We start from the raw sequence: 72,089 nt of genomic DNA on the forward strand, positions 1-72,089 counted from the left end.
AAAATAGAACCAGTTACCAAGAGTCTTTCAGGAAACACCAAAATGTTACTGTTAGATGCCAGAAACTGCCAGAGTCAGATGTGAAGAAATAAATTGAACTCCATGTGGATATTTCCATGTGGGCATTTCCAAACAGAGGCAATATAAAAAGATCTTGAATCTTACACAAAAAGGCTTTTTACTCCCATCCATACCTCATCCCAGGAGTCCCTTCCCCTCACAGGGATGAAGAAATGAAAGAAAAGATTGCAGCTTTTGAACTTTTGTTTGATGGCAGGATTGTGCTAACTCAATTTAGTCATGTCTGACTCTGTGATCCCCTGGACTGTAGCCCACCAGGCTCCTCTGTCCATGGGGGTTCTCCAGGCAAGAATGCTAGAGTGGGTTGCCATTCCCCTCTCCAGGAGATTTTCCCGACTCAGGGATCAAACCCACATTTCTTATGTCTCACTGCATTGGCAGGCAGGTTCTTTACCCCTAGCACCACAGGGTTGAAGTTCTCATAAAATTAAAACATTAAAGGAGAGGGCATTTGTGCTACCAATAGAGTTGGAGAAAACACACTCACTCTACAATGCCCTGAAATGAAACCAGGAGTCTGACACCAGTTTGTAATGTATTTGCTTTAAGGGGCAAGGGGCAATCACACTGAACAATCCCTGTCCAAAATGAGCTGGGTAGTGTAGTGAAGGTCACTAAACCAGAAGCAATATCTGGGAGCCATGTGGTTTGCTGGATTCCAGGATCATCTCTGCCTGCTGTGGCAGAAACTCAGTCTCATCCAGATATCCATGCATCATTCAGAGAGAAACAGAAATAAACAACTGCCATTGCTGACAGACAAAGAGAACTGGTCTACCACATGTGGCTTCTTGGCCTTCATGTTTAGCAATGCAAACACGAATGAGCTTTTTCTTTCCCACGAAGTAACTAATTAGTAGGTAAGTTATTTCAAGTCCTTGTATTACTACAAAGAAAAATAAATTCCTTTCTGGCACCACCTTAAAAGAAAAATTTCAATGGGATTACATTCCTTTAATCTATATGAACATAATAATACCTTCTCTTTTAAACCATTCCTCAGTCAAATCCCTATCACATGCTTTCTTCATTCCCACTTAAAAACAGCTTTTATATCTTGGATTTTATGATTTAACCTTGCCAAGACTAGGCAAAAGTACAGACTTTGGTCAATTATCTGCATTATTTGGCATAAGTTACAAATTAAAACACAATGTTTGAGTTATTCTGAAAACTGGGGAGATAAATATAAATCATATGCATGCAAAGAGAAAGAGACAGAGACAGACAGATATGAAACACACACTGTTCCATATAACTCCAGAGTACTGGGTGATCCCGCCATTGTGCAATTTTTCTGCTCAAATCAACCTGTGAACTGAATGAAGGTGAGCGTTACCTAGAACACTGTGCAAGTTTCTGCTTTTCCAAAATTTTATTTGAAAATGTTTTTAACTAAGAATTCTTTTGTATGTGTCTCCCTTCTCATAATTTCAAAAAACGTATTTTAAAATTTAACACATTAGGTGCTTATCATCACAGGCTGTAGCCACCCATGCATGTATGTATGTTCAGTTGCTTAGTTGTGTCTCTTTGTGACCCTATGGACTATAGCCAACCAGGCTCCTCTGTCCTTGGGATTTTCCAGGCAAGAATACTGGAGAGGGTTACCATTTCCTACTCCAGGGCAACTTCCCAACACAGGGACCAAACTTGCATCTCCTGCATTGGTAGGTGGTTCTTCACCACTGAGCCACCTGGGAAGCAAACATTGCTGGGTAAAGTGAAAAAGTTCCTTCAGGTCTTAGGTCTGCCTACTGGTTTGAGAAGCGAAATGTGCCTCTTTAGTCTCAGGCTCCCTTGAGCTTCTAATTTCCACATAATAGCAAATTTCAAGTTATCTTCCAAGACTGTCAATAGAGCAACATCTTTCTTAAAATAAATCATGGAACCTATCCCAGATTCACTTTATCCAGGGGGAAATGTTAATTTGCACAAAATTTTAAAGAATATATACATTTTAGTTCTTATTTCTTATTTATCTGTAAGTTTCAGTACAAAAAAATAGGAAAAAAGATCTCAATTGTTTAAAAAGTTTGTACTTTTGTAGCAGTTATTTGCTAACTATACTACATTTGAAATTTGAGAGAACATAAAAGATCTTTATTAAATCCTTTATTGCACTTTATAGTACTTCAGTGTTTATGATACTTATGATTTATTAAATAATTTTATGGAAATATTTTTAATACTTTACTTCTCATTAACCTACAAGTTCCAAGAAGGCAGGAGAGTTTGCCTGTCTTACTTGCCTCTGTGAAATGTAAGTTAATGCATACATTTATTTGAATAAATGACTGTGTCTGAACGACTGAGCCATCTCCACGATAGGGACAGTGTTCACATTTTAGCTAATCACAAACTGTCCAGGACATTTACAGGAGCTCAATCCTTAGTTCATAGATCAAAGACCTGATAATATTTAGAAAATGGTCTGAGAGTTAAATGCTCTTTTTTCACTTTGTAAAATGCTGCCAAAATAAGGAAGGAGAACAGTGAGTGAGTGAAGCTATGTCACACACACAGAGCATGGGACTCTGAGAATTTGAGGACGCAGTGAGACACGGGGCAGCTTGGGGTAGTGTCACAGTGGCCAACACACCAGGAATCCTTGTCAGAATACTGTATGACATGACGTACATGTGGAATCTAAAACGCAAAACAAACTAGCAAGTCTAACAAACAGAAGCGGACTCACAGATACAGAGAACAAACTGGTGGTTACCAGTGGTGGGAGAAGGGCAACACATGGGTAGAGGGAAGCATAAACTATTGAGTGTAAGAGAAGCTCAAGGATGTATTATACCACACAGGGAATACAGCCAACATTGTGTAATAACTGTAAATGGAAACTAAACTTTAAAGTTGTACAAAAATAAATAATTAAAAAAATTTTTTAAAGAATCCTTGTCAGAAGTTTTGTACATCAGTACATTTCTCAGAACCATTTTAAATTTAGAACTATAAAAAATAAATAAATAAATAAATAAATTTGGAACTATGTATCAAGAACTGAGACAAAGACTGAGATTTTAACTTAAATACAGATGAATTAATTTGCTTAGTTTCATGTACTTAGGCACTCAGTCGTGTCTGACTCTTTGCAACCCCATGGACTGCAGCCCACCAGGCTCCTCTGTCCATGGGGATTCTCCAGGCAAGAAAACTGGAGTGGGTTGCCATGCCCTCCTCAAGGGGATCTTCCCAACCCAGGGATTGGACCCAGGTCTCGCACATTGCAGGTGGATTTTTAACCATCTGTGCTACTGGGGAAGCCCAGTTTTATAGAGGCTGACAAAGAACACAGGACCCCTGAATCAGAGACACAGAACAGTTCGCTATACACAACAAGAGCAGTAACACTTCTATGCTAGTCACTGAACCCCAGGGCACTGGGAGGAAAACCATACTAAACCTATACAGGAAATAGTTGCACCCCAGGAGGGGAACCCCAAGCTTAGGGAACCTGAATCTTTTATGATGGGCAGGGAGCAGCGCGATGCTCTGTTTCCCAAGGCTGTCTACTGGTACACATCTTCAGAAAAACAGCCAAGAAGAAAGAACAGTCAGTATGTCCGTTGCAAGACGTGCATGTGAGACTCATGGACAATTGTCAACTAACACCGCGCCTCTGAAAGATTCCCCCCCAACTCCAGGGCCTTCAGTATATTAATAAATATGCAGGGATGGGGGCAAAGATACGCACAAAAATATCCTCCAGCACTCTATATGGCGCGCGCGCGCGCACACACACACACACACACACACACACACACACACACACACACTGCTGTCAGAAGGTGGAACAAAATGAGTGAAGGTCTACAAAACCAAATGTTCGACCAAGAAAAGAGGGCAGGGGACGAGCGCCCATTCTATCAGCTGGCTTTAGGGTATCAGATGTGAGTCACAGATTGATACAGAGAACAGAGAGGAGGAAAAACTCCAATAAGTTATTCTGCTCTCCTGCCAGAATCTATTGTCATTGGGTACAAGTTACATCACTTCTCCTTATTTTATTATTATGTACAGTTTATGAAAGCCAGACTAGCTCTTTAAAGGCTGTTTTAGCTCCACTTAACACACAGCTGCTTTGTCATCCTCAAAGGCCAGAAGAGACCCAAGGATGAGAGTTCAGATATGCCAGGAGTTGCCAGGGTGAAAGAAAAAGAAGAAAAGCCATTTGTCACCTGTCACACAAGGACCCGGCACTGCTGACATAGCAGTCCTGTGAATCTGGCCTATTCCTGCTCCTACTGGAGCATTTAGGTTAAAAACAAACAGGATTTACAAGGTTTGGAGTTGGAGGAAGCCTAGGTCGTGCAGGACAATATGTTTGTTCTGTAAAAAGAAAAAAAAAATTGCCTGCCTTTGTTCTTTAGAGAGTCCTTCAAGCCCTCAGGGCACGCAGATAGTAAGTGTAAAGGTTTTTTCAAGGATAATAAAAAGTGCTTGAGGATTTATAAACTGTTTCATCTGTCAGAAACTATTTGTGCAGAATTTGGCACATAGGGTGAATTACTCTTATTAAACAAAAATTGAGAAAATTGCTTACGTCTCACCAGAAGGTACCTGTAGTCTATCAGAAGCTAAGATACTCCATAAGCTATAAACTTAAGAGAAAAGAAATTGTGTGTCTCTGTGGATGTCTGTGGTGAGATGAATGACTCCAAAGAGAATGGATCCCAGCTTTATTCCTCAAGCTGCTTGCTGCATTGGCTGATCTGTCCATTCTCATCCCCCAGGGAGCTCAGAGAGGGAGGGTGTTTGCAAGGATCACATCCCAAGGACAGGTGCCCTTTCCATTTCTCAAGTTACCTCTCTGCCCATACACAATATGTCCACTGTCATAGAGCATGTGCAAACCTATTCAAGCATCATGACAGAGTACAAGGCCCTGGGCAGAGTGCCCTCCATGAATTATTTTATTAACTTCTAGCAACAATCCCATGAGGTCCTGTTATTAACTTCATTGTACAGATGGAGGGATGGAGGCTAGAGAAGGGGGAGGATAGAGGATTGAGGATGGAGAGATTAAAGAACTAGTCAAATCCCATAGCTGCGGTGCTAGATCTGAGATGTCACCTCAGGCAGCCTGACTCCGGGACAGACTCATCCTCTCCCTAATGCCACAGACACCTCTGCTTCCAGAAGCCACAGGATCATGGATCCATCCAGCTGGTTATTCCATTGACATACGTGGGAATCCGACTGAGCAATCATTTCTCACAGTGGCCACTCAGCCCAGACTTAGTTCTCCTCATTTACCCAATTCCAAGTTCCAGGCCTTTCCTAAAGCCTTTGTCTCTTTCACCTTTTCCCTCCTCTTTCTGACTTCAGAAGGCCTCAACAGTTCTGATTGTTCATCAGTTTGCCAAATACATTCCCATGAAGTGCTTGGCCCAGGTAGAGGCTCGAGAAATATTTGCTGAGGAAGGTTAGAAAGCAGGTAATTCCCATTCTACTGGGCTCATTAGCATCAAAACCACTCAAGGCACATGTCCTGTCTCAGGATGTCCCATCTTTGTTCTTTCATTTGAATCCATAAATCCTCACATTTTCACCTTCCAACATCTGCTCCATCCATCTGGGATGACCAGGACAGGATGCCAAACTCACTTGAGCTGATGGTCCCATTATAAAAACATTTTACAAAATTTTTTCCCCCCAAGTTCTTATTTAAATATTCCATCAACACTTCTAGAACTTCTCCAATCAAAATAACAGTTTTCCAAGACTCCGTTGATATCACGAATTAGAGCTGCACGTGGTTTCTGTGAAATGAGCATCATTCTAGTCGCGATCAGAATAGAGAAAAATGTACACAATCACTGAATGTTAAATAACTTGTGTCTGAAAACGTTACCACATCAAACAATTGACGATATTCATTTATCACTATTTTCCATAGCATTTTAAGTGGACTTAAAATGGATGTCTGCCCTGGCTTCTCTCTCTGTTCTGACAGAATACTCCTATGAGTTCTTTTTTTTCTTTCAATCCTATAGCCAGTGCTAGTGCAGAACACTAAGGTCTGAGTGGTAAGAATGAGGCAGCTAAATGAGGTCAGCTTTCTCACATAAGGATGCTTTCTACCCTTCAGTTGTTCACTCCCTCACAATCCCAATTCTATACTGAGTAAGGTTACAGTATGCTGACCCTTTCTTCAAGAAACTGAGAATTCACCTTTAACTTTGGCTCTTTCTCACACTCACTCTAGCCACATAATCCTACTTCAAGTGGAGCTAAGGAAGGAATTTCACTCCCTTTTATTCAATCTTGGAGCTCAGAGTCCTAAATGAACTTCAAAATTCTAGACAAATACCAGGGAAATATTCTGGGGTCTAGACAATGGAATTTCACTGAAAGGTTGCATAGCCTGTGGAGCAGAATCTGTCCAAGTGAATTCTGCCTTTGCAAACACAGGATCTTCTCCTCCACCAACCCTCCAGCTCGTCACCAGCCAAATCCTTTCTAGACGTTCATCCCCCTCTTCAGACGTTATTAGAGACTCTTCATCAGCTCCAAGAAGTCTAAGCTCTTCCTGGCTTGTGGGACACTCCATCCCTTTGTGCCAGCCTTATAACCTGTCCCTGAGCAGATTTTTGAGGTGGAGATCTGCAGACAGGAAGTATAGGGTCTACTTTGGTAAGTGATACCCATAGGGAAGGAGGGAATGCAGACTGGGCAGAGAGAGAGATGCCAGGCTGTGATACTGTCACAACAGAGGCGTTTGCATCCCACTGGAGGCCTGGAACCGGGACACCCTGCAGAAAACTTCCTTGCACCTAGAAGGCCCAGCCTTTGCATCTTAGCATCGGTAAATGACTGGACACGCATTGTGCTGGGAAAGAGAATGAGACCTTGTTCCTCAACTCTCCTCTGAGGGGTCTTAGCTGAGAGACATCATCCGTCAGCAGTCCCAGCAGCTAGAGGAACGAGCGCTCAAGTCCAGAGCGGGGGTCTGAGTGCCTATTATGGCATCCACCATCCACTGTTTTTCTTTCTCCTCTCCACGCCCATTTTTCTCTCAAATCAGCTGTCTCATTAATATCTGTAGTCTCCTATCCAGAACCCTGGGTTTTTCCTCCCAATAAGCCACTGACCTCTCTGTTTCACTCATCTGAGTCTCTCTCTCCTGAGACATTATCTCTTCCTCAGGCCCCCGTTGTTGGCTGCTCTTGCTGAGCACTCTGTTCTCTGAACTTCTTCCCCCTGCGGCATAAATTAGCACTTCAATAGTGTCTTCAGTGGAACATACTCAGCCATGAAAAGGAACACATTTGACTCAGTCCTAACGAGGTGGATGAACCTAGAGCCTGTTATACAGTGAAGTAAGTCAGAAAGAGAAAGACAAACGGTGTATGTTAACGCATATATATGGAATCTAGAAAGATGGTACTTTGAACCTATGTGCAGGGCAGCAATGGAGACACAGACATAGGGATTTGTGGACAGAGCAGTGGGGAGAGGGAAAGATGAGAGGGTGGGACGACCTGAGAGAGTAGTGCTGAAACATATACATTATCATCTGTAAAATGAGATAGCCAGTGGGAACTTGCTCTACGACTCAGGGAGCTCTGTGACAACCCAGAGGGGTGGGATGGGGTGGGAAGGAGGTTCAAGGAGGGGATATACGTATACCTGTGGCTGATTCACGCTGACGCATGGCAGAATCCAACACAACAGTGCAAAGCAAACATCCTCCAATTAAACATAAATTTCAAAATATATGTGTCTTTTAGGTGAAGCACCGGTGTCATTGGTTCATGTACCTGGGGGTGAGGGGGCACGAAGCAAGGGAAGAAAAGGTATATTTTCTCCTCATTTGGATGATGTACTCCTCAAGGGTAAATACCACAGTTTAACTTCTTGTGTACTATACAACATATGAAGAGTGCTGTGCATACTGAAAATTCACAGTACCTCCACAAAAAGTATATATTTAGCACCTAATTATGTGTCAAGCAAGCAGTACTCTATGCACTGGAGTTTCAACTGTAAATAAGATAAAGGTAATCTCAAGGAGATTATTTATTCTGTTTATTAAGAACTGGAGGGGCTTTCCAAGTGACTCAGTGGCAAAGAATTGGCCTGTCAATGCAGGAGACTCGGGTTTGACCCCTGGGTTGGAAAGATCTCCCGAGGAGGAAATGGCAACAACCCACTCCAGTAGCCTTGGCTGGAGAATCCCATGAACAGAGGAGCCCGGCAGGCTACAGTCCATGGAGTCACAAGGAGTCAGACACGACTGAGCATGCATGCTGACCTGACACTGATTAAGAACTGGAAGTCGGGTACTTATTTTAACATTTTATCAGTCATTATCTAGCATTAATACTTGTAAAACAACTCTAACACTCAAGTCATATGTCTTCCTTACCTAGTGAAGACATCTTGAGGCAATGAATTAACCTGGAAATGTCAGTGATGTAGCACAAGTTTGTCACCCTTACTGCACTCTGATGAGGATGGGGTGGTACCCCATCATGGGGCTCTGCCAACTTAGGCTCACGGCCTCCCAGTCCTCTTCAACAGGGGAAGAGAGCTCTCTAAGGCACTGGTTCTTAACTGCCTCATCCCTTCTGCTCTAGTTCATCAAGTATAATTAGGCACCTGGCCTTAAACTAACTGCAAGGGAGACCGAGGAGTGTAATGGCAAGAATAAATAAGCACCGAGCACTAACTGCCTCTGTCATAATAGTCAGGGTCTGTTGAGAACTTTTTTGGGACAGTACTGTTCTAAGTGCTGAAAGAGCCTTATCCAATTATTCCACTGTGGAGGAGAGTTCGCTTCAACAGTTGTTCTCAGACCCCAGCTAGGTTCTGTCCTGCAATTCAACCACATTCTGACGCTGTCTACCTGAACAAAGCAGCCGATTTCCCAGTCTAAGGACTCAGTCCTACAAGTTTGCTCCCACCCACCCCCTCAAATTCAGAGGCCAATTGCAAAGCCAGATAATCACCTGTGCTCCTGTTACAACCCCTCCCCTGGGTCAATTAATTTGCTGGAGCAGCTCAGGGAACTCAGAGAAACATTTTACTTACTAGATTACTAGGGTTTTTTTTTCACATCAGAATGTATACAAAACTCAGGAACAGCCAGATAGAAGAGATGCAGAGGGCAAGGAGGCCATGGAGCTGTTGCCTAGCTGTCCTAGGTCTCTGCTCCAATCATCCAACAACACCCACTCCACCCCTAGGCCACTTAACGGGAGTTAACAGAAACCTCTGAGTTAAAGCTGGAGAAGGAAATGGCAACCCACTCCAGTATTCTTGCCTGGAAAATCCCATGGACGGAGGAGCCTGGCGGACTACCCTTGACTGAGCAACTAACACTTTCCCTTTCCCTTTAAGTTAAATGGTCTAGAGATGAGAAAGGAAGCTACAAACAAACAAATAATAATAATAATAAAAAAAGACAGATGGATCCACTTGGGACAAAGAAGATCACAAATCTGACCTCCAACAGACCCTGAGTCTCATTATACGCTGATTTCACTATATTAGCATATTAAATGACACACCAGTAGCCACAACCAGACATTAAAGACCAAAGGGCTTCCCTTGTGTCTCATCTGGTAAAGAATCTGCCCGCAATGTTGATGAGTAGTTACTTTAAAATGAAGATATATAATGAATTTGCATTCTTTGGGCTTCCTAGTTTGACAGCTAGTGTGTGGTGACAAGCCCTGGTAGCTCAGATGGTAATGAATCTGTCTGCAATGTGGGAGACCCAGGTGCGATCCCTGGATCAGGAAGATCCCCTGGAGATGGGAATGGCAACCCACTCCAGTATTCTGGCCTGGAGAATTCCATGGACAGTATAGTCCATGGGGTCGCAAAGAGTCAGACACCACTGAGTGACTTTCACTTTCACTTTAAGGGCCAAAAGTCAATAAACAGAGGGTGGCACCCCACTCTCTGGGAAAAAGCCACTCCTTCCCTAGTTGACTAGTGCATATGCCTCCCCATCATTAGCACCCACCCCCTTTGTCTTTACTCTTCAAAATTAAATTCTTCTCACCACGTGGACAAGAAGTTGATCTAAGAACTTGGTTCCCCTCTTCCCTTCTTTGGCCACTGAGTAAAGCTTGTGCTGTGTCCAAATGAGCTTTTCCTTATTTGGGGGCTCAAACCAACTCTAACGGTGAAAGAACCCTCCCTCCACCAAGGCAGAGGCTAAAACCATCCTCCCCATTTCTTCATGCATTCACCAACCTGATAGCTCCCTGAATGCCACCTTGGGGTTTTCTGGGAGGCTCCATTACACAGACATAATTGATAAAATCATTTAAGTCTCCAAGGCCTCTCCCCGCCCCCGAGGTCAGGGGTTGGGGCTGAAAGTGTGTGCTTATTCACTCAGTGGTGTCCTACTCTTTTAACTCCATGGACTATAGCCCGCCAGGCTCCTCCGTCCATGGGATTTTTCAGGCAAGAATACTGGAGTGGGTTGCCATTTCCTTCTCTGGGGGATCAGGGATCGAACCCGGGTCTCCTGTGTCTCCTGCATTGCAGGTGGGTTCTTTACCCCCTGAGCCACTGAGGAAAGTTCCGGCCCTCTAATCACAGGTTTGGTTCTTCTGGTTACCAGTTAGCATCCTTGGACGCTTTCCAAAGATCATCTCACTAACATGACAAAAGGCTCCTTTGACCTTCCAGCTCCACCTTGTAACATCTCAGTCCTTTATAAGCAAGTGTTAGTCTGTCAGTCGTGTCCGACTCTGCAACCCTATGGACCGTAGCCCACCAGGCTCCTCTGTCCAAGGGATTCTATAGGTAAGAATACTGGAGTGGGTTGCCATTCCCTTCTCCAGGGGATCTTCTTGACCCAGGGATCAAACCCAGATCTCCTGCATTGCAGGCAGATTCTTTATTGTCTGAGCCACCAGGGAAGCCTAGTCCCCTATGTGCTGTGCTTGAAAACACTCTTTAATTTGTTGCTGTTTATAACCATCATTAGTAGTTCAACCCTTTCAATAAGCTCCCTTTGAGCTAAAAAGTCATACCAAAGTCTGTCAAGAACCTTACTACTAAGCTGAAACTATCAATGATTAGAATTTTATTGTCTGTCTCCCACCAAATCCTTACAATGGTAACAGGCTATAGAAACAGACATGTTTTATGAATAGGAGTCTTCATTGACAGAGATTCCCAGGTGGCGCTAGTGGTAAAGAACTCACCTGCCAATGCAGGAGATGTAAGAGACGCGGGTTCGATCCCTGGGTCGGGAAGATACCCTGGGGGCGGGCATGCAGCCCACTCCAGTATTCTTGCCTAGAGAATCCCTTGAACAGAGGAGCCTGGCAGGTTACAATCCATGGGTTCCCGAAGAGTCGGACATAACTGGACCAACTGGGCATGTGCTTCAAGTGACAGGAAAGCAAAGTCCTTCCCAAGGGCCCAGGTTTATATCCACGTTTTCTCGCTCCTCCTATGCCACCCTGACTCCTCCTGTTCTTGTTTGCACGAGGACAAGGAGACCATAGATAACTGAAACTAGGTCTGCCTTAATGATGGGTTAACAAGCTGAGCAGCTTGAGAGGCCCACACCAGGAGAGAGAAGAGCCTCTATCGCCACCTGCTGGGCTCCATGGTTTGTATCAGACTAGTCAGTCCCACCACCATCAGCCCCTGATAGCAAATCTCTAGCTTCCGGCTTCTTTTGCAAGCTAAATGCCCTTTGACATTTGTCAGTGTCCCTGTTTCAGTTTGGATGGAACATTGTTATGAAAAATAAATAAAAGCTTTAGCTTTTTTAGTAGTAGCATCAACTACTCTTTAAACGCATGCTAATTCATAAACAAAGGTAATAACTAACCACGTCTTCACAGCACTCAGTTGCTTCCAAGTGCTTTTCATTAAATCTAACTGAAAACACTTCCCAGGATGCAATTTAAAGGGACTGTTATTAACTACATGTCTTGATTAGCCTTGGTTGGTAGAATAAATAAATTGGCTGGATAAAAATAATTTTCTTCTTTGTGAATATCCTCATTTTACAAGGTGGGTATTGCTGAAGGTTTTGGTTTCCTGAAAATTATAGTGAGCTATTAGAGTGCTTTTCCAGTTGTATATTGATTTGTAATGATTTTTGGCATTTAATTTCATACAGCTTTGTATTTTAGCTATCTGATTATAGAGAAACTATTGATGTGGACGTCTTCAGGGCCTAAAGCTAAACTTTCTAAGTCTTTTCTGGAGCATTTAAGAGAATAAATGTTTCAATTTAATCAGATAGATTTAAGAAATGAATAAAAGTTCCCAGTATTTAGAAATTTTCTGAGTGTGATCTTTTGCTGTCCCCAAATTCTCCATTTCCTATGTATTCACAGCCATTCAGAGTTATCTGTAAACACGGGGCTGGGAAAATGAAGATGCCAAGGGGTTCACAAATTAGTAGAAAAGATGCAAAATGATTGCTACTGCTGAAACAAATTAGCAAGAGTGGGTGAATGGAATTCAGTACTGAAGATATATAATTTTTAAACACGAACTACATGGTGTTCCTGAATGGAAAGAGTCCATATTGTAAAAAGGCTAATTCTTCCTAAAAATTTTGTCAATTTGATTCAATACAGATCAATATCCTAGCAGAATTACTTATTATTTGACATGCTTGATTCTAGAATTCATCTAAAAAAATAGGTAAGAAGTCAGTTTAAAAAAAAAGACCTTTTCCATATAATATAAATATGTACTCTAAAGATGTAGCATGTAAAACATGTGGTAATGTTTCAGAGATAGGAAAACAGATCAACAGAACACTAATCTGTTTGATATGGGAAAACTTCAACGAAGAAAAAAAAAGTTAGATCCTGACTATGCACCATATGTGCATACGTGACTGGTGAAGCAAGTAAAGTTTGATGCCGTTAAAAACCACTGTTGTATAGGAACCTAGAATGTTAGGTCCATGAATCAAGCTAAATTGGAAGTGGTCATACAGGATATGGCAAGAGTGAACATCAACATTTTAGGAAACAGTGAACTAAAATGGACTGGAATGGGCGGATTTAATTCAAACTGAATTAAATTCAGTTTGAACTGATTTAATTCAGTTCAATTCAGTCGCTCAGTCATGTCCGACTCTTTGCGACCCCATGAACCACAGCACTCCAGGCATCCCTGTCCATCACAAACTCCTGGAATTTACTCAAACTCATGCCCGTCGAGTTGGTGATGCCATCCAGCCATCTCGTCCTCTGTCTTCCCCTTCTCCTCCTGCCCCCAATCCCTCCCAGTATCAGGGTCTTTTCCAATGAGTCAACTCTTCACATGAGGTGGCCAAAGTATTGGAGTTTCAGCTTCAGCATCAGACCTTCCAATGAACACCCAGGACTTATCTCCTTTAGGATGGACTGGCTGGATCTCCTTGCAGTCCAAGGGACTCTCAAGAGTCTTCTCCAACACCATAGTTCAAAAGCATCAATTTTTCAGCGCTCAGCTTTCTTCACAGTCCAACTCTCACATCCATACTGTTATATATACTAATGTAGGCAAGAATGCCTTAGAAGACATGGAGTAGCCCTCATAATCTACAAAAGAGTTCAAAATGCAGCACCTGGGTGCAATCTCAAAAATGGCAGAATGCTCTTTGTTTGTTTCTAAGGCAAACTGTTCAATATTGCAGTGATCCAAGTTTATGCCCTGACCAGTAATGCTGAAGACGCTGAAGTTGAACAGTTCTATAAAGACCTACAAAACCTTCTAGAACTAACACCAAAAAAAAAAAAAAAAAAAAATGTCCTTTTCATCATAGGGGATGGGAATGCAAAAGTAGAAAGTTAAGAGATACCTGGAGTAACAGGCAAGTTTGGCTTTGAAGTACAAAATGAAGCAGGACAAAGGCTAACAGAGTTTTGCTAAGAAAACCCACTGGTCATAGCAAACACTCTCTTCCAACAACACAAGAGACAACTCTACACATGGACATCACCAGATGGTCAATACTGAAATCAGATTGATTATATTCTTTACAGTCAAAGATGGAGAAACTCTAAGTAGTCAGCAAAAACAATACAAGGAGCTGACTATGGCTCAGATCATGAACTCTTTATTGCAAAATGCAGACTCAAATTGAAGAAAGTAGGGAAAACCACTAGATCATTTAGGTATGGCCTAAATCAAATCCCCTATGATTATACAGTGGAAGTGACAAATAGATTCAAGGGACTAGATCTGACCGACAGAGTACCTGAAGAACAATGGACGGAGGTTTGCAATATTGTACAGGAGGTGGCAATCAAAACCATCCCCAAGAAGAAGAAATGCAAAAAGGTAAAATGGAGGTCTAAGGAGGCCTTACAAGTAGCTGAGAAAGGAAGAGAAGCTAAAGGCAAAGGAGAAAAGGAAAGATATACCCATCTGAATGCAGAGTCCCAAAGAATAGCAAGGAGAGGTAAGAAAGCCTTCCTCAGTGATCAGTGCAAAGAAACAGAGGAAAACAATAAAATGGGAAAGACTAGAGATCTCTTCAAGAAAATTAGAGATATCAAGGGAACATTTCATACAAAGATGGGCACAAGAAAGGACAGAAATGGTATGGACCTAACAGAAGCAGAAGATATTATAAACAGGAGGCAAGAAAACACAAAAGAACTATACAGAAAAGATCTTAATGACCCAGATAACCACGATGGTGTGATCACTCACCTAGAGCCAGACATCTTGGAATGTGAAGTCAAGTGGGCCTTAGGAAGCATCACTACAAACAAAGCTAGTGAAGGTGATGGAATTCCAGCTGAGTTGTTTCAAATCCTAAAAGATGATGCTGTGAAAGTGCACACTCAATGTGCCAGCAAATTTGGAAAACTTAGCAGTGACCACAGGACTGGAAAACGTCAGTTTTTATTCCAATCTCCAAAAAAGGCAATGCCAAAGAATGTTCAGACTACTGCACAGTTGCACTCACCTCACATGCTAGCAAAGTAATGCTCAAAATTCTCCAAGCCAGGCTTCAACAGTACGTGAACCAAAAACTTCCAGGTGTACAAGCTGGATTTAGAAAAGGCAGAGGAACTAGAGATTAAATTGCCAACATCAACTGGATCATAGAAAAGGCAGGAGAATTCCAGAAAAACATCTACTTCTGCTTCAGTGACTATGCTAAAGCCTTTGACTGTGTGGATCACAACAAATTGTGGAAAATTCAAGAGATGTGAATACCAGACCACGTTACCTGCCTTCTGAGAGACCTGAATGCAGGTCAAGAAGCAACAGTTACAACCAGACATGCAACAATGGACTGGTTCCAAATTGGGAACCAAATTGGGTGTATATTGTCACTTTGCTAATTTAACTAATATGCAAAGTACATCATGTGAAATGCTGGACTGGATGAAGCATAAGCTAGAATCAAGATTGCAGGAATAATATCAGATATGCAGATGACACCATCCTTATGGCAGAAAGTGTGAGGAACTAAAGAGCCTTTTGATGAAAGTGAAAGAGGAGAGTGAAAAACCTGGCTTAAAACTTAGCATTCAAAAAACTAAGATCATGGCATACAGTCCCATCACTTCATGGCAAATAGATGGGGAAATAATGGAAACAGTGAGAGAGTTTATTTTCTTGGGCTCTACAATCACTGCAGATTGTTACTGCAGCCATGAAATTAAAAGTGCTTGCTCCTTGGAAGAAAAGCTATGACCAATCTAGGCAGCATGTTAAAAAGCAGAGACACTACTTTGCTGACAAAAGTCTGTCTAGTCAAAGCTATGGTTCTTTCCAGTAGTCATGTATGGATGCGAAAGTTGGAGCATAAAGAAAGCTGAGCGCCGAAGAAGTGATGCTTTTGAACTGTGGTGTTGGATAAGACTCTTGAGAGTCCCTTGGACTGTAAGGAGATCCAACCAGTCCATCCTAAAGGAGATCAGTCCTGAATATTCATTAGAACGATTGATGCTGAAGCTGAAGCTCTAATACTTTGGCCACCTGATGTGAAGAAGTGACTCATTGGAAAAGACCCTGATGCTGGGAAAGACTGAAGGCAGGAGGAGAAGGGGACGACAGAGGATGAGAAGATTGGATAGCATCAGTGACTCAATGGACATGAGTTTGAGCAAGTTCTGGGAGTTGGTGATGGACAGGTAAGCCTGGCATACTGTAGTCCACTGGGTCAGAAGGAGTTGGACACAACTGACAGACTGAATTGAACCAATGCAACATATAGCTATAAAATTTCAGAGGAATTAAAAAACTAAATATAAAAACTGGAAATTGTTAGAAGAAACGTAAGAAACCATAGAGTCTTGGCAAGGGAAAAAGCTCTTGAAATTACACGTCATACTCAGAAAATGTAAGTGAGCAGTACCCTCTGGGGTCTTCCTAGAACAAAAAGCCTCCCTACCACCTCTGTTCCATGTCCTCTGCCTGCCTTTTTTGTCTGCAGAAAAATTTTAGTCAAAGGATAAATTTAATCATAGAAGCAAGAACATGCAGAAAGAAATAACAGTCAAACAAGACCCGTAATAAAAGCTGAGCCGTTAAACAAAGTCAAGGACCTTTACTTCCTCCTCAAGATCTACAGATAATATCCTGACTCAGGTGTCCTCTGAGCTATTTTGAAGATCCTGAAACCTTCACCAAGTAGAAGAAGTTAACTTTATGCTGTCTACAAGCATATAGACCCCAGACCAGTTAGAACCAGAAGCTTGATGATGTTGACTCTCAATTGCCTCATTACCAACCAATCAAAAGAATGTCCATGAGCTGATCACATACCCCATAACACCCTCCCTCACCCTGTCTTTAAAAACCTTTCCCTGGAAGCCTTTAGTGAGTTCAGGTCTTTTAAGCACCAGTTGCCCTGGGCTCCTTGTTTGGTACCCTCCAATAAACTGCACTTTTCTTCACTCCAGTCCAGTGTCAGTAGATTGGGCTAACTGTACTTATGCAAATGGACCCAAGTTTGGTTTGGTATTTAATAACATAAGCACACAGGAAAAGTCTAACCTACTTCACCACACTCAAATGTTTAACTGACTCTCAGGTTCCTAAAAAGACTTCTTTCTTCCAGATACAGCATTGCCTACAGTGGGATTTAAGGAAGATCCACAAATCTCACTTATCCCACACCTTACGCTACAGCCTAGAAAGGAAGCAACTCTGTACCAGGTACCCCCAAACCTAAGTAAGGCCCCATGTGCTCTAAGGCAGACCCACTTTCCAGACCCACAGAACAAGAAGGGCTCCCAAAATAGTAACTTCAGACATTCCAATTTCATTAGAACTGTGACCCATCTCTCCCCAAAAGACCATTAGCACTAATTTAATTGGGAATTACACCCCTGTTTACTTTCAACACCACCAGAAATTCAAGCTTTCCAGGGCATCAGGGAAAACTCTTAGCCACAGACAGTTCTGTAAATTCCCTAGTCTTACTTAACCCAAATTTCCACATACTCCCCCGCACCTCCAGCTATACAAGTTACAGAGCCTAAAGTGAAAAGAAAATGGGGACTCCTGTTCAAAAATTAGTAAGAATTTCCTGTTGGTAACAAGGCATTAAATCAAGCCTAAGTGTTAGTCACTCAGTTGTGTTTAACTCTTTGAGACTCCATGGACTGTAGCCTGCCAAGCTCCTCTGTTCATGAAAGTCTCCAGGTGAAAATACTGGATTGGGTAGCCATTTCCTCCTCCAGAAGATCTTCTTGATCCTGGGGATCGAACCTGGGTCTCCTGCACTATAGGTGGATTCTTTAACATCTGAGCCACTAGGGAAGCATGGGGGCCTTCTAAGTGTTGGCCTCCATGTGATACACAGGTTATATAGCCCGTGTTCCTTATTCCAAACACCTTCTGTATTGCCTAATACTGTTATCAGTAATTTATCTGTATTTACCTGTAGCCCCAACTTCCTCTCTAAATATTCAAAAGGATTCTGCTTATTCTAACTAAATCTAGGCTGTCCCCCGAGGACACTATCAGGTCCTCAGGTCAAATATATCAGTGCTGGGGATGGGGCACCTGTCATCTGTACTCACTACTGCTTCTGCTTTTTAGAAGTCCCTCTTCCTTCTTCAAAAATCCAGTTTCTTTCAATCCCACATCATCCATCTATACCACCTGGGTATCTATGTAACTCCCCCTTGTCCAGACAGATGCTCAAGAAATATGTGCTGCGAAAGTTCACACATGACTTGTCTTTTATGATTTGTTATTTATTTGAAAAAAATAAACTGGGTAGAATATAAATTCAACTTGCCAGTTGCATAGGAAGAGTCTATATACCTTAAGCAAAGTGCCCCTTTGGCCCGAATCACTCACGGCATGTAGATATTTGCAATCTATATTTTAAATTTTGTCAGAAAAATGGACAAAAACATAGCCTGTTAGGTATCTATACCCTAAATGCCTATGATTATTCCTTTAAGAAGCTGGGAGGGAGAGGAGATGAAGGAGTCATGTGATAGGACTTCAGGGATAAATTCAGGTTTCTTGTCAGAGATTGCCGCTAGAAAACACAGCAAACCAGACCCTGTCTCTGGCATGTGGTACTTGGGTCTGCGCGGTGAGGGTGCTTCTGCTCATGGCTTCCCAATGCTGCCCTCTGCCGGCAGAGCGTGCTCACTGCTAGAGAGAAACGCGCCCCCTCAGGAAGAGAAAGGGAATCGGGAGCGAGAGACACTGATACTGGGAGAGAAACAAAGGCGGACATCGGTAAGGCGGGAACAAAACAGGAAAGGCAGATTTGTACCCCTCCTCCCCTTTGTGTTCACTCACCTCCTTTCTCCTCTGTACACCATCTTGTCCAGGGCCCGCCTGAACAAAATCAGACCGATGGTACATTTCTTCTGGTTTGCTTTGACAGGGAAGCCGGGCATACTGCAGTTCGCGGGGTCACAAAGAGCCAGACACAACTCGGTGACTGAACAACAACCTCAAGTTGCGGGTTTGGAAGAGTGAATCCATGACCGTCCTGCTCTCTGCTTTGTCATCGCCCCTCACCTTTCTCGCACAAAATTCCTGGACCTGCCCCTCGTCCTCACTCACCTCTTCCTCTGATTTGCTGTGCACTGTTGGTCTTCTAGAGGACCCCCGGGCACAACAGGCCTGCTCTCGAACCCACCCCACCACACCGGCCTGCCACGTTTGCCCATCTATAAGTGAGGTCTCCGTCTAACCCTCTGTTCAAATGTTTCACCACCTTCTGGATCTGGGTTCTTCATCTGTGGAAAATACCCCATTGGTGACAGAAGTTGGGCGGGAAGCATGTTAAAAAGAAAAAAGAAAGAGAAATAGCAGCTTTATCCAGAACACGTGACTCAACCATGAACTTTGATAACTTCTTTCATGATCAGTCCCACAGTCTGAAGGCTCTTGTCTTCCCCATGGTCACAATCCCTATCAACATAAAGGATATGAGGACATTGTAAATCAACTATACTCCAATAAAAAATAAAAGATAAATGTGAAAAAACATAAAAGATTTAGAACTTTCGCCATGTTTCACTTGGAAAATGCTGATATTAGTATTACGCAGAGTGTGTGTCGCTGAGGCCGCTTACACCTGGAGGTGACCACCACAGGCCCGGGTCAACAGCCAAAGGGACTCGAGCGTCGTTAGCACACCTGTGCTGTGCTCAGCGGCTCAGTTGTGTCCAGTTCTTTGTGACCGCATGGACTAAAGCCTGCCAGACTCCTCCATCCACGGGAGTCAACAGAGGGCATACTGGTGTCTGGAAAGTACAACAGATTAAGGCAAAGGAACATGCCTTACCAAGTTATCAGGCAAATCCTGTGGACACACCCCAGGCAGTGACAAAGAAAACAAACTAATTAGGGGAGAAAACAAACAAACATATCCAACTCTACCATTCTCAGAGTAGACCACAAATTGTGAGCTTCTTCCCTGGGATGGCCTTTAAGCGCCCCCAGCTGCCCCCACGTGTTCATCCTTCCAGCTCTGAATTCTCTCTGCTGTGAGGTCTTCTTGACGATGCCTGTCCTCCCATCTGCTTAGGCTGCAGGAGTCAGAGAACTGCGTACCTCCTGTCACTGTACCATGCAGTCTTTCATGTTGTTTGCTGATGCTATGCGCTGTTGCTTAATTGCTCAGTTGTGTCCAACTCTTTGTGACCCCATGGACTGTAGCCCACCAGGGTCCTCTGTCCATGGGGATTCTCCAAGCAAGAATACTGGAGTGGGTTGCCATGCCTTCCTCCAGGGGATCTTCCCAACTCAGGGATCAAACCCAGGTCTCCTGCATTGCAGGAGGATTCTTTACCGTCTCAGCCACCAGGAAAGCCCAGGAATACTGAAGTGGGTAGCCTATCCCTTCTCCAGGGGAACTTCTCGACCCAGGAATTGAACCAGGGTCTCCTGCATTGCAGGCAGATTCTTTACCAGCTAAGCTATCCAGGAAGCCCTTGCTGATGCTATATTGAAGCATATTTAACCATATACCCATGTTCCCTGGCCTTTTAGGGTTGCTTGCCCCTTTGCTACCTGAATAACCAGCTCTAAAGTCACTATTAAATGATGTCAGGCATCCTGGTCCTCTCCTCTGGTGATTTCAGGATTAAAGAAGACTACACACCTGTCTTGGCTGTTGCTCGCCATCTGTGACTCTTTACTGCTCCCTGGGTGCTCCTTGAAGCTTCACGGTTGTCCATGTGTAGACACTGGTTCCTCTTTCACTTCACAACTCTACCCAGCACCCCAGCACAGCTGAGGTGAGACAAAGTGAAGGCTTCAAGATAACATACAGAATTAGAGTGCAGGAAAGGGACATTTCAAATTCAGCAGCAGTGATCACTGCGCCTAAGTCCACTAGCCTTGTCTCCATGTAGGGTGACCCCTACCTGCTGTCTGGCGGAGGTGTTGCTATGGTTCAGAACTCCCAACAGGTGGGAGTTCCTCTCAACGTAGTTATGAGCCCAAAATTCCAATTTCTTTCTTTGTCAAGGAGAATGAAAAATCAGTGTACTCAATAATACTTCCTCAAAGTTTGAGCTCTGTCCACCATAAAAATGGCCTTTCACATTCTTTAGCAAAATTTTCTTTGCCCCAACTACCCTTATGAGACTAATCTTTTCATATCAAGAATGCCTTTTAAATTGTTTCCTCAAATATTAAAAAAAGAACAATCTTTTCTTCAAATATTAAATGATGCTGCTATTTCTGGTATGTGAAAATGGCTATAATTTTTTAAGTTTTATCTTATTTTTTTTTTGGCCTTATTTACCAACCTTGTCTGCCTTGATGGTAAGAACAGCTTCTTATCCCACAATTTCAGCCCAAATACTGTCAGTTTCCCACAGGAGGGAATGTGGTTCCCTAACAAGAAGTCAGGAAGAGATTTATGCTCGAGCTCATGACAGAAACTCCTAATTACTGCCCCCACCCGCCCCCCCATCCCTGGTCACTCTTCCTCCTGCTGTTGCAGTGAGAACACAGTGTCCAGACCTCCTTGCACTTAGATGCAGCCATGTGGCTGAGATTCAGATGATGAGGACTTCTTCCAGGCTGATTGGGTAACTTCTCGCTTTTTCTCTTCATGTGGGTGTTTGCAGGTTAAGTCGCTTCACTCATGCCAACTCTTTGCAACCCTATGGAACTGCCAGGCTCCTCGTCCCTGGAATTCTCCAGGCAAGAATAATGGAGTGGATTGCCATGCCCTCCTCTAGGGGATCTTCCCTACCCAGGGATCAAACTAGGGTCTCTTAAGTCTCCTGCGATGGTAGGCAGGTTCTGCACCACCTGGGAAGCCCCTTTCTCACCATGGCTGAGCTGAAAAGAGAGGATCTCTCACAGTAACTTGTATGTCACATGTTGCAAGTGGCAGAGATCTCATCAGCCTGGGATCCTGAATGATGTCATGAAGGAGGAACACCCCACTAAACTGCTTACTTGCCCAGGGCTCTTTTTAAAGCAAGAAATAAACTTGTCTTATTCCAGCTGTTAGAATATTTTGGTCTGTTCGTTACAGTGCTTAGCCTACCTTAATATCAGCTGTAAGCGGCAACCCACTTCAGTATTCTTGCCTGGAGAACCCCATGCACGGAGGAGCCTGGTGGGCTACAGTCCACGGGGTCGCAAAGAGTTGGACATGACTGAGCGACTTTCCTTTCACTTTCACTACTCAGGTGTGGAGTTAACAGAGGTCTGTGTGGTTGGGAAGGGTCATTATGGGTCAAGGAGTGGCCCGCCCAAGCCCCATGCCCTTTTGACTTCCATTCCAACATTTTGTCTAAAATTTCACCACATGGATTTCATTACTTTGGATAAAGACATACTTCTAGGAAATGTCTTTTAAAATAACCATGTCATCTGAAGGAGATAGCACATTAAACCATCAGCCTCCGTGAATCCCTTAGTGTGGATGACGTTCTCAAGTTTCTTTCCAGTGAAATAGCTGGTGAAACGTCGAGAAGGGATACGGGAAGAGGAATGTGGGAAGGTAGACTTGGAGAAATGGAGGGATATCTGGAGGGTGAGCACCTGGGTTTTTTTCTGTAACAGAAACAGAAGTCCCGGCAGTCATGGGTGGAAGATTAGACAGCAAGATCCAGGAGAAAACTTGAAAGGATTAGGAGGGAAGAGTTCAAGATGTTCCAAGACAGGACGTGAAGGCACTTAAGGCAAACATCTTGCTTGACAATTTGGCTGAATGCCGGTCCTCAAATCAGGTACTTTTAGCACATTTCTTTGACAGTTCAGCCTGCCCATGGCCCCTCAGAAAAGTCCTGGTAAAGATCATAAGAAAACGTTGAGATTTAAGCCATACCTGCACTTATAGCATTTGAACATTTTGACTGTTCTTAGTTAGTACCTTATTTAGAGATCCCCATAGCTATAAACTTCTATCATTTCAGATTATACATTATTTTCTTTTCATGTTCATGGAAAGGACAAGGTCATAGGGTCATTGGCATGAAAAGTCAATTGTCAAATAATTCAACTGCATTTGTCCATTTATTATTTTTTGAACAAGTGTGTACATATACCAGAGTCACTTTTATGATTTAAAATATGAACAGAACATTAAAAATTGGCATCCAGATTTCGAGCATGTTGTGAAATAGCTGTGTATTTCAGGAGTGACAAATCTTGGAACCAGTTTTCGTTGGGCTCTCTGACCCTACTGGCTTTGGTTGCAGGGCCCTCTCACTAATGCAAATAGTGGAGACGGCCAGTGTCTTGCATGAATTTAAGGACTCTACTTCTCAAGATTTGGGAGTCCTACCCTATGTCACATACAAGAACACCTTGTTTTAGTGTGCTTCGCCTATTTTACTTCTCAGATATTTCATTTTTGTTTTGTTTTACAAGTTAAGAGCTTGTGCCAACCCTGCGTCATGGAAGTATACTGTTGCCATTTTTCCAACAGTGTTTGCTCACTTCATGTCTGTGTCGAATTTTGGTAATTTTTGCAATATTTCAAACTTTTAAAAATTATCATTATACTTGTTATAGTGATCTGTGACCAATGATCTTTGATTTTTTTTTTTTGTAGTTGTTTTGGCATTTGGGTATTTAAAAAATATCAAATACATACATTGCTCTTTTAGATATACTACTGTACACTTACAGACTACAATGTAAACAAATTTTTCTATGCATGAAAAAAACCAAAAAATTTCTGTAATTTGCTTTATTGTGATAGTCACTTTATTGTGGTGGTCTGGAACCAAATGCGCAATAAATATCTCTGAGGTCTGCCTGCTGCCATAATAGATTACAAACTTAATGTATTAAGCCACACACATTTATTTTCTTACACTTTTGTAGGTCAGACGTTCAACCTTGGACTCACCAGATAAAAACACATTGTTGGTGGGACTGTGTTCCTTGTTGAAGGCTCCAGGGGAGAAACTGTCTTCTTGCTCATTCAGGTTGTTGGCAGAATCCAGTTCCTGTGGTTATAGGACAGAGGTTCCAGTTTCTTTGCTGGCTGCCTGCTGGGGCTACCCTTAACTTGGAGAGGCTTCTCTCTGGTCACTGCAATAGCTCGCCACATCTCAGAACAAGCCACAGGGTGTTGGATCCTTCTTATGCTGTCATCTCTCTTATCCTCTTTCTTTTTTATCCTACTATTAATGGCATGATAATATTGGGCCCATCCAGATAATCTGAGATACTCACCCCATGACGAGCTGCATAACCTTAACTATATCTGCAAAGGTAATATAACATGTAAGGCAATATATTCATAAGTTTGGAGGACTAAGGGCCAACATCTTTGGGGCCATTACTTTGCTGAAAACAGACTCAGTTAAGTATCACCTGAAAAGCATTGGTCTATAGGTGATGAATGTCAATCAATGATGGGACCTAGCCCTCGTGATGTCTAGGCCAGGTTTCACTTTTTCACTTGTGGTTGCTTTCTAGCCATGTGGGTTTAATCTCATATTTCCGGAAGTAGAATTAAAAGGCATTATCAGAGGCACTCCGGAATCTCGTGTTCCCAGCACCTCTCCCCACCACATATCCAAAAGAACAGTAGTTGAAACGTAGACCATTCGGATTCAATCTTAGCAGGTTTTCAACTAAGTTTACCTGGGTGTGGAGGATAGACGACTTCATTATACTTTTCCCTGCAAGTGTTATCTATTGAATATTTTCATAATAAAAATTTAAAAGAACTAAGCATAAAACTGTACCGTCCTATGCTAAATTAGCAGTGCTTTTCCTGGTGTAATTCCCTCTACCCAATTTGACCCCCACTGGAACCTCAACTGCTTCTCATGTGTGCTGTTTCTTCCAAGTGCAGGAAAACCTCATTTCCATCTCTGGCCACAGGGCTCACAGAGAGTGGGCAGGGCCAGCAGAAACAGGCACAGCCGCTCATGTGGGCCAGACAGAGAGTCAGGAGGGAAGTAATAAATGATAAAGGAGGGTGGACCATCGCCAGAGCAAGGGAAGGGGCCCCTCAGGGTTGAGGAAGGAAAGGGCTGAACTTCCTGGCCTGGCCTGGTGTGGGATTAAAGCCATATGAGTTGGTTTAGATGGGGTGTAAAGAAGAAACACTGCTAATGTCAGAAGCAGAGAAGTTCAGAGAAACCAAGGGCTGTTTTCAGGTTTTTAGGAGAAGGAAGACTTTGGATATTTGCCCTCTTTCTCTTCCCTGCTAACAAATGGGTCTGCCTGTCAGTTGCAGCTTCTTTTTCTGAGACTCAGGCCAATATTCCCCAGGCTGATGTCATCGTGTGTCATCTGGGGGCTACCTTGGAGATACTGGGATCCCACTGGGAAATACTTCCAAGTTTGCCTGAAGAGGGGGTCCCACGATAGGGCTCTAACAGATCTCCATGTTTACTCACCAGAGGAGCATCACCCCCTCCAAACCACTTACTAGGACAGACTTGTTTCATCTCCAGGGTTCCCATCTGATAATACATGCCCTGCAATATTAATGTGGGTTCAATGTACAAGTGAGCATCAAGAAATCTTGGAATTCTTCCCATAAGCTCAACTAGAGGGGAATTCAATTAGAGATTGTGCGGCACCAGTTGCCAGAGCTGAAAGGGCACTGTATTGTTATTGATGACCGGAATAACATTACATCCCAGCATCCCAGACCAATAACTTCCTGAGCCAGCATAAGAGCTCCAAGGACCTTCACCTAGTATCTGCTCTTCATCAGCAAGGGGACTGTCTATGGGAACCATTTCAAGGTTCAAATTCACAGCTCACGGATGTGCCAACCATTGTTAAAGAGATCATTTCTCTTTGAGTACAAGTATCTTCACAGCTGTGAATGAGTTGGGGGAAGGGCAGATGGCAAAGAGCAGGTGAGCTCTTTCCTGTTAATGGCGAGACTTCAGTGATGTGACTTGGTGAAAGACGGGAACCCTTGGATTGATGTCAACTTTCTCCACATTTGATACCCTGCAACATTTGCAGGCCAGCTCAGGTGGAGCAGGTGGAAGCTCCTCGGTCAGCACTTTAATGTTCTCAAGCTTTTCCTTGTGGGAGCAGTGCTTCCTATAAGAGCTCATTTCTTTCAACCACTTCAAGAACTCAGATTTAATAATTCCTACAGATGAAGTTGTTTTGTTTTTTTCATGCTTTTGGAAGCAAAGGGCCCAAGAACCTTTATGACCCCAATGGCCACTCATTTTAAAGTTGGGGCCAGAACTCTTCCTTTATTTCCCTTGCTCTCTGACTTCTGAACATTATTCGCAGAATGCAGAAGTGGCTTTTGGAATACAATGCAATTCAAACTGCACTCTGAATTCTGCAAACTATTTTCACCTCGGTTTAAGATAAACCCAGACTAGCAGCTGAACTGCAAACATCCTAATTCCCTTAGTTCCTAAACATTGTACAAAACTTTCTCCATGTGTCAGATCATTTGTGTCGGAATAGTTAATCTTATTAATGGTGGCATGTGGCACACAAATGGCAATAGATGAGATTTTGGATTTGGAAGTCCAGTAGCCTCAAGTCTGCTTCCTAACTCCAACCCTTAACTCAACTTCAGTGTGACCTTGAGTTGGCTATTTTAGTCTCAGTTTTCTCATGTGTAAAATAAGGATTATATCTACTTGAAGGGTTGATGTGAGCTTTACATAAAGTGATATACAGAAAGCACTAGATACATTGCCTGATCCACAGTACATGCTCTACACATTAGATGTTATTGTCATTTTTGTTAACAAAATAAAAGAACTAAAGCATCAACTACAAGTCATTGAAGGGTCTCTTTTACAAGATGCTAATCTTTTGGGGGATATCTAAAAGACTTAAAAAAAAAAGTTTATCTCTGGCTGCCTTCAGAACAGGCAGGAAAAACAGAATAATTAGCACAATTTTCCTAACCTCGCCTTTTACAATAGGCAGATGTATGACCAAATTATTAGGTCAAATAAATTTGCTTGTATAATTTGGAATTAACTGTGCTGTGTAAGGTCATGAATGCAAGGGTTGCAGGAACCTGGTGGATCCGGAATGGCCCTGAAATTCAGCCATTAGATGAACAAAGAAATCAAGCAAAACTGCTGGGAGTCCGAGCAGAGCTGCGCGGCCCGGGGGAGCAGAATTTCCTGGGCAGAGCCCCTCCCAGGCACTGGCCTCCTCCCAGGAGAGCCCCGCCTCTCTAAATACACATTCAAGGACTCAAATCCAGAGCAGCTGCACAAGCCACTTTCTGTGCATGGACCCTGGGTGGGGAGGCACAGACCTTGCTGGCAGGCTTTTAGACCTCAACAATAAAGCACCTATGAGCCCGAGGGCAGAGGAAAGGAACTCTCGCTGGACTTCTTCGCTAGGTGGAGGGAGCCGGTTTCCACCAGGTGATGAATCACACACAGCGATCTCCCAGCAGACGAGGCCGGTGTTGATCCTGCATCTTCCTTGTAGCATTTCTCACCGAGGGAGTAAGAGTACTGTACGGTTCTAGTGTTTTAAGCCCTTAGCTCTTTTTTTGATATATTTCTCCTGTTGGACAATTTTGTACAGAAAAGAATTATTCCACTCACTGAGTCGATTAAAAACATTTCCCTGGATCAGAAAAAGCAGGGAGGGGCACGTTATTTCAGAGAGCACAGGGATGGGAGGGAAGCCAGTTTTTCTCGGGACTGAAGAGTTGCCCGAAGTCACCCCCCTCCCCACCCCCAACTAAAATCTCTGTTCACTGAATAATAGTCCTAAGCGGTGAGGTTCAGAATCTTGTTCGGGGAAAACAGACCAGAAGAAAAAATGGCAACAGCTGGCTCGGAGATTTCCTGGAGATAAAAATGCCAGCTCTGAAGAGGCGCGGCCACGTGTCATTCTGCCCGATCCCCGTGTCTCCGGAGAGGCCCCGGCGTGTCTAGGCACACGCACGCGGCTGCTTGTTCAAAGCGGTGACACAGCGGTCACGGCAGGCCACCGGAGCTGGGCGTCCTCCGCTCCCTCCACGGCCTGTGGTCAAGTCCAGTTCTTCTTCCCCGGCTCCACCCCCACTTCTCCTCCTTCCCCCCATACCCCAACTCTTTCCCAAGGATTCAATGCCTGTAACTCTTTCGTAGGGAGAAAGGGCTTTACTTGGCGACTTTTGGTTTACAGGATCGTTGGTGAACAATCAGTCTGTCTGGCAGGAAGGTACGCCCACAAATATTACAGGGAACCAACTGGCTCTGGGCGCTTGTCCAAGCAGCTTCGTTTAAGGCATCGAGATCATAGAAACCCTTGGCTGAAAAGTTAAAGAAAAACAGAGGGAAAAAAAAGAACAAAGAAAGAAAAGAAAAAGAAAATGGGAAAATGGATCAGTTTTCATTCTGGAGAACCATACTCTACTTTTTATGGAAAGTATTTTCAGGAAATACCTGTTGACTGAGGCTTTTAAACAAATTATATTGCTTTTGCCAAAAAAAAAAAAAGAAAGTGCTGCTCAGTCTTTTAAGGGCTGAGAACCGTTAGCCCTGAACCAGAGGTTTTTCAGTCCTCGAATTTTAAAAAGGGGAAGACATTGTTTTATGTGTTGTGATATGCATTCTTCACTAATTATTAACATCTTTGTTTACACATTATTATCTTGCAAATATAACTTTTGGTTTTCTTTCAGTTGACTCTAAATATAAGCTTTCAAAAGAAAAAGAACATGTCTCTATTTTCCTCTTCTGTAATCTTTCAGAATGTTTTTAGAGGCCACAACTGACAGTTGAAAGTGAATTTAAGACAAATTATATCCTAAAAATTTATCATCTCTTTATGGCCATAAACTCAGAGATTCTTTAAGTAATTAAAGTGAAGAATGCAAACAGGATAGTTAAGCTGACAAAAAGAAGTGTCCTTAAGAAAGCAACAAAGACAGCTGAGAGATGTATAATCTTCATTGACAGAGCATAGGAAAAAGGGCATATGGCTTTATTTTAGAGAAACAGTGTGGGATTTAATAAAACTTATTTAAATAGAATGGCTTTGGTACATGAAATTGACTATGTCTTAGAATTTCCCCAAAAAAGCACCCTCCTAAATGTAGCCAGGCACTCAAAAATGTATTACATAGTTTAAAAAAATTATTTTCACGGCATATATTTTTTTCACTAAAGCTCAGGCAGTTCTCATATGATTTTTCCATCTATGGTTCATACAAACATAGCCAATGTTAGATTCTTTAACAAATCTACTAATGTTCTTTTTCTTTTTATCCTCCATGGGAAATAAAACTCTAGCACAACGGGACCATCTAGTATTTCTCCCTTGGATAAAGGAAGTGTCACTATCTATGCAGGATATGAATGTATATTTTGAGTGCCTTAAACCAGTTAAAAAAAGAATGGTACTGACTTTCTCTTTACTCATGAGTTTTAATATGGGCTCAGAAATTCCCAAGTATTCATGGAAAGTTGAAGATGAGTCATCACATTTCTAAAAGTTTTAGAGCCTTTACTTTGTAGTGGGAATTCTCTTCACCCAGAGAGGAAGGGCGCCCTCAGAAAGAACAGTAGCATGGAGCCAAGAGGAAAATTGCAGAAAGTGCAATTATAGGACCTGGCTTTTCCATCTGTAGCCAATCAAGAGATTGGTGAACCCTCCAGGGCTTTCAAACCAGTAGTTTCTCTTCTTTTCTAGAATTGTGATAACTCTGCTCAAGCAGAGAAAGTGATGAAGATCAGGAGTGAAGGAAACAGTTGAGAAATGATGGGAAGAGTCTCAAAGAGGTAAACAATCTCTTTGTGAGCAAATGTTCTAATTTCACTAGATGGATATTTTCATCTCGAGCTCTCTTCCCACCTGCATGCAGAGTTCTCCTTTTGGCTTTGAGTCGTCTGGTAGCCTAGGACTTTATCATGACAATCTAGATTCTACTCTCTGGGTTATTAGAAAACTCTCTTTGGGTCACATGTCTAACAAGAGTGTTCTGAGCTAATTGGTACTAAATGGCTTCCAAGGTACCTTCTGGATATGTAAATCTATGGTTACATAAAGAGAGTCAATTAACTGAATGATACCTCTGTTAAAACCAAGAATGGTTTTCCTTCGAGAGGAATCACGGGATCAACGGAGAAAATGACAATGGTAGACGATGACCAAGTCTGAGCTGGCATGGCAAATTCTCTGAACTACTTCATTCTCACCCTAAATGAGTAAGTATAAGGCTCTGTAATGAGGCCACACATGACAGTTTGTTAAGTTCAGGTTTCATATGGCCTCTGCAGTGCTTTACAAAGTATTCACTGCAAAATTTTTAAAATCTGGACATTTCATATAGAAGTCAAGATTTCCAATTTCTTTTGTATTATTGAAAGATACATCATAGTGAAGTTAAGTTAGTTAAGGCTAAGTTTCTTAAGGATAACACCAGCTAGAATTGGGTAGGAGCCGTCTCCTTTAGAGAGAGGCAGTGCTCACAGTTCCCCATGGTTCCCACCTTCTCTTTTTCCACACGTGGACAAATGTGCTCAATTGTGGAATCTGACCAGTGGACCTTGTAAGCATTTCACTTTGGAACCCCTGCTCTTTGAACAGTATGTTCTTTGAAAATATGTTTCTAGATGTCCCCAAAGGTTAAGCTTCACATTTGTACAGTATTGTGTTTGACGATATATGAATGTAATTTTTGGGAAATACAGCAATTTTCAGTGAGTCCCTCTCCTTGTACCGTTTTCCAGGATACAGCATCTTTGTGTCTCAGCATCTGGAAACAACCCTTTGATCAGGCATTTCGAACTGTTTTATCTGTTGGCCACTGTCTTGTGGCCAAGACAGTAAATGTTGCTGATGTCAGTTGCTTGAGCAAGTAACAAAAGAATATCTCTACTCTTTTAAGTTTAGGGAGGAAAGTCTTCCCTTATACAGCCAAGTCTTTTGTTTTCCAAAAACTTACCAGTAATGGTCCTGACTTCTGGTTTCTTTGGTTCTGGTCTCCTTAGCTCTTTAGGCAACAAGTTGTTCTCATTGTGCCATTTTTTCAGACATTGTGGCTCATGAATGGCAATCGATTTTGTTCCATATTCACGACCACAAATATAGCAAACAACTGTTGGTGGACGTCTTATCATTGTTGACTGCAAGTAATACAAAATGCCTGTTAGCAGGTTTTGAAATTATACCTTTACATTATACTATATTTAAATTAGCTAGAAAAATCAATACATTAAAAAAAAATCTAAACATTCTGGTGAGATTAACCTTTTTAGCAGTTGAGAGAAAAATATATTGTCTGAGTGATTGAGGTGGGGGTGAGGATGTTGCTTTTGGAGGAGAATAGGAAATGAAGAACTAGCCAGAATTTTACATATTGGTACTTCATAAAAGGTATTTTGTCATTTAATAAATACTGATTGATTGTCTTCTGACTATTCTCCATGCTGGGAGAATACAAAGATAAATCAGGTATGAATCACCTTCTCAGTACATCAATATGCCTGAGAAATAAAGTAATAAATGTCCTTACAGGCACAGAGTTTTTAACGGACACTGTTGTAGCCTCTCTCTCATTCCTTCATGTAAAATGCTTCTGCTGCACCTGTGATTCTCTGCTTTTTTTTGATCTGGCTTAGACTTCACCTAGAGACAGGACAACTAATCAATTACAGATGGGAATTGGGGGATAAAGACCCAGCTTGCCCACTTAGGCTGTTTCCTCCAGAAGTCCCCAGTGGGAGTGCAACACAGTTACTCATTAACACACTTCCTTCTCTTCCCTGTTTCTTCTTTCACTACTTGACTGAGGTTCCTGGGATCACCTGTCCTTTCTTAACCTTTGTTTCTGGAAGAACCAAATCTGAGGAAGATTTACGTATATAACCCAATAGGGAGTTTCTGCTTCTGTCTAGGATATAGAACATTACAAGAAACACTTCTCCCACCTCAACAAGAACAAATCAGAAATCTTTGAGCCATTGGATACTCAAAGTTGCAAGGTAAACTAATGAACCAAAAACACTGCCTCAGTTTAAGGGTGGGTCAGCAGAAACAAAAGAAAACCTCCCACACTCCAACTTTACAGGAGTTAGAAATGACAGTTGTCTGCCACAGAAATAAGGGCAGGACAGCTGTGTGAACTCTTCTGACATGCAGCATACAGGTACCATCTATATACACTTTCCCACCCACTGGGTCTTACACCTAGTAATGCAGTAACAGGCCAACACTGGAGAGAGGCAGGAACATTGAGAGAAACCCTCACCAATTCAGGAACATAGGGCTTGCCTAACTGTGATGGTAAAGCTAGAAATTAGGCCATGTACTAGTCCCAAATAAAAGCTGTACACTATACATATATATGATAAAATACATATATATGACACATATGTGTGTGTATTTTTGTACATATATATGACAAAATTGCTTTGGACCATGGCCTCTTTAAAGAAAAATAATAAAAGAATATGGAATTTATATTCTCTTTTGTGTAAAGTCAGAGTAAACAAGAACACAAATTATAGGGACTAAAATTTGAAATAGATTGTCATAGAATTCTTAGGTATTTTTCTTATTTTTTTAAACATAGAATGTGATGTGCTAAAGATGCATGTTTTGGTGTCTATAATAACCACTAAAGTACAAAGTCATGCCAAGAGGCATAAGTAAAAAAATCAATGAGAAGAGAGAATTTTTTTTTTTAAGGATTGATGAGTTAACCATGACCCAAACAAAGATAAGATGAGAGGAACAGAGGATCTAAAAATAAAAATAAAAAGAAGGAAAGAAAAAAGGCAGGAAGAATGAATATGATTAAAACTCCAAAGTGGTAGATTTCATTCTACATATATATATATATATATATATATATATATATATATATATATACACACACACACACAGATATATATATATATATATATACACACATACATACATATATCTATAATTGGAGTAAATATAAATGGACCAAAGAACACACGTAAAAGGCATGGGTTGACAGACTAGATAAAACAAAGCAACACCCAATTATATGTTGTTTATAAGAAACACATTTTGTAAACATAAAGACACAAACAGATTACAAGTAAAAGGAAGGGAAATTTTTTCATATAAACACTAAGCCAATGAAAATAGTATGACTATATTATTGAAATGTATTAAATTCAGAGTTTGAAAATGTTGGAAATCGTCTTCCAGTTGTGAAGATCAGGAAAAGCTTTAAGGAGGTAGTATTTGAAGAATGAGCAAAACTTAGATGATAAGGACTGGGAAGGGACTTCCCTGGTGGTACAGCGTATAGGAGTCTGCCTACCAATGCAAGGGATACAGGTTTGATCTCTGGTCCAGGAAGATTCCACATGCTGTGGAGCAGCTAGGCTCATGGGCCACAGGTACTGAGTCTGTGCTCTAGAGCGCATGAGCTGCAACTACTGGGCCCTTAGGCTGCAACAGTTGAGCCTGTGTGCCTAAAGCCTATGCTCCACAACAAGAAAACGGACAGCAACAAGAAGCCCGTACACTTCAGCAAAGAGTAGCCACAGCTCGCCGCAACTAGAGAAAGCCTGGGCAGCAACAAAGACCCAGTGCAACCAAAAGTAAATACATAAAAGTTCAAAAGAAAAAGACTGGAGAGGATGGAGGAAACTTTTGGGTGCTGAGCAAAGACAGCATGAGCAAAGCCCCATGGACAGAAATCTGGAGGTGATTACGGAGATTAGCGAATAATTCAGTTTGCCTGATGCTCAGTCTCGCACCGAGAACTAGAACCGAACAAGTAGGCTGCAGCCATGCCGTGAACAACTTTGAATGCCATGCTAAGATCTGGATTTTGTTTTTTAAGTGATAGGAAGCAGAGAGGCAGGGAAATAGCCTGTAACTTCAATTCAGGAAAGTTTGTGTGGCTGTAAAGTATCTAAAACTACTAACAGAGCAGCATATCTATGAGAGCTTGAGTATTCATGGCTCTGTGAAGTGAAGTGAAAGTTTCTCAGTCATGTCTGACTCTTTGTGACCCCATGGAATAGTCCATGGAATTCTCCAGCCCAGAATACTGGAGTGGGTTAGCCTGTTCCCTTCTTCAGAGGATCTTCCCAACCAAGGGATTGAACCCAGGTCTCCCGCATTGCAGGTGGATACCTTACCAACTGAGCCATCAGGGAAGCCCAAGTAAATCATGGGTCCAAGAAAACACCAATGTTTTATTCTAGATGACAGGGAAGATGGTGATGTCAGTTACAGAAAGGGAGAAATTGGAAAAGACAGGTTGGGGAAAGAGAGAGAAGAGATTCTGTCTTGGAACTGTTGAGTTTGATGTATTAGTGGAATTTAAACATGAATAAGCCCAGCCAAAATAAGAAACAGAAGCCTATACTTCAGGATTAGTGGGATTCAGAGCTATTTGCACAGAGAAGAGGTTTAAAACCATAAAAATTCCAGAAGAGGAATATATAGAGAGTAAGTGGAGAAAAATCCCTGGGAGAATATCTACAATAATGAGATTGAGCAGGGGAAATTGAAACCTAAAGAGATAAAGGTTCAAGTTCAAAGTTAAAGAAACAGGGCATGGAGACAAAAGACTCCATTCACAATTCTGGAAACAATTCTGGTTCCAGAAAGTTGGTATCATCGAGTCTGTCAAATGCTCCCAGGAACAATGGGTGGTTGAGGAAGGCAGGGAAATGTGGTGGCCAGTAGGTGATGAGCCAGTGACTTTTGATAATTTAGTTCCAATGGAATGATAAAGAATAAAAACTGTTATTAAGGAATAAGCTGTTAGGAGTTAAAGATTAGGTCAAGAAGAAGAGAAGTACACGTTCAAAAAGTTTGAATACCCTTTATGATATTTGAGAAAGAAGTAGAGTTAAAGATTTGCTTTGTTGTTGCTGTTAGACGTATTTGGGGAGGAGAGAAGGAAACTGTGGTCCTAAGAGAACAGAGATAATCAATAGAAAAAGTCTCTGAAGAGGTAGAAGGAGATGGGATCAAGGGTATAGAAATGGGAAAGGGAAAAAGGAAGAAAAATAAAATAGATGGATTTAGAGAAAGGTTATTGTAGAGAAGGGAGGCACTAGTGGAGCTAATATAAAATGAATGTAGTCTTCTAAGTATGAGGCAAAGGAATCTTCAGAGAATGAAGAGATTCCAATCCTGGGAAATAGGATAGTGAAAAATACTGGGATTAAGCACTGTGGGAAATGTTACAGTGACTCAGTTAGGGAAGAATACTCACTGAATAATGGAAAAGGTCCAGTTAAGTTGAGCTGCAAGAAATTTCAGTGAAATTAAATGATTTTTGTCAATATATCTCAAGTAGCACTGGGTGGCATGAAAGCAGAACCAACTTAAGTTGGTGGTGTGGTCTCCCCTGGGGACCGTAAAATATGGTAAAGTGTGTGCATGTTTTAGAATCAGTGTGCTTTTAAAAAGATTGTTGGGGGTTACACCTGCAGTGGAAAAAGCATAGGGCAAGATCAACATCAGAAGGAAATACATTATATTTCTGAATGCCCAAGCAGAAATAACAGATTCGAGATGAGTAAATCTGCAGTGAATACAGACCAAGCAAAACGGAAAGTGGGGTTACTTCCTGGATGATCCGAGTCTTTGAAAAAGCACATTATTTGAGGAAAAATATTTTTATTCTATCTTTCTATACTGCCTATGCGAATACACTATGTTCATCAAAATAATGAAATAGTTCTTTATCCTTCCCTCTAATTAGGATGTAGCAAAGTCTAACACTTGAAAAGTGACTTTAAAAATATTTGGGGAATTCAAGACCTACGAGAAAGAATAAAGCAGAAAAAACAGACAAAAGTTCCTTACTATTTGTATATATTTACTTACTTGAAAGACAAATGCAGGTTTTTTAAGTTTTAAAATGAGAGCTATTCTTTTGACTTTGAGAATAATGAATTTATTAAAATTCCATATGAAAAGTATGAACCTTAACCAAGCATGTAAGCAAAATAAATGGTATGGGTCATAAACGAAGACCTTCATGTCACATTGTCTTAATAAGATTTCTTCTGGAAGGAAAAATTAGAAGAAAATAGGCAGACACAGAGGCTAGAAGACATGCACAAAATAACTTACAGGGATGTGGGAGAAAATTAATACCATAAAAAGGCTAAGATGTCCTGTATTGTATTTTCCAAAGCCTGCCCCATGCTCTGTATTTGCGGTTGAACTGCAGTTGAACTTGCAACCTACTCCATATTCTTAAGTCTTGAGCATCTGACTCTTAAAGCCATGCTCGAGGGAAGTGCAAGTAACCCAGACACACAGCTGAAGAGAAAAATCCATCCCCATGGGTCTGAATGGAGATAAGAGAACTTCTTACTGTTCATTAATTTCACAACTGTCAGTCTGAAATTTCAGAGGAAGCTGAAAAAATCAACTTGTGGTTACTGCTGCTGCCCTCTTTGCCAAGGTTTTACTCTTCAGCCTCTTTATGTTTTCAGATGGAAGTTGATGTGTGGGGGATTAAGAAGATACGAAGAAGAGACCAAATTATAGGTGGAAAGAGGAGAAGGCCCCTTCTTGGCTAGTGTGCTACTGTGACGGGCATAGCTGAGCGAGGCAAGGGTGTGGGAAGGTATGCCCAGGGGGCTTGTATACATGGGTACTGCCAGGGCCAGTCAACTCTAGGAAGTGTTATGAAAGGGGGGTGTGGCAAAGAGGAAGCCAAGCTGTCTAGATTTTCTGCAGAGCAAAGGATTAGATTAACACTTTTACTGTGAACATCTCAGATCATATTTTGGGGATGAGGCATTACTTTTTTAACATCAGGGTAAAAAGACAGTTTAAAAAGTTAATCTCTGAATCGACATAAGCTCTATTTCTGATGTGAACTGTTTTGGGGGAGCAACTATTGATAAATGCCCCCACACAGCAAGCTTATTAGGGCTCACTGCATTTTGTTCTTGTTCTTTCAGTGTCCTGGGAAAGTCTGTTTAGGTTGGATGTAGCCAGAGGCAATTGAACACTTCAGGGGAAGTTTTCATATGTGTATATTTCTTTCAACTAACTTTCATATGTTTTTAATCATTTTTCTGGCCACTATTGGAATTATTATTCTATTTTCCATGCAGCCTTTTTTTTTTTCTCTTTAGTTAATGTCTTTTCTCTGTCAGGAATGCCTCATGTTCCATCTTTTAGGCCAAGACTATGCAACACAAAGGGAAGTGGACATTTAACAGCTTTCCTCCTAATCAATGTAGATGACCTGTCATCCATCCATTTGTTTTTAGTTTGCAATATCACCATTGAGTCAAAAGGGGAAGAATAAGGATCTAGAAAAGAGTGGTTTAGTGGATAACCTTGAGAGGTGTTGATAGAAGAGGAATGGACATAGTTCCAGAAAACCTAGACTAGAATACCTATTTCAAATCATTTCAAATAGCTTTCAATGACCTCCCTAAGTGTTCAGGCAGAAAGAAAACCACAGTGAACCACACAACTAAATAGCTAATAGAGCTTATAAAAGGACCTATAGTAACTGGTCAGAAGGAAAAAATAGTCCTAACATTAACTACTATTGCATGAACCTTATTGAAAGAGATATTAAAAACTAAAGTGGAAGTTATTATTGAGGCTTTCCAGGTGGCACAGTGGTAAAGAATCCATCTGCCAATGCAGGAGATGCAAGCGATGCTGGATTGATCCCTGGGTCGGGAAGATCCCTTGGGGTAGGAAATGGCAGCCCATTCTAATATTCTCGCCTGGGAAATTCCATGGACAGAGGAGCCTGGTGGGCTACAGTCCAGGGGGCCGCAAAGAGTTGTACATGACTCAGCACACATCACACACACAAATTTATTACTAGCAGTTTTACAGAGGATCAGAAACACTCTACACTTGGTCATTTCTTATATTAACCACACAATAAACACTAAGTAGTAATAAGTGAAATTATAGTTGTGTGGTGTTATTTATAGGAGAGTTAGGAGAACATTCTCCAACGATGTAACTTTGGGGAGATATGTTGTGAAATACCTATTAGTAACATATATGGAGCCATTAGCCCCTTTGAAAATCTAATGGTGGAATGGCCATCTCCCCAGAAATCATACATGTATGGAGAACCAAGGATATGACTTAGAATGACTGGTGGACTCCCTAAAGCCCATCCATCAGTCCCATGAAGGGAATGGTTGGGCCTTTAGTCAAATCAAACTTTTCCTTTCAAATAGATGCTCCTTTGTGCAAGGCATCATTTGGCACCATTTAAATGCCTCTAAAAGTACTGAGTGGAAGTCTGCAAGAACTTGTGAAATATACCACCTCTGGCTTTAGGAAGGTCTTAAGTTCTGCTTTGTGTAAAACAGTCCCTAATGTACCTTTTGTCTCGACTGATATTAATAGTGCCCTCTTTTACTCTCTCAAACATCCCTGTTTAGTCAATAAACTACACAGACACTTTTGAAAAACATCAATTCATAAAATATAAGCAATCAAGAGATGAAACCAAAACAGCAAAAATAAAGCTTAGAAATACTGAAACTGTGAAACCATATGGAGAAATATGAATTTATAAGACTGGCAATGAATCCATTTAAACACAGAACTAAGGTAAAATGACTATAGAAATTACGATTAGAAAAGAGAATAGAGAATAGAGAAACAACATGTCTTGAGAAAAATACCTTACAAAAATTGAGGAGGGAGGGAGAGGTGAAAAAATGCTAATGATACTAAATTCTCTGACTTTCATGGCAAACAGTCAATTAAATCAGTATAATATTAAAATATGGAGTGAAAACTTAAAACAAATTCTTTAATAATTTATCTTTGTTTTTTAACGTTGGTGGGTCCTTTAAAAACGAACACTCTTTTAGTGAAAAAATATTTTTCTGAAGTTCAACAATATCATCAGTTTGATTTGGCTCTTACTGTCGAATTCAATTAAATATATTATCTTTATCATAATAACTTCGATATGATGACCTCACTTCAATGAAAATATGCATGTCTATATGTTATTTACATAGACAGATGTCTGGAATGATATTCACTAAGGTCAACCTAAATTGTGGGTCATTTTTATGCTAATTTTATACTTATAAAAGTATAACAGCTTGAATTTTTATAATGAACTTGTGTCATTTTTATAAGAATAATAAAACAATAAAAAAATCAACTTCAGAGTCAAAACTTAGGCAGAGATTAGGTAATAAAATCAGTTCTAAAAGGAAAAATCAAGTGGAGTCCAAATTACTTTCTGAAATGACTGATGGTGATGATATTTAAGGTGTTGTATATAATACAATTTAGTAGTATAACCAGTTAGTAATTGGCATTAAAATTAACATTAGGAATGAATACAGCTTTGCATAGAATAAAATCAATATACAATGCAAAATGAAAATATTGACTATCCTAAATTACATTATTCCAATAATGTTATCTTATTTTGTCAATCGTTTATAGTTGAATATATTAGTTAAATACTTGCATGATGCAACTTAACTGAAATCCTAGAATTCAGTTACAAAGGCCTGGAAAAATAATCTGAACACAGGATTTAGCACAAGTCTGTTTCCACCATAACATAAGATAGCTCTTCCTGATCGTTTTATTTTATTCAGACTTGTTTCCCTGGCTTGCTTGCATTCACCAAAAAATGAATTCACAAATAACTGGATGAGACTTGTAGGGTATGAGCCATCTTGGGTTGAAAAGTGACAGTCAAAAAGTTGGTTTGGGGGATGCATGGACTGAACCATTCCTTGGGGTCTATGTTGCCGACTGTGACTGGACTGAGAAATCAGTCTAACATTCAGCCTCCCAAATGCTTTCCCACCCTGTGCCTCTAAAAGGTCACAGGGATAATTATCTACCTGCTACCAGGGAACAAAGGAAGCCTCCCACATTTGCACATTGGAAGGCTGCAGTTAGCTGGATTTATTTGCTGTCATTGAAGTATCTGGCTTGCTGGTTTTGGAGAGGCTATTTTAGTGGGGCTGGGCCAAAGCAGCCATATCGAAATGTAAAAGATGCCTTTATTATCAAATATGTATGTAAATAAAATGCCAGGCTCTTTCCCCCAAGTAACACGTTTCACACATTACTTAGAAGCAAACACTACTGCAAGTTTGATGGTCCTTTTTTCCCCTTCTAGGTTGCATGATAACATCCCTGTAATAACACAGCCACATGCCCTGTGTTCATTTGTGGACACTGATTAACCTGAATCAAAAAGAGATTAGGGAAACTGGAAGTGTGGGAACATCCTGAAAAGGAAACAGTCCTTGTGCCCCGAACCACTACTTTGAGTCAAATAGGAAAAAGTGACCCACCTTAAGACACTTTCAAACCATCTTAGTTGTGATCATTAATCTGTAACGATGCAAGTCACTAGATGTAATAGTTTAAAATGGTGACCATGGGAAAGCACACGCAGGACAATCCTTGCGCTCCTGTCTCAGGACATGGCCTAGAATCGGCCCTGGATGCTTGTGTGCACTTAGTATCTCAGATGGAGTGTGACTGGTCATGAGCACAGTCTGGTCATTTCTGCACGTATCTGGGTTGAATCATAGACATTTCAACTTCATGAAAGCCAATAAAGCAATTGTTCTGAATATTGATATTGAAGTTGCACTAGGAGCAGAAAGAAACCAGAGACCTCTGCTGAAAACATGGCTGAGATTCAGTCAGCAGATGAGACTGGCATTAACTGGAAACGTACTGGGAAGAAAGGACCGCAACTCAGGAGGTAGTTCAAGTGTAGCCCAGATGCTGCTGTTGAGGAAGAACACTCTGATTACAGGCCGTGTGCCAGGCACCATGCTGGAGACAGAATCAGAACTAGCCCTAACAGTGGGAATGATTGTACTTAAATTCACCACCTTTATTTGGGAAATATTTTTAATTTTTTCCCTAAGCTCTTTGCCTGAGGCAGTAAGTCAGGTTGACAGACCCCTAACTGGGGTGCACAGAGCCCATTCCCCTTGAAATTTGTCAAGAAACAAGGGAAGAAAGGGACTTGCTGCCTGGAGTAAGCCTTCTTGACCTCTCTGCCCATTGATGTTTGAACTCATACCGATTAGTTCCGAAGATTGTGCTCCAGATGGGAAACCTCTCGAGGATCCTGGACTTTTCTGTGGTCCTGAAAATTCTTAGAAGCTTTGGCTCCCAGACATCTGACTCACAAGAAAGGCCTCACTGCTCTGGAGTCTCCCACAGGTGATCCAGATGGTGTTTGGCAGCTGAATTACCCTGAGCCCCGGCGTGAAGCCTGTGTGCCTGGCCCCTGTGCTCAACCACACAACTCTGTGGGTCGTGTCATGGGTCCTTTGTGACCAGGCTGTCCTCTTTACAGCATCTCACCCAGGCTACACCATAGACCTACTTCCTCTCTGCTTCATATTTTGGATTTCAGACTGTAAAGTGATGGACTCTGCACAGTTTCAGCCAATGGACATTTGTGTTTTATTTGACTGGCATGATGCTCTTAGAAGTTTCAAACGTGAATATCCTTAGGTAAGATTTACTCTCATGGATACTGTCCTCTCCACCACGTGCTATGGCCCTACATGCAGCTGCCAAACCCTGAAAGCATAAGAGCTTGTGACTGAGCAGCCTGTTTTCCCACTCTCTCTTCAACTTTGTTGTTCAGTCTCTCAGTTATGTCCGACTCTTTGCGAACCCATGGACTACAACACGCCAGGCTTCCCTGTCCTTCACCATCTCCTGAAGTTTGCTCAAACTCATGTCCATTGAGTCAGTGATGCCATCCCACCATCTCAGCCTCTGTCGCCTCCTTCTTCTCCTGCCCTCAATCTTTCCCAGCATCAGTCTTTTCCAATGAGTTGGCTCTTTGCGTCAGGTGGCCAAAATATTGGAACTGAAATTCAGCCGCAGCATCAGTCCTTTCAGTGAATATTCAGGGTGTCCCACTTATCTCCTCAACAAAAAGTATTTACCTTCTATTTAATTTCTAAGAAATGAGCTAAACTTAGTTAATTTGCATGAATGTGCCAGTGGCTAGACATAGTTTGCTCCCTATCTCGGGGATCTTTGCATTTTAGCTGGGATTTCCTATGGAATCAGTGCTTTGAGTCAAAGGAATGAACCTCTGGCTCTGGAATTTAAGGAGTAGGGCAGCCGCTTTAGAAAATAAGTAGGCAGCAATATATTAGTGATTGTCACACTGAAATTTCCCTGCTCTCTTTGAATATAAGCACTTCGGCAATTTGAACATAACTTGACAGGAAGCTAGAAACCTATGCATAGGCAAAAGAAGCCCCTCTATGAAGGGAGGAGAGTCCAAGAGCACAAGAGCACCCAGGAACTGTGCACGACCCTCAAGTCATCTACTTGCTGGAGGATTTTTTGCTTCCCTCACTTCTAGCTGGAACCCAGGTTGTCTAAAGCAGGGACCACCCTGCCAAGGCCTGAGGGAATTGTTCTGTGACTGTGCACCTTTTGGATGGGTGTCCTTCCATTCACAGTGTTCCTCTTTCTGCTTGACAAAATGAACATAAAGAATTTGGGCCATAGCTTCTGTTTTAGATTTTCCACACTCCTTCTCCCTTCTATTAGGCCAAATAATTGAAATGTTTGTGGTGAGTGCACAAGGCATATCATAGCGTACCGTGAGGTCAGATGGGGAAACAAGAGGGAAAGTTTTTCTTCCTTATACTTGAGGAAAAAAAGAGCAAAACCTCTTAGAAATTCTAGTGTAAGACATGGAGAACAGAAGTATGGCTACCAAGAGGGGAGGAGGGGTTGGAAGGGATTGGGAGATTTGCGATTGGCATATATGCACTACTATGTATAAAATAGACAACTGAGAACGGATTGTACGGCACAGGGACCTCTGCTCAACGCTCTGTGGTGAACTAAAGGGGAAGGAAATCCAAGGAAGGGGGGATGTGTGTATGCATATAGCTGATTCACTTTGCTGTACAGTGGAAATTAACACAATATTGTAAAGCTTGCTTGAGGCTCAGTCGCTCAGTAGTGTCTGACTCTCTGCGGCCCCATGCACTGTAGCCCGCCAAGCTCCTCTGTCCATGGGATTCTCCGGTCAAGAATACTGACTGTTGCCGTGCCCTCCTCCAGGGAATTGTTCCATCCCAGGGATAGAATCCGCAACTCTTGTGTCTCCTGCCCTGGCAGGTGTATTCTTTACCACTAGTGCCATTGGGAAAGCAACCATACTCCAATATAAAATAGAAAGGAATCCTTGTGTATGTCCCAATATCGAAAATGTCTGACCAAGAAGCAGCTAACAATTACGAGGCACTTTCTAAGTGCCAGTCCCTGTAGTAAGCACTTAACGAGGATTTATCTTAATACTTCTCACAGTAATGCTCTGGATAAAATGCAGTATTCCCACTTTACAGACCAGGAGACTGAGGTACTGAGCTGTTAGTAAATGGTAAGGTTGCTTTTCACCCAGCCATTAGGTCTTTAGGCTGCCTGCACTGCCACTGCGAAGGAAACAGGGAGGTATTGACATGTGGTTGTTCGTCAGACATGATCCCAGGTTCTTCGCAGTTATTCTCATGTTTAACCTCTTGCTGCAAGGAACTGAGGTAAGGAGAAATCATTTGTTCAGAGATGTGTGATTTCACTGTGTATCTGTCATCTGATTCCAGATATGTTTGATTTCTGCAGCTTCTAGAAACATGAGGGGGAAGGTCATCCATGGTCAGCTGAATATCATGCTCTGCCTACAGGTTCCCAGAGTCAGCCAATGCATGGGATTTGAGAGAAATCCACAAAATTTCTACTTCTGCCCTCTGGACTACCTCAAAAACTCATTCCTTTGGATTAAACTGTTTTCTCCCCAGATCCTCTTTCAAAATGCAAATAGTCCTATGAGAGTTTTCTATGAAGAATTTTATCAGATTTTCCCAACCCCCTTCCAACAATATCAAAGGACGGGGGTTGTGAAGGGCAGAAGGGGATGCTGAAGGTGATGAAAGGGAATGGAGATCCAGGTGACCCAAAGCCGGTCCTAAAGTCAGAACTTTGCCTGCGGCCATTTAAAACAATTTCAAGCAAACTGACTGAGGTTGAAAGTGTATAATCAAGTTTCCATTCCCCCCAGGCATGTCCTACATATGCAGAAAAAGTATCAGTAGTATTTTACTATATAGGAGTAACTATGTAGTTCAGTCTCAAACCTCAACAATTGCAGTTTGTCTCAAAACCACTGGTATTTCACATTTACTTCTAGTGTTTTCAAACAATTTTACCCAAATGTCACATCTGGAAGGATCGTTGTTTGAAATTAAATTGTTTTTGGAAATCACTGGATGCCACGTAAAGGAATTTTCCAATCCAGTCTGTCTATTGGCCAACTATTAAAGAGTCTGCTACATGTGATCTGGGGATTTGTTTTGCTCCTTTTGACAATAAGAAAGACTTGGCCATTCATTTGGAAATGCTGTTAACATTAGAGAATTTTCATGTACCTGATTTTTAAAAACAAACTATTGGTATTTTGAATATATGCTTGGCATTTTAGTTATTTACTTGCTCGTCCTGAGATAACAAAGGCTGAAAAATAGAAGTCAAAGAATGAAATCCAAATGAGAGCTTCTGTTTATGAAAGGAATACAGTTTCTTAGCTAAAGTTTTTTCCTTTTCTTTTTTCTTTTCATATTTGAGATAAAAGTGGTTGTTGTTTTTTTTTTTACTGATCCCTTGGAGAGATATTGGTTGAAAAGTGAGGTGTTTTTGGTATGGATTCAACCTCTTGGCAAAGTCTGGTAAGAGCAACTTTCCCTGAAGAAAATGGGTGTGGCCCTGCCGTTTGGTTCCTGGGCTCTTCAGTTTGGCTCCAGGCCTGATCTTCACATTCAGATGGCTTCCGGGTCACGGGTAAAACGAAGCAATGGGGGAAGACAGGAAAAACCTAATAATTGTGGCAGGCACTCAGATTTTCCAGCTTCTAAAATTTGAGAGAAAAAAAAGGACAGCAGGGGCACTATCTGACCTGGAACATGGGAGCAGAGTTACTTCCAAAGCCTGCTTTTGTCTACAGCTTGTATGCTAGAGGGCCCCCAGCTCTGTGAAAGGCCCAGGAAAGAAGTTTTCCAATGAAAAGAAGAAAGATATCATCTTGGATATAAGACAGAAGGGATTCTATCCTTAAGAAACAGTTTTGTTATTTGTTGTCTTCTCCTTTCTTATCAGTTTTTGGTTCCAATCTCTCCCTTTCTCTCTCTCTCTTCCCTCAACCTCTGATTTCCTGAAGCTTTAGTTTGGGACAAGTGATCTCTTTATGTTTTTACCTTCTCTGCTTAAACAAAGGTAGATGTGAAAGTTGCTTAGGGACTTTTAATGACAGGATCATGGCATCAGAGTTGATGCTTGGAGTAGGATTATTGGAAATTCGTTGAGTTCCTCCATTTATTAGACCCTTCTTCAATTTTGCAGGGCCTCTTTCTCCCTATAGGGCTTCCCTGGTAGCTTAGTGGTAAAGAATCTGCCTGCCAATGCAAGAGACGCAGGTTTGATACCTAGGTTGGGAAGATGCCCTGGAGAAGGAGACGGCGACCCACTCCAGTACTCTTGCCTGGGAAATCCCACGAACAGGGGAGCGTGGTGGGCTACAGTCCATGAGGTCACAAAAGAGTTGGACATGACTTACTGATCAAACAATAAAGCTTCTCTGCCTATAAGAGCCTCAGAAAGATAAATATGTGAAAGAGACAATGGATGTAAGAAGGAGATGAGTTACATAGTATAAAGGGAAAGTAAAAGAATTAGTCCTATGTCAAATTCCCTCAATGATTTCGTTCTTCATAAAGTTGTACTTGTCCTCACATCTAGCAGTGAAAGCCTGTTCATAGGACAATTACCTCCATTTCAATGGAACTTTTACAAGGTTGTGTCACACTGCCTTTGGTGGAGTGCTAAGAATTTGGGGAGAGATTTTAATTGTTGACCTTGGAATATGGATTTCTAAGAACTATGTATATCCATTCAGTCATTACATAAAGGTTTCCTAAGCATCTATCACTGGAAAATGTGGATGTGTGTGTGTTTGGGTTTGGAAGAAGGGAGATGAGGGTAACATGGAGAGGAGGCTTAGGAAGACACATGAAATCGTTTAAGCTAGATAAATTCCTTGGGAATACAGCATATTGTAGTTCTGTTCATTTCAGGCTTGAAATAATATTTGAATTTGTAATATGTGATCCTCTCCTTTCACAGAGGTTACAATCAGTATTTTTCTTTTCAGAGAAGCAGAAAGGCACATACTGGAGCACCAATTGTTACATACATGACCATCTATTGTTGCTTTTATCTTTGGGCTCTGAGAGAGGTAGCTATATCTATTATGGCCTCTCTCTCTATGGATATGTGATATATAATTATAATTTGAGGCTTACTTTTAGAAATGAATATGTTTGACAGAAACCAACACAATTCTGTAAAGCAATTATCCTTCAATTAAAAAATAAATATATATAATAAAAATTAAATTAAATTTAAAAAATGAATATGTTAGAGTATAATTTGTATCAGTTCAGTTCAGTCGCTCAGTAATGTCTGACTCTTTGCGACCCCATGAATCGCAGCACACCAGGCCTCCCTGTCCATCACCAACTCCTGGAGATTACTCAAACTCATGCCCATCGAGTCGGTGAATTTGTATAGGTGAGTATTACTTTCAAATTTCTATGTTAGGAAGCTATATATCAATTTCACTGATGATGTTGTTGCTCTAAAATGTGTAACTGTCACCCTCAACATACAATTCACACATGCTGTATACACACATAGAGTCCTTTGATTTGGCTTCTAGGGCCATCAGTGCAGAAGAGAATGGTCTTGTTACCTTAAAGTTGCACTTAGTTCACCTGAGAGCCGTGGGATCCTAGAATGCTGCCCTGATATTCAGGCATGGTTGGCACCAAGAAAAGATGAAGAAATGGCATGTGGAGCTGGCTATTAGTGGCCCAGCTGGCAGCGTCATCAAGGGGTGGTTTGTGAGGTCGAGCCTAGTTTTCATGACATCAGCACTGCTGAGTCTGAGTAGGTGAACTAGGGCCACTGAAGATGACTATATGAGTAGGAACCACCAGAAGGACCACACTGAACTTTTCTCTACCACTTCTGAAGAGTTCCAAGTCATTCTTGTGTTTAGGAACCAGAGGCAAATGATTCTAGGAGCCTTAGTCTTGATTTCAGAAACTTGGTTTAACTGAAGGCATGAACAGACAAAGGACTAAGAAGACCCTTAAGTTTCACTTTTCTCTCTCTCTTTACACATCTCTCCTCCTCATCTGATAGTCCTGATAAGCCTACCTGGCATTTCACTGAGAAAATACAAGCTAACCGACTGTAGCTCCTTTATCTTCCCACCAACAGCCTACAAACTTGCCTTCACTTGCATTCAACCTCCTCCTGAAATAGAGAAACATCCCCTGGCACTAAACCCCTCCACTTCACAGGTTGGAACCCCAGGCCTGGTTCCCATTTCTCTTTCAGGTTTTACATTTGCTCTTATCCCCTCTCCTGCTTTTTTTTAACCTTCCTCTCTTTACTGGCTCCTAATCCAAAAGAATCAAATATAGTCTACAAGCTCACATCTTTTAAGGGAGCCTCTCTTAACCGAAAATCTCTATTTCTAGCCTACCTATTATTTCTCTCCTGATCTCTAAGCCAAATTTCTCTCAAAACACATCCAATATTCCCATACACTCTGCAGCCCCCATCATGACTCTGAATGTGTTCTCTCCAAGTTTGTCAAACTAAATCCACATGGCCAAATCAAATAGATTTTCTGGCATTCACCTTGCTCCATCCTTCATCCTACCTCTGTGCATTGCATACTGTTCCCCACACCCTTATTCTCCACATTTCCTCCTGTCACAGTTCTCAGGGCACCATACTCTCAAGTCATTTATCCAGCATTTCCAGTCAGTCATTCTCCAGCTCCTTCTCTAACCCCTAAACACTGTAATGCTTCAGGGTCAGTCCTGTGTTGATTTTTGGAGCCCTACACTCATTCTGATGACTTTAAATATATATTAACAATGCACAAATGTATATCCCAGCCCCCTTCCTCTTTTGAGATTCAAACATATATTCAGCTTAACTTATCTAGTTAGATGTCTCACAAGCATTTTTTTTTTTTTTTTGGCCAGTCTCATAGGAATTTTAGTTTCTATTTGGGAAGAAAATAATAAAGTCTTATAGTTACAAATGACTATAACAAAAAATGATTTTCAATGAATGATAGAGATATAGTATAAATAGATCTCCACCTGCTTGCACTGTCTTAAGATATTATCTTGGCTGAAATATTCCTCTATCAATGTCTGTTAGTTGTGTTTAATAACTTAAGACATATACATTCATCACAAATAAAACTGTCCTTCTACCCCTCACTGGTTACACATACGTTCTGTGCTTACCCAATTCCACCCACTGTAGAACCTTCACCATTCTTTCAGACCTATTTAAAATGTCTCACAACTTTTGAACTCTGTGGGAGAAGGCGAGGGTGGGATGTTTCGAGAAAATAGCATCGAAACATGTATATTATCTATGGTCAAACAGATCACCAGCTCAGGTTGGATGCACGAGACAAGTGCTCGGGCCTGGTGCACTGGGAAGACCCAGAGGGATCGGGTAGAGAGGGAGGTGGGAGGGGGGATCGGGATGTGGAATACATGTAAATCCATGGCTGATTCATGTCAGTGTATGACAAAAACCACTACAATATTGTAAAGTAATCAGCCTCCAACTAATAAAAATAAATGAAAAAAATAAATAAATAAAATGTCTCACAAGTGTGAATTCAGTTATGTCCAGAATGGAACAACAGGTCTTCATCCACAATAGCCTATCTGTTTCTCAAGTTTTTCTCATCTTAGAAAGTGATATAACTGGTACAGTTGCTCAATTTAGAAATCTGGGAGTCATCCTCAACCCTCTCCCTTACTCCTCCACATCCCAACTATTATCAGGTTCTGCCCACTATCCCTTATTTTTATCTCTGATACCAACACCCTAGGCTAGGCTTTCATCCACTTTCACCTGGATTCCTGCAACAGCTGAATAACGGGCGTCCATGTGTCCACTGGGCAACTCTGCTGTTTCCACAGCTTTATGGTGTGTGCCTGCCCCTCTCTTAATTTGACTCTAACTACTTGTGGACTTTTTAGTTCCATTTTAAGATCTTTCTTACCTCAAGGCCTTCGCACAGAATGTCTCCTGGCCAGAATGTCTCCTCCTCCTGCCTTTCCCTTGCCCCAACATCCTCTTGGCTAATGTTTTCACACCTTCCATGTCTCAGTTGAAATGTCACTTTCTCCCAGAGGTTTTCTCTAACCAAGAACCTGAATGTCTACCTCCTACCATTAGACTGTCACATTACAACTTGAAATTTTATATTTATTTATTTCATATCATCTCTTCCATAAGGCTAAAAACTCCATGAGATCAAGAACTGTGTCTTTTTAATGACTCTACATTTAGTACTTAGTCCAAAGTAAGTAAGTGAAGTCGCTCAGTCGTGTCCAGTTCTTTGCGACCCCATGGACTATAGCCTACCAGGCTCCTCCGTCCAGGCAAAAGTACTGGAGTGTGTTGCCATTTCCTTCTCCAGGGGATCTTCCTGACCCAGGGATCGAACCCAGGTCTCCCACATTGCAGGCAGATGCTTTACCATCTGAGCCACCATGGAAGCTCAAGAAAGCCTAACAAGAATGATCTGTTGAATGAACAGACTTTTGTCCTCTTAACCCTGCTTAACTAATACTCATAAGCCTGGCAGCATAGCCCTACCCTTTTCGTATGACATGTAAGCTTCTCTCTTTGGTGACATAAAAAGGTGTGGGTCTTTGGAGTTAGACACATCTGGCTCTGACACCCATGACTGAACCTGTTGTGTGACTCTAGGTTAGGTGCTAAACCTCAAGTAGGGAGATAATAGCTGTCTTATAGTAACATTATGAAGATTAAAATGAGAATATCAATATAAAGTACCGACCATAAATGCATTCAGTACAAGTTATCTCCCTTTATTGCATGCCTCCTAATAAGCTCCAAATACTTTTTACCTGGGTTGGGAAGTTGGCACCCACTCCAGTACTCTTGCCTGGAAAATTCCATGGACAGAGGAACCTGGTGGGCTACAGTCCATGGGGCTGCAAAGAGTCGGACACTACTGAGTGACTAAGCACGCAGCACAAGCACTTTTTACCTCTCTCTCTCTCTCTCTCACACACACACACACACCCCTTAACAGTGTTGCACGACGTGAGCCCATCCACTCTGCCCCTCTGAGTCTTTCCAAGTCTCCGATTGTGACTTTCTAACTAAGAGGTTTGCCTTTGGAGAATGAGATACTTAGCGATGGAACAGCACGGATGATATTAAACCAAATACAGAACTGTAGTCCTAAATAAATGGAATTTGAATTATAAGGGCACGTTTTCAAATATATTTGGAAGTAACACAGAGAGAAAGTCAATAAATAATATTTTTGAGGTTGGAAGGCATTACTCTGAAAGAAAACAGCAGATGGCAGCACCAGATGCTGGAGACGTGTCTGACGGGATTGCAGCTCAGACCTCTAGGACGCTAAGGGTAGCTTAAAACTGCATCCAGAGAGACAAATCTTCCTTAAAAAAAGAAAAAGACTTCCCTGAAGAAAAATAATGCCTATTTTATAACATACTATCGGATTTTTAGAAAGAGTGTTTCACATGTTATCATCAAAATACTAAGAAAATAACCCCAAGCATTATGTAACTAATAAAAGGTAGTTAAACAAAGCCTTCATTCTGGGTTGTAGTAATATTTAATTAACTGCCAATCTGTGTTGCAGTTAGCCAGGAAGGCCTTAAGTCAAAGACTGAAATACTATCAGCTTATAGAAAAGGGCAAACTTTTCCCCAAATATTAAAGGCAAATATTAAAACATGTCCACTCATATTAAAATAAGGGTCAATAGTGACCTTCATTCTTGCACTTCCAGCATCACTGAGGGCACTGCTTGCTAAAACAGAAATCAAAGGATCACGTTAAACTTTAAACTGATAATCTCTAGTTTCCCACATTATGCATCACATTTCATCTGCAAGTAACATGACTTTTAAAATCTTGCTAAATAGGACATTGCTTGCTCAGGCTTTGCTTCTCCTAGAGGGAAAAGGGGGAGTGCGATGGTGCTCTGACATCACGTAATAGTAGAGCAAACCCTTTTAAATAAAAATCCACTTTGTGGACGTCATTCCTCTTTCATACTGCTTGGTGTCTTTCACAACGTCACTGCAATCAGAGAGAGTGAATTCAGTCTTAGATTTTGGATGACAAGCAACAGGACAAGTTCAAACCCATCCCGTGGTGAGTGGCAAAGCAGGGCTGGCGCAGAATGCCCATTGATGACGGGTTGGGGGGATTGTCTTAGGGATCTTGGCAGTGTTTGTTTGTTTAGATTTGACCGAAGGGTAACAGGAGCATTTGTCATCAGAGAACCGAGCCAGTCTATGCAGGAGGAACACTCTGAGCAGAGGGTAACTCACTCTGCCAGTGAAACAGTCATTGTTGCCCACCTGCAGTGAACTGTTTTCCAGTTCTGTGGTCATAATTCTGAAAATGTTTTTCTCACCTGAGTTCACTATGAGATTGAGCCCCCTGAAAACACTGGGCAAGATTGCTGATTCTAACATGAAGTCAGATCAAGGATTCTAGAGGGAAATTGTTCTAACTGGCACGAGGAGAAAGGAAGCAAGCATCTGAACTGAAAAAACCACGCGTGTGTCTCACAGTCAGCCAAAAGTCGGCCGCCACAGGCAGATGAAATTCTGAAATCCAATAATGCACAGGGCGTTTTCTTTATGGAAATGAACGATTCGCTGCACTATCTAAATCTTACATAATACAAAGAAAAGAAAAACAGCAATAGATAGAGTCCAATCGCAACCACAAGAGAAAACTACGTTCCCTGGGAGAGGCTTTCTGCCGAAAGCGCAATGCAGTGGCAAATGTCTTTTCAAGGGAAGGAATAAAGTCTGTTGGTTCAAGAGGTCTTATTCCTCTTGGAAGCCTAGGAGTTTTCTCCATTTTAATGAACCCTAGCTTGCTCCAGATCTGGCAGCTGAAGGGACCCTAGGTTGGATGACCTTACTATGCCCTCCACTAAAGCCTGTGTGGTCCCCAAACAGGCCAACACACATCTGACGGTGGTGGGTGCCAGTTTCTCACTGACATGTGCCTCTTCAGGTCAGGAGCAGAGTTGGCTATGCTCTGACATAGCTGTCGTGTCCTCCTGATGCCCTTGTTTTGACGGACTCCCTCTGATCTAAACATGAAAGTCACTGACAGCCATCACTGGCCTCCCGTTCTGACAGTCTCCTCTCCAGATGACTCAGTGAGTCAGGAGCTATCCTCCTGTGAAGCTGGGGGCCCAGGCCAGCCTGTTTTAGCAGTTGTGACTGAGTGAGAACATGCTCTGCTCAGCCTGCTGGCTCCACTCTTGGGAGCACAAAGTCTGTGTTACAACAACCAGCATGAGCATTCTGACCACACTCTCCCCTAGCTCAAGTTCTGTAATGAGAACATTTAAAGAAAATGCATACAATCAGGAAGCAGTGCTGAATGTCCGAACACTAATCAGAGTTCTTAATCTGTGGCTCTAAGACATGGATTCTTTTGCTCGCTGGATCCAGACCCCACACGTTTTGGAAGAAAAGCAACAGCCAAAAGATGAGAAAAACAGTTCATGTTTATGAGACCAGCCTGAAGCCCATGCCACACTTATGAGTTTGGGTTTTCATTCGGCAAAGAAACTAGCTGTTCTTTCTTCAAGTTCATCGGAAAATATGCCCATTAGTCTGACTCTTCGACTTTAGAATCATTGTTTTGGAATCTTCTGAGCCAGTAAGTGAAAGATCATTTCATTTTAAACATGGAAGTTTGGAAACCGTGCCTGACATTTGCCCAAGTAATGTGATAAAAAAATAAAAAAGTAATGAACAACAACTGGACTAAAAACAAAGGATGCCTTCCCTCCCCCCAATCAGTCTGGTTTAACTGTTTACATTAGCTTGGGTTACCCTAGTTTCCTGAAAATAGTTCACTTAAAGAACCCCTCCAGGTGGGGTGTTTCAAGCAGCAAGTCATAGAGAGAAGACCTTGATCGCCTCCTATTTCTCATGATTTGATGTTCTGTAAAGTGTGACACGTGGCTACACAACCACTTCCCTGACATCATGGCAGAAGGAAGCCCATGGACCACACCTTATCTTGCAGGTAGCCACCCTCATTAGCAACCTTCCCCAATCCTGGTTGATGATGAAATTTCAGGTCAAGACCCAGGGACACTTCACTATATAGGCTGGGGACCCCTAGGGTCATGCTTATTTACAACTGCCCAAATCAGGGGTCACGGCCTGATGTCTGACCCAAACATGGGGTACACAGCAGCAGCAGGAACTGAGCATTTCCCAGATCCATGAACACGCCTAGTTGACTCTTGGTCTGCGTGGGGGTTAATTCCCCATATACTATAGCCGTGTAAGCATGAAAAGAAAACATGCTGCACTTTCAGTTCAGTTCAGTTCAGTCGCTCAGTCGTGTCCGACTCCTTGCAACCCCATGAATTGCAACACGCCAGGCCTCCCTGTCCATCACCAACTCCCAGAGTCTACTCAAATCCATGTCCATCGAGTCGGTGATACCATCCAACCATCTCATCCTCTGTCGTCCCCTTCTCCTCCTGCCCCCAATCCCTCCCAGCATCAGGGTCTTTTCCAGTGCTACACTTTAGAGCATGTTTATTTCTACAAGTGCTTCAGTGCTTAATTACTGCTAAAGTCATTTGGGGTTTTTGACACAGATTCTATTTTAGTACGATAAACTCAGCATAACCCAGTGTTGCCAAAAGTGAATTCCTAAGGTAGATTACTAAAATAAACCAGTAATAAATATTGGCTGTTGGAATGGGAATTATATCTCTGTAATGTAGACACAGCATTACTGACTCATTTTCAAATAACAATCTCTCCCAAGGATTATTGGTATGAGGGATTCAGAGAAGAAAGAAGTCTATCTCTCTTTTAGGCAGCAGAATGAAAGAGGACCAGGGACCCACCGGGCAAGGATATTTTTATATCTGCTATGCCAGTGGAGATATAGCCCCAGTGTCCAACAGGGGGTCAGCTTAGGTTTCACTGAGGCAGAAATGGGCATTGAAGGAAAACCATCCTAGGGGATGAGGCAGCTGATTCCGGGGGCATTGTTCTCTCATTCCCCTGGAGGTAGAACATACCCCCAGGCCTACCCGACGCGCATCATGTGGCACAAGTTACCTTATCAGTCACAGGGCATGCTGCCATATTCATCTGAGGCTTGGAATTAGTGGACTCTTTCAGGCCACCTCTACTCCCTAATGTCAAATACTGAAATTTCGGTCCACTAGGTTGAGCTTTACAGCTTCTCTGGTGTGCTGGAAGGCGGTCGGGGGCAAAGGTCCGACTACAATTTGGGCAGGACACGAGCTGACTTTGACGTGGCCCTGTGTGGTTGGGCTGTCCAGTGGGAAGGGGCTGAGGCTTCTGTGGGAGTGGCTGGCGGAACTCCCTGGGGAGTCGGTCATTTTCTATTTTCCACTTTTCCAGGCATTGGGGCTCATGGATAGGAAGGGACAGGGTACCAAATTCCCTCCCACAGATGTAGCAGATGACAGTCCTCGGTCGGGTTGTGATGCCACTGGAAGCTTTCTTGAGACCAGCAAGATCATCAGATCTGTCCGGGCTTGGTGCCCTAGGTCCCTCAACCTTCTGCTTGCAGCTTCTCTGATGAACGAGAAGCCGGTCTGGCAAGAATGTGCGGCCGCAGGACTCACAGGGCAGCAGCCGAGCCTGGGAACTTTGTAAGGCTGCCTCATTCGCTGCCTGAAGATTGTAGGACCCACTTCCACTGAGAGGCAGTGGTTTGGAAGGTTCTGGCCTCCTCAGGTGCTTGGGCAACTTGCTGTTTTCAACACGCCACTTCTCCAGGCACTGGGGTTCGTGAATGCCAAGGGATTGTGACCCAAATTCTCGGCCACAGATATAGCACACCCGGAACCCGGGCCTGCGGGATGGGATCACGGGGGGCCTGGGCTGGCTTTCAGACATAATCCTCCTACTGGACTGCTTTGAGAGAATTACAGTTCCAGGTCTGTTTTTCCGAGGGTTCGTCTTTATTTTTCCACCCCGATTGTCATGCTCTATTTCTGGCAAGAAGCTAGAATGGGACTCACCAAATAGAACAGCTTGGTTTATAAGAAAGGTGGGCTCTTTGGAATGGTGGAAAGACTGTTGCAATGTGGAAACCCTTTTCTCCTCTTTTCTTTCCATTAACAAAGAAGGCTTTCTCTAGGGCTTGCTCTGATTTCAGGCCAGACGCATTTTGGGCTTCTGCTTAGAGTGAAGGTTAATCAGGTTGGCTGTCCTGGGGTTCCACATCGTAGCCAGTACCTTAGACCCAAAGACTGTGACTCAGAGCTTCATTGCAGGGCAGCAGTCTGGAATGCTGGAAAGTCCCCATGAAACCTCAGACGCCTTCAAGATCTGCAGGGGAAATATAAATCAAGAAGTTATGGCATACACACACATTCATACACACACACATTCACGTGCACACACGCACACACACATATTTTAAGCTGATAAAGAACAGTCATTTTTTTGACTGAGCATCCTCTTTGGCTATCATAATAACTACACATAGGATTTGTTCAGTAACTGTTGGAATAAATATGAAAAGCATTTCTGTTATGAATTGCACTGTTACCATATCAAACAAAAGCAGTGTTCGTTTGATACTGCAAAGGAAGATGGACAATTATTGCACATCTCGACACATATGGTATGAACCAAGAGGCATGGTGGTGAGATCATGCAAGAGAGAACTGAGGCTTCTGAAAACTAGATTAATGAAACTGCAGATCAAGTACAAAAGACCTCCTTCCATTACCTTAGGGATTCTTTTTAGTGCCATGGATCCCTTTGTCAGTTCTTTGAAGCCTATGGACCTCTTCCCGGAATAATAATTTTAAAAGCAAAATATAAAATTCTTACTAGTACAAGTGAAACTAATTTTATTGAAATAATTTATCAAATATTTTTAGTTGTGATCTCTCTTTTACTTGAGCTGTAGTCACAGGCCAGACTTTTTGAGTGTCCATCAGCCTAAGATTAAGAACCAGCAGAAGAAGTAATTAAAGTTTGAACAGGAAGATTATCAGGAAGCTTTCAGAATGAGTCCAGCTTCTTCTAACCTACCAGGTATCCACTCTTCTTTATTATGGGACTGGAGTATTAATAAATTATGGCTGTAATTGTCAAGACAAGAATGCAACCTTGGGCTCTATTCTTCCTGGTGATCCATCTGTACACCTTCCCTGGGATGAAGATGCTCAGACTTCAGCTGATGTTCCTTTAACAGCTGTTGTGTTCATGTTCTTGTTTTACACAGATATATCTTCTTATAGACATCCATCCACCCATCTGTCAAACTATCTTTTTTTTAAATAAAAACATGGCCAACAATCTTCCTAAACTAGAAGAAAGGGCTGATAAGATCTCATTACAGTCAGAAGCCAAAGGAGTTTTTACCTTGGGGAAAGGCATGAGTCAGTTTTATCCCAGTCCACAACCTAGCTCAAGAAAGATTATCTTCAAAAGTCTTAGGACCTTCTTCATTTCCTGAAGGATGACCTCACTCTGGATTAGGGGTTCTTTAGCATTGGCTCCCATTCACAGAGGGAGCGGCACCTGATCTGAGGCTAGACCCTACAGTCCTCGGCAGACATTTGAGTTCAAGCACCCCAAGGACAGCTGTGCTGGTTATATCAGAACTCTGTTCAGGCATTGTGGTTGATAAGGGACAAAAAGTTGTGAGATCTGCACTCAGTTCCTGCATTTTGGTGCTAAGAAAAGTGTGAATCTTCACAATTAAGGCTACCAAATCAGGTCTGGCATAGAAAAGGAAGGTATTCATCATTTTGACAGATCCTAAGACGGTGATATTAACACATGTGACAAAAGAATGTGCTGGCCCCAAACAGAATGACCAACACAGAAAATGAAGCTTGAAGAAGCAAAATTTATCACTTGATCATCACCATCCAAAAGAGAAAGTGGCTCTAGAGAACACAAAGAATCCAGTAAAATTGTTTCATTAGATTTTAAACAGCACATGGGTAAAATAATCCCCCAAACCACTCTGCTTTGTTGGTTCTGATTTATTAACCAAGGATTTCCTGTTTTAGTTTCCCATTTTCCCTGATACCAAGAAGTTGCATATAGCAAAAGTATTTAAGTAGGAAAAATCACTGCAATCAAATAAACTAAACTTGTGAAACCTCCCTAAACTTGCTTACAATCTTCTCTCTTCACCATGCTGCTCCCCGCAGATGAGAATTCTGAGAAAGCCCCATGACTTGCTCCAATAATTCGTCCATCTCTTTTATGTTAAAGATAACTAAAATTTATTGAATACTAACTATTCATCAGACATTGTACTAATTTTTACATACATAATTTTAGTTAATTCTCAGATGATTATCAGACAGGTATTATTATTTTAATTTTTACAAATGAATAAACTATGACTCAGAAAAGACAAGTAACTTGCCCAAGACAGTCAGTTTCTAAATGACAGAACTGGGAATCAATTCCAGCTCTCTTTGGCTCCAGTCCTCGACTCTTTCCATTATTCATTCTGCCTAAAATTCCACCGACAGAGCTTCTTAAGTTTTTATCCCTATTTTAATGTACAATTCATATGCCCCATGGGTTTATGAAGGTAACTAAGCTCTCACCCGCTTTTATGCTCCCCTTTAGAAGAAGGAAGGGGTGAGAGGGAGGAGGAGGGGAATAGGGTACAGAAGAAGAGATATCTTTGAGATGGAAAAAACAGGTGAGAAATCAGGGTTATTGAAGACAGCGTTTCTCCTTAAAGCAACAGGGATCATTTTATTTTGCTGTGGATGGTTTTCTAGATGAAGTTATTCTCTGTATGATGTGCAAAACATACCATTTCCTGATCTCACCAGTATCCTTAAGAAAAATCTGTACTACTAGCCACAGATGGTGGGTGAGGAGATTTGGGGTGCAATAGTGGGTGCAGAGTGAAAGTGAAGGCTGCCCAAAGGCGCCAGATTGGCATTCAGTCTGCAGCCCTGTCGCTGCTTTGTTTAGGGATGGATCTTTATGCATGCAGGCATTCATGCATTTTCTCTGCAGCAAAAAATGACAAAGAATCATAAAATGCCCATTGAATCTTCATCTTTTCTTTTTTAATCATCCTCATTCCTCCTTCAATGCCCTTCTGAAAACTGTCTTATTGTGATTAAAGGTATCAATGTATGGAAAATGAGGTAGCTAGGACCAAGTGAAATTTGGGGAGACTGAGGTGTTTACTACAAAAATTTATGATATTTCTGACAACGATTCTGCTAAGACAATGCAACAAGGTCATGGTCATTTGCTCTATCCTACAAGTTCTAAAAGTGAAAGTGCTAGAAAACACTAACTACATATACTTAAATCACTTAAGAATTTGGCCTGTCACCCAGACACGTTGTAAAGCAATGTTGCTAGTTTATAAAGAGAACCACTTTGCAAAGCCAGCCAGTTTCACCCCAAGCATCCATGGAGAAATGTTCACTCCAATTGGCCTGAATTATTCATTTTGACCATATTTGCACATAGGCCATTTAAAGAATGTCTTGGAAGGCATCATGTTTTATCAATATGATGCCATTTTTCCATGCCCTTTGGACTTCATAGGAAGAGAGAGACAAACTCACGAGGATGAATATAATAACCATGAAAATCTAAAAGCTATCTTAGCATTAGGGGGCATTTCTCTAAAAGAGAGGGGAAAGAACACAAGTAGAAGTGTTCTACTTGTTCTTCTAAAAAATAATTTAGTTCTTTGAAACAAAACAAATGTGTGATACATGACCCCTTCTCCGCTAGTATAGAATCCAAACCCCTTAAACGGACAAATGAATAAAAATGAATAAATAAGAAAGGTAGACTTGGGTTTTATGCTGCCTCTGAGAAAAATTATAAAATAGAGAAAGTTTGTCTTCAATGTCCTCCATCGATCCCATTCAGTAGCCTCCCCTGCTCAGTACCCTCATATACACTCTAGTCTTCTTACTAATGAAATCTTGCTTTCAAAAAAGAGCTGATACACTCAGGCTTACAATTGATGAGGTAATATCCCTCCCAGAGTCTGGCAGAGACAGCTAGTTTCCTATTAATAGTTATGCTGCCCAAACTCCCTCAAGTTAACAGAGCCCCACTTTCTAGCTGGCACATGATTTCCTAGCCAAAAGTCTACAGGCTTCTTTGTAGCTAGTGGAAGTATTGTGTGACACTTGTAAAAACTCTTCTTGAAAAGTAGGGGACTAACCTACTCCTCTTCTCTTCCTTCATGATGATGACTGATGGCTGGAGTTCTAGCAGCCATCTTGGGGCAGATTATATTCATGTAACACTTAACATGACAGAGTAGACATATGGATGAATTTGGGTCCTTGAAAATGCTACAGCCATCTTAGAAGCTCTGGAGTGACTTCCTTGGGCTTTATTTACATAAGAGAAATAATTTTCTTTTTTTTTTGTATTTTAGTCACTTTTTAAAAGAGTCTTTAACTCATGTGAAAACCTAATACTAATTGAGTTATAGTTTAATAGCTATCATGGAGCTAGGCACAAAATGAATTCTAACAGTGATATTTCAAATTTCAAGATTTTTTTTTTTTTTTGATGAGAAAAAAGTTGCAAGGGTTTATAGGGCAAAATTGACTTATTGAACATATACTTTCCCCTAAAAATCAGAAATGAAAAAGCTTGGAATTGTAAATACTGAGCCAATGGTTCTTAAGAAACTGATTCACAATACTTCCTTTTTCAGAATTGTTGTTTTTTAGAAAAAAATTTAATGGCATTTACTTCAGGAGAATAGAACCTCATTTTTCCCGTGAGTTTTTGAAAGATTGAGAAGGCATCATTGTTGCGCCAGTTGTTAATGCATTGTCTCTGTATTCCATACTCTCTCTTCTATATCCAGCTTCGTGATGCTGGCACCGGCACACTGCACGCCCCATTTCTGCTTAGCCAGCCAGCTCTGCATTATGATTTACTAATAGTAATGGAGGGAAAAGGTGGGGTTAGAGAAGAGAGAAGACTTGCATCTTTTTAAAGGGTTTCCTGTCTGCTTTTGGTTCCTGTATCACCCCAGCAATACTTCTTTATCCCAGAAAAAGCAGTTCTTTCCTGAAGCAGCACCTGAAACCAGTCTACAGTTTTTCCAATATTTGCAAATCAAACTGAATTTCCCCTCCCCCACCAGGCAGCACCATCAACCAGACTGTTCTTCCTCTTTGGAAATAAGATTTTTGGCTCCCTAAGGCTCTTCTAAATTTCTAAGTCTTAATAATTCAAACCTCTTCCCTCTGTCTTTCAGCACTAGGAATGGTAGGTAGCTGCTGCTTCCCTTCTATAGCAGTGCCTTTTTTTTAAACTCTGCTAGTTACCTGGGTAACAACTTCATTCCTGGTCAACAACTCTTTATATTAAATTCTCTCTGTTTAAATAATTAGTATGGTTTCTATCTCCTGATTGATACAACTACTCTTAGAATATAAGTAATAAAAATCTGTGATATTCAAGCTGCATATTAGCTTACTATTGCAATAAATATAAACTAATTATTTCATAGTGTCTCAGAAACCATGATGCTTAATATTCAACTCTCAACTCATTCAGACCACTGAAAATATACCTTTATAATGTTTACACAACCACTAGCTTTCAAAAGCTAGAAAATGTTGTTCCTCCATTTGTGATCAACTGAATAAAATCAAAAGGGGAAATCTGCCACTTTAAGCATATTTGTGTTTTTCTTAAGTTTATATTATACTTTTCCTCCACTGACTACCTCGCCATGAAGCCCCCCCCCCCCGCCCCCACCACAGAGGGAGTTATAGAGTATATCAATCACATTCATAGATCAAGGATGGCTGAGAAGTGTTGAGGGGAGATCAATAACCAGTCAGTCTGGCTGGTTCCCTGCACTCCCTTCTGGATGAAGCACCTGGGCCAGTGGCATTTGCAGTTCCCAGTAGTTTTGATGTGTGCGGACAGAAGAGCAACTGGGAACTGGAGGTGGTATGGTTTGGGAAAGACAGAAGCAGTGTCTGAAAGGTAAAAAATGGAAACACTTTCAGAAAAGTCATTTAGCCTGAGGCAGCATTTTGATGTAATCTGGCTGTCCATATTGATATTCCCAGGCTGATTTTGAGTAATTAATGAAAAATTTCCCCTTCCTTGTCTCTCCTTCACTATGAAGAACTTTAAACCAAGATACAAGTTCTTTCACTTTTATTTCATCTAATTGTCAGGTGTAGACATAGTAGTCTATGGTGTTAGGAAAGCTATGAAAACTAAAACTGGGAGAAATGCATTCTTTATGCCTCTAAGTAGAAACTTCTGCAGAGACATTTTGTGTTAAGGCTCATAATACCACCCTATGAAAGCTATTGTTAGACCAAGCATGCAATTTTCACTCTATATTGAGTATTCAAATCACAGAGTACTCAAGAGTCATAAATGCCACACAGGTATGACCGTGTAATTGCAATATTGACATTTGGAGTGGCGGAGAACTGGTTATGGAAACCACCAGGACAGTTGCATTAAAGGCCTATCTATAATGTACAGAAATTCAAAGGCTAGACAAAGAAAGTGGGAGAGTCAGGCCACTGAATAACAAACAAATCTACAGAAAATTTTTTCTGACACCTAGGATAGGTCTATCCCAATAAAATAACTATTCCAATAGTTTTTTTTTTTTCAAGACTTTAAAGAAATAGTTCATAGGCCAGATATGGCTCACAAATATGCTCTTTTTGGCCTGCATAGAGTTAAAAATGTTTGAGCTAGTTGCTATTATTTTAAAATTTACAAACATCACACAAAATTGTGACTTGGAGTTTCTTTTGAAAAAGTGGAAGATCTGGCCTAGAGGTCATCTTCCAGTGTGGCAACATTGCTGGGATTCAGAGTAAGGTTGAGCCTGTAGATCGGACAGCCAAGCTTTACTCTTGAAAAGTTGCTCATCAGCACCTTGCTCAATTCACAATTCATGCTTGATTCTCAGACTCATTTGAATTTGTAACCTTTTGTGATTCTCACTTTAAAATATCCCTTTCCTCCACTTTTCTTCTCAATTGAACATTTGAAAATCACTTTAAGGAGCACTTGCTCTTAGAAAACTGAGAACCCAGTTGAAGTCTTTTCTAATGGAGATAATTACTAAAAACATGACATATTAATTGGTAAAAATTCAGAAGGGAAACTTCCTAGTAAAACTTGACTCAGGATGAAATACTTGGTTCAGGGAGATAGGGAAATATCCAAGGCAAAAAAGAAAGAATCAGTGACCTGAGAAGAATTTTCATACATTATTAAAGGGCCATAGGAAATGATGAACCTAGTTTCAGAAAGAAAAAAAAAAAATCAAGAAGCCTGTGTTTAGATCAACCACAGGGGAGATGATAAAAAGGGGAAAAAAAGAAAGAAAGGAAAAAGAAAAACACAAACAGGCAAGAAATGTGTATGTGGAGACCATCTGAATTTCTTGGAAACATTCCCATAATTGTTTAGTTGTTCATTGATATAATAAGAGCTACTCTTCTGCTTTAGACAGCAGCCCCTGATTTACCATTAAATGATTCCCCAGATGAAGAATGCTGGATATCTTAAGTTATTAGATACAGAAAGAATCAGTCAATAAGAAGAACCATAAGTAAGCTACTAATAATAAAGACTATTGTTGCCTTTCCAAGATTTGGGCTGGAAATATTTCCTAAGGGACTTATACTTCCTTGTAGGGATTTTAGAATTTGATGACTTTTTTCTTTCTGCCAAGTTGACCACTGCATCAAGTACCATCTACGTTAGTTTAAACTGAAAATGTGTGAGAACAGCACAGTAACTCATTTTCAATAAAGAATGACATATTCAATATCCATTAAGTGTTTAAATCTGATGTATTGATAAAAACGGGGGGTGGGGAGGCGGAGAACTACAGATATCCTTGTTTAAGTATTAAATTTTAAAGAGAATTACAAATAGGTTCATTGTTTACTAGTTCCCATCATGTGATATGCTTGCACACAGTTCGCACTGTCTTCACACTCCTGATTTACTGTCTCAGAGGGCTAACTCAGTGCAGTATCTTTGGCAAAGACTTCCAAGCCACAGGGTATTAGTGTCAGAAGCACAGTCACTAGACTAGTGCCTCCAGGTTGAAACAAACAATGACGAATGCAGCTGCCCTTGATGGGATGTCCCTGGCTGAGAGAGATTGGCATAAGACAGATGGACCTCACGGTATCCTAGAGGAAACTTTTTTAACCACATCACCCTCTTACCTTCCAAAAGCCTCAAAGTTGTGCCTTAACTCTACCCACCTCCAGGAGGTCAGTGCCTCCCAAAGCCTGGCTGATGCTTAAATTGATCATCATTACTGTTCATTACAGACATCAACACCCTTTGTTAATAATGCTCTCTCCACCCAAAGCTGTTTCTGAGGAAAGTCACCGGGAAGGAAGTCAAAAACAGGGCAGAGCCCATAAGGCAGGCTGAGTTTCTGCTATGTGTGAATGAATGCGCTTCTATTTTCTGATACATGTAGCATGTCTTCTCTGGAAGTGACTCTGGAGACTGGGTCATTTAGGTACATCCACCAGCTGAAGACTGTTTCTGAATAGGGGCTTTTTGTTGCTCTGCTCCCTGCATCGCTCACCCTCCTATGTATGAAGAAGTCATTAAAAAGCTATTGTTATTCATTTGACATCTCTGAGTTTTGTGAACAAGAAACTCTTTTCACAGGCCAGATGGTTTGAGCTTGTTGATGGTTAGAATCCTCCACCCCAACCTCTTATTGCCCAGGAAATCTTACCGAGCCTATCCCTGGCTGGAGAAAACCACTAAAAAGAGACTGCTGGTGTCTATGAGAAATGTGTTCCTTCTCCGTGTCCCCAGAGCCCAGGCCAAACATAAAATGTGGTTGACAGCTCTTTACTTGCAAACGTTCTTAGCTTGTAGTTTAAATATTTTGTGGTTTCAAGTTTACTGAGAGCCTCCTTCCACCCCATGCCCAATAACTATCAACTAGCAAGGAAGTCAGTGAGAGTATCAACTGCTTTGTTCTCTTTTCCTTTAGTAAACAAAAAGAAGACCTGTATGTATTTTAAGTTACACCTAGGCTGGAAAAATTGGAATATCTGACTAAAATAATTCAATTTAAAATCAACTCTTTGAATGCTATTTTCTCCTCTTTCTTGTGTTTCTACTGGGCTTTTTCTCCTCCCATCGCCTGTGCTCTCTTTCTCTTTGTTTCACTATTTCCATTGTTGGTCTGTCTCCACTTTAAGTCTAGAAAAACAACCCAACGGCGTTAAGGGTAAGGTGCCATCTGCAAGGGAGTGAAGGATGTGGCGTCCTGTGGTTGACCCCACTGCTAATTTGCTCTGGAGGGCCAAGGCAACACAGACTGGCTCAACACTAGTAAAGCACGTCTTATATTCCAACTCCATTATATTCTGGAGGAAACAGGATGAGAAGTGATAGGCCCTGCCTAATCACATGAGTTCTCAAAAGTGGAGAATCTATCCATCTGGTGACAGAGATGGGACAATGGAAGGAAAAAGGGATGCAAGGAGCCATTGCTGATGCAAAAGTGGAGGACTGGGGCTGTGTGCAAGCAATGTGGGTGGTTCTAGAAACTGGGAAGGGCAAAGAAACAAGCCAGGGTTTCAGAAGGGGTACTGTCTGCTGACACCTTGATTCTACCCCAGGGTACCCATGTTGGGCTTCTGACTTATAAAATGATAAGACAATGAATTGGGTTTCTTTTAAGCTGCTTATTTTATGATATTTGCTATAGCAGTAATAGAACACTAAAACACCCCAAGAGAAAGATATCAGAACTGTGAACGCAGCCTTCTGAAAACTGTTGCTCAACTAAGTTTTGGCCACCCTATGACCCAGAATCTTAATAGTCAGCTCAGGGTCACACCCAGTTCTAGTCTCCACTGGAAACACCACCAGAATGACTCCTTTCCAGGGGCCTTGCTGAGAAGCCCCAGTCAGCTCTCTATAATGAGAATTATAGTACAATTCATCCTAGAGTAACAAAACATAAATATTCACATAACATTATAGAGTGGGATCACGGATCTCTGTCTAGCTCTTATGAGAACCCTCAACCAGTGTGACTGAAGAAATAACCCTTCAGATTTTGCATTCTCTTCAGTGTGGTCTGTCTTTTCTGACCACAAGTCAAGCTTGCTCTTCTCTGTCCTCTTTGACTGTATTCATTGTTTTGATATCTGCACATTTGCAACTGGTAGTTCAATCCAGTTCAGTTGCTCAGTCATATCCGACTCTTTGCGACCCCATGAACCACAGCATACCAGGCCTCCCTGTCTATCACCAACTCCCAGAGTCCATCCAAACCCACATCCATTGAGTCAGTGATGCCATTCAACCATCTCATCCTCTGTTGTCCCCTTCTCCTCCTGCCCCCAATCCCTCCCAGCATTGGGGTCTTTTCAAATCAGTCAGCTCTTCCCATCAGGTGGCCAAAGTATTGGAGTTTCAGCTTCAACATCAGTCCTTCCAATGAACACCCAGGACTGATCTCCTTTAGGATGGACTGGTTGGATCTCCTTGTGGTCCAAGGGACTCTCAAGAGTCTTCTCCAACACCACAGTCCAAAAGCATCAATTCTTCAGCAGTCAACTTTCTTTATAGTCCAACTCTCACATCCATACATGACCACTGGAAAAACCATAGCCTTGACCAGACGGACCTTTGTTGACAAAGTAATGTCTCTGCTTTTTAATATGCTGTCTAGGTTGGTCATAACTTTCCTTCCAAGGAGTAAGCGTCTTTTAATTTCACGGCTGCAATCACCATCTGCAGTGATTTTGGAGCCCAGAAAAATAAAGTCAGCCACTGTTTCCCCATCTATTTGCCATGAAGTGATGCGAGCAGATACCATGATCTTAGTTTTCTGAATGTTGAGCTTTAAGCCAACTTTTTCACTCTCCTCTTTCACTTTCATCAAGAGGCTCTTTAGTTCTTCTTCACTTTCTGCCATAAGGGTGGTGTCATCTGCATATCTGATGTTATTGATATTTCTCCCAGCAATCTTGATTCCAGCTTGTGCTTCCTCCAGCCCAGCTTTCAGAAACTTGATTTTAATACATTCTGCTCCAGGTTAACTGACTACATTTCTTGTTAAAGTGCCACATGCATAAGTTTTCCCTTCAAATCATGAAAAGCATTATAACTAACCTCAAGAATGTTGAGATTTGTTCTCAGTGTACTTTCCCAATTATTTATATCAATTATTCACCATTCTTTTTCCTTTCTCATTTCACCCACACCTATCTTACCTCACACATGCACACACATACAACCACTCACATCCATCTACAAACTCAAGCATACACATCCATTTACATACTCATATTTATCTACACACTCACACCCACACACCCATACACCTTCATACTAACATGCATCCACTCACACCTATCCACACACACCGAATCACTGACACCCATGTACACCTACCCATTCACTTACATCCATACTCATACCACATCTAACAATTCATACATCTATCTATATACTCACCCCATACCCATCCACTCACATTCATGTACATGCCCACACCTATCCATTCACCATCCTCAATCTTAAAGGAAATCAACCTCAAGTATTCATTGGAAGCACTGATGCTAAAGCTGAAGCGCCAATACTTTGGTCACCTGACACAAAGAGTTGACTTGTTGGAAAAGACCCTGATGCTGGGAAAGTTAAAAGACAAAAGGAGAAGGAGGCAGCAGAGGATGAGACAGTTGGATGATATCAGCAACTCAAAGGACATAAATCTGAGCCCACTCTGGGAGATAGCAAAGATCAAAGCACCCTGGCATGCTGCAGCCCATGGGGTTGCAAAGAGTCAGACAAAACTTAGCGACTAAAAAGCAACAAGAATGTTGATTTCCCAATAGGAAATGGGGGAATTTTATATTTTCTTATAACATGTATAACATACAATTGAAAAAAGATCACAAGTGAAGAAATGTTGAGAACATCAACATTTAACATTCAGAGACTATGGAAAGGAAGTTCTTTGGTTTCCTAACAGGATCCATTACAGAGTTTACTCTAAAAGTACATTTTTAGTAGGAAAATAGATCCCTCTGATTTACAAAATGTACTTTGTACCTAATTTCTTGAGACTATGTATACTACACACAGCCAGACTTGTATATTCCTTCCAATTCTGAAGTTGCCACCATGTCCCATCTTATGTTGCTAGTAGCTGACATATGTCTAAATATTTTTGCTGAAAATCTTGACAAATACTTCTGGACTAGATAGCAAACTTCTGCTATAAAATTTTGCTGCATTTAGACAGAGCTTCAAGAATGAAAGAATTTATCCCCAACAGTATCTTCCTTCTAAATGCTGAATCAACTCCCACTCCTCTTTCTGTGTGTGATAGGCTCAGGTTATTCAGATATTTAATCAAAGTTTCACTAACACATCTGGGAAACAAAGGTCAAGTTCAAGCACACTCGGAAATACACTGTTACAGTCTAATTTGCTAAGTAAGGGCAGATAAAGTAACTCAGCCAAGAATCCAGTAGTACTCTTTCAGTTTCCACTTTAAAGTACTTTTGCAACAAATTCATGTCTATTTTAAACACTAGGTCCAAAATGTCTACCAGGGATGGAATCTTGGGATATGTAGCTTCTCTATGCCTCAGTTTCACTTACATTTTGGAAGAATGATTGATACCTTGCAGAGTTATTGTGAAGATTAAAAGTAAGATAAAATGCTTAGCACAGAGTCTGGTAGGGGATAAATATGATATCATAATTGTCATTATATAGTTTTAATAGGTCTTCTTTCCCATATTTTCAATAATAACACTGCAGGCTGAAAAATGTAATTAGGTAACTATAGATTTTTAAAATTATTCTTCCTGTTTAAAAATAGTCTGAGTAATTCCTAAGTTTTTATTCTGTAGCTAATTCAAAGAACATTTTATTCATATTTCATTAAAAGACACTTCAACCTGTAGTCCTGAAAAGGTAAAAAAATATTGAAAAATTTTGACAAACATGACTACATTTTCTAAAGTTGTCAGATCAAAGCAGTATGAAATATTTCAATTATGGTGCTTCTCATACTGATAGCCCCTGCTAAAGAAACCTGCCCCTTCTCCTCTCGACTGATAGCCCTAGGTGGTTATGCTGTGTAGCATATTATTCAACTCCCAATCCCCAAACCAAGCTGATTGTATCAAAGCTTGGGCACTGGACAAAGCTATCCATCATAGGCTCATCAGCAGTAGTCTATGACATGGCTGGACATGAACAGATGAACTGATTCAATCACAATTAGTCTCTTGGAAAGGATAACAGCAATGGCTGCTAAAGCAGAAAAGAAAATTACATAGAGTTATGAAGTTGGAGGACAGAAGCATAAAACATCACAGCAAATAAATTATGCTTAAGAAGAAGACAGAATATGTAGAAGAGCTAAGTATTTCTCTAAAGAAGACATATACAGATGGCCAAAAGTCACATGAAAAGATGCTCAACATCACTAATTACTAGATAAGTTTAAATCAAAACTGCAGTGAGATAGCACCTCATACCAGTAAGAATGGCCATCATCAAAAAGCTGAAGAGCATGTAGAGAAAGGGAAACCCTTCTACACGGTGGTAGGGATGTAAACTAGTGCATCCACTGTGGAGAACAGTATGGAGGATCTCTAACAAAATAAAAATAGAGTTACAATATGATCCTGCAATGGGCTTCCCAGGTGGCACCAGTGGTAAAGAATCTGCCTTTAAAGATCCTGCAGGATCTCCCATGCAGGAGACATGGGTTCTATCCTTGGGTCAGAAAGATCTCCTGGAGGAGGGCAAGGCAACCCACTCCAGTATTCTTGCCTGGAGAATCCCATGGACAGAGGAGCCTGATGAGCTCTGGTCCAGAGGGTTGTAAAGAGTTGGACATGACTGAAGTGCCTCATCACACACATATGCTTGATCCTGTAATACTATTCTGAAGCATATACTCAGAGAAAACTCTAATATGAAAAGATATATGCACCCCAGTGTTCACAGCAGCAATATTTACAATAGCCATGACATGCAAGCAACCTAAATGTTCATGGACAGATGAATGGATAAAGAAGATGTGGAATATATATATATACAATGGAATATTACTCAGTCTTAAAAAATGAAATAATGTCATTTATAGCAACATGGATGGACCTAGAGATTATCATACAAAGTCAGTCAGATAAAGACAAATATCATATGATATAACTTACACATGGAATCTTTAAAAATGAATCAAATGAAACTATTTACAAAACAGAAAGAAATCCACAGATATAGAAACCAAACTTATGGTTACCCAAGGGAAAAATGGGGGTGGGGAGTGGCAGATAAAGTAGGAATCTGGGATTAACAGACACATACTACTCTATATAAAATAAACAATAAGGATCAACTGTATGGCATAGGAAACTATATTCAGTATCTTACAATAACCTATAATGGAAAAGTACCTGAAAAAGAATATGTGTATGTATTAATGCACACACACACACACACACACACACACACACACACACAAATCAACTTGCTGCACATCTGAAACTAACACAACTATTGTAATACAACTGTAAATCAACTACATTTCAATTTTTAAAGATTAAAATAAAGAAGAAAAAGACAGAAAAGAAGGAGATGGAATGACTGTGGATGAAACAGGGTAGAGCATGGGAACAGGCTTACGATGGAGCACTCAGGTGAGCAACCATGAGGGGCTGTCCCTGCCACCTGGGTGCAGAAGACGTATGACATTCTTTAGTCTTTATGTCTTGCAGTATGTCTGGAAAATATGTGCACTCCTGGAACTTTATGATAATTTTACTGGAGAATGGAAAAAACCTCTGTTACAATGTCCCAAAGAAGAAATGAGAGATTATGTTCAGATACTACTAATGTATAAAGAGAAAGCAGGTCACCTCACAAGTGGCGAAGTAGTGACCAGGTCAGGGTTGCAGAGTTTGACTGTGGATAGGGCTCTTTCTTCACCTCTCCTAAAAAGGAAAACAGGGTGGGGCCTTTAGTTCTACTCAGAAAGAGGCCTACTATAGGGCTGAATAGAGGCCTAGTATAGGGCTGCAGGGTGATTGTAGCCATAGAAATTAAAAGACGCTTACTTCTTGGGAAGGAAAGTTATGACCAACCTAGACAGCATATTAAAAAGCAGAGACATTACTTTGTCAACAAAGGTCCGTCTAGTCAAGGCTATGGTTTTTCCAGTGGTCATGTATGGATGTGAGAGTTGGACTATAAAGAAAACTGAGCACCAATGAATTGATGCTTTAGAACTGTGGTGTTGGAGAAGACTCTTGAGAGTCCCTTGGACCACAAGGAGACCCAACCAGTCCATCCTAAAGGAGATCAGTCCTGGGTGTTCATTGGAAGGACTGATGTTGAAGCTGAAACTCCAATACTTTGGCCACCTGATGGGAAGAGCTGACTGATTTGAAAAGACCCCGATGCTGGGAGGGATTGGGGGCAGGAGGAGAAGGGGACGACAGAGGATGAGATGGTTGGATGGCATCACCGACTCGATGGACATGGGTTTGGATGGACTCCGGGAGTTGGTGATGGACAGGGAGGCCTGGCATGCTGTGGTTCATGGGGTCGCAAAGAGTCGGACACGACTGAGTGACTGAACTGAACTGATAGGGCTGAAAAGCCAATGGGGATAATATCTGACTGTTAATGCTGAATAATCAGCAGAAATAAAAAAGAACTTGGTTGAGAAACTCTTTTGACTTTTCTCTATAATTCTGAAGCCTTTATAAAAATTACCTACTAATTATTTTGGTGTTTGGCCTGGAGAACAGAATCCACTCAGCTCTTTGGCTAGGAATTTCTCTGGAACAGGTAGTTCTTGCCCTTCCTGAGGCCGGGTTGTTTGAGTCCCCTGTGTTTCCATGCACATGTATCCTTATAATAAATGCCCTGTCTAAGTACACTTGAGTCCACTAAGAAGGCCTGGGTGGAGTTGGATTTATTTAATAATTCATTCAGCCCAGAATGCTGCCTCTGGCAGAAGAGCCTAGAACAGATATTTTGTGATATAATTTTTGAGTTCCCATTACCATGACCACAGTTAGACATATTTCCAAATAATCCAACCCTTCCATCTATGAGTTAACTAACAGACTACTACAATACATTTACTTCATCTATATACCTGTTAGGATTGTGTGTTATGAATCTGAGTCAGTGGAACGGAGGTGGGCAAATCTATAGCCTGTTATACAGAGTGAAATAATATAAGTCAGAAAAAGGTAAACAAATATTGTATATTAATAATTTATATATAGAATCTAGAGACTTACCTGGTGGCTCAGATGGTAAAGAATCAGCCTGCAATGAGGGAGACCTGGGTTCAATCCTTGGGTTGGAAAGATCCCCTGGAGGAAGGCATGGCAACCCACTCCAGTAATCTTGCTTGGAGAATCCCCATGGACAGGGAAGCCTGGCGAACTACAGTCCATGGGGTCACAAAGAGTCAGACACGACTAAGCAACTAAGAACAGGACATATGGAATCTAGAAAGATGGTACTGATGAACCTATTTGCAGGGCAGGAATAGAGACGCAGATATAGAGAACTGACTTGCGGACACAGTGAGGGAAGAAGAAAGTGGGATGAATTGCGAGAGTAGCAATGAAATACATACATTACCACATTAAAATCAATAGCTAGTGGGACGCTGCTATGGAACACAGGGAGTGCAGTCTGGGGCTCTGTGACAACCTAAAGGAGTGGGATGGGGTTGAAGGCAGGAGGGAGGTTCAAGGCAGGTGGGGATATATGTACTTATGGCTGATTCACATCGTTGCACAGCAGAAACCAATGCAACATTGTAAAACGATTATCCTCCAATTAACAATAAAGAAAAAGAAAAAAAGGATTGTGTATCACTTTAAATAAAAAGACTCCTATTTTGGTCACTGAAAGAAACAGAGGCATAACTTTTTACCTAAGTGAGAAGGTTTTTTTGAAAAAAGCAATCAG

The 72,089-nt window shown here is 41.4% G+C and overlaps 1 protein-coding gene across 1 annotated transcript; it reads right to left on the minus strand.

Annotated features, from left to right (window-relative positions):
- Window positions 1–28,052: 28,052 nt before the first annotated feature.
- On the minus strand, window positions 28,053–55,208 carry LOC136167157 (zinc finger protein 474). The gene is made up of 3 exons (XM_065934488.1): window positions 54,177–55,208; window positions 30,842–31,022; window positions 28,053–28,204 (listed from the first exon to the last, which is right to left on the minus strand). Exons 1-3 carry the CDS (start codon window positions 55,206–55,208, stop codon window positions 28,053–28,055), a joined length of 1,365 nt encoding a protein of 454 aa, XP_065790560.1.
- Between the last annotated feature and the right edge of the window lie 16,881 nt (window positions 55,209–72,089).

This window comes from Muntiacus reevesi, chromosome 1 (genome assembly GCF_963930625.1).
Source record: "Muntiacus reevesi chromosome 1, mMunRee1.1, whole genome shotgun sequence".
Lineage (NCBI taxonomy): Eukaryota > Metazoa > Chordata > Mammalia > Artiodactyla > Cervidae > Muntiacus > Muntiacus reevesi.

Bases quoted from the DNA above. Each gene is read 5' to 3' on its own strand.
- LOC136167157 (XM_065934488.1), bottom strand. From the start codon at position 55,208: ATGGAAAGAAAAGAGGAGAAAAGGGTTTCCACATTGCAACAGTCTTTC. The intron at 31,023-54,176 runs GTAACTTGTGCC...TATTACTTGCAG, and splicing joins CATGCCCTGTGACTGATAAG to TCAACAATGATAAGACGTCC. The intron at 28,205-30,841 runs GTAAGTTTTTGG...TTAACTTTTCAG, and splicing joins AGAAGTCAGGACCATTACTG to CCAAGGGTTTCTATGATCTC.